This window comes from Theobroma cacao, chromosome 4, assembly GCF_053813885.1.
Source record: "Theobroma cacao isolate CCN51 chromosome 4, ASM5381388v1, whole genome shotgun sequence".
NCBI lineage: Eukaryota > Viridiplantae > Streptophyta > Magnoliopsida > Malvales > Malvaceae > Theobroma > Theobroma cacao.
This window is the reverse complement of record NC_142642.1, coordinates 4,077,514-4,149,602: the sequence shown is the minus strand read 5'-3', so window position 1 is coordinate 4,149,602 and position 72,089 is coordinate 4,077,514. Positions and strand designations below refer to the sequence as shown.

Here is a 72,089-nt window from a genome sequence, read left to right as displayed (position 1 = left end):
TTTAACTTTAAATTTAGCATAAAATTAGCCCATTTTCTTCATATGGCCGGCCAAAGGAAAACAAAAGGAAGAAAAGAAAAAAAAGAACCCCAGGTGGAAAAATTCAAGGGAAAATTAGTGGATTTCAAGTAATCAAACAATCAAAGGTAAAATTTCTTGATTTTGACTTGTGATCTACCTTTCCCATGCATTTCTCCTTATTTTCCATGGTTAAATTACATGTTTTCATGATGAATTCATGGTGGCTGGTCAAAATGGGTATGGAGAGAGAAAGATGTTAGATTGATTTGATTTTAAGTTATGTTAGTGTTTTTAGTTAGTTTAGCATATTTAGAAACAAAACAACAAGAAAAGAATTCATTTTTCCCATCAACCATCAATGGCCAAATTTTCTAAGGAGGATATTATGGCTAAAATTGATGATATTTCATGATATTCGGGTGATAATTGATCTTTGGTGAGGCTAGAAATTAAATGGAAAATTTTAGTGTGAAAATCTGAATTTTTGCTCAACATATAGACATGTGTGATTATTGACCCGAGACTGATAAATTGAATCTCATTCACAGTCACTGGGGTAATTTAGGTATAATTGGAGTGTAGAAAGTGATAAGAATTGATTTGGAGTTAAATTGGAGATTTTAGCCAATTACACCGAGAATAGTGCGAATTAGGTCGAATACCGTATTTAAACTGCTATTCGGACATTTTGCATCACATTTTGTGCATTCATATAGATTTATAGAGCCTGAAATAGTTTATGATAAATTGACACAATTTATTGAAATTCGTGTCACGTATGATATATAGGTGGTGAACCCTCTAATAAGAGTAAAGAGATTGTGCCTGAAGATCGAGAATAGGAGTATATCGAACTCCTAGTACTGTGAGTAACCTTATTATCATTTTAATTATCTAAAGTATGTTTTTATTTGGTTTTGGTGAAATTTTATGAAAATGAGTTATATAGCTAATTTTAGATTTTATAAACAAAAATGAGTTTAAATGAAAATATTTATAAATTGTCTTGAAACGAAATAACGATTTTGAAAATAGAGTAATTTGAGACCACTGATATGTTGTAAATTTAAAATTGAATTAATGGCTTATGTTATTATATTGGCATGACTGGCTGGGTTGGGTTTTTATGAATTGTATGAATTAGTTTATTTTACCCTTGCAAGTTGGGTAGTAATATATTAGCCCTGTTATGTTGTCAAAATTTTATTGTATGGTGGGTTTGACCTGCTGCAGTGGGCTGGGTTCTGTGGACTAGCCTATTAGAGGGGCACGGAATCTTGTTATATTTTTACCTCGGTTGGAGAGGGGAGTAAGGTAACTCCTGAGGTATAACTTTTCGAGTTCACTTCACGCTAAACCACCACATGAGGGGGAACTTGGCCAACGCCAAGGAATGGCTATTTTTTCAAAATAAAAACATGATTTATGCGTACATGACTTTCTAATAGCCTTGGCGGACTCAGTTGGGATAGCCCTCGGCCAAGGTATCCCAAATAACTGAGTATGATAATAATTTTTGGCATGAGCCAAGCTTTTAAGAAATTCATAAGCCATACTGATTACTTGATTTAAATAAAATGATTCATTTGGTTGAAATAAGTTGAAAGATGATCAATTACAGTTTGATGAAATGTTTTAATAGTCTCCTTTTGCTCGCCTTTAGATATTTTGAATGATGTTTGTTTACTCACTGGGATTTTATAATCTCACCACCCTCATTTCCACCCATTTCAAGCTCAGAATAGATTGTAGATAACTGATATTGTCGAGGAATACAGTTGGACTTGCCACATCCAAAAGCTGTAGGTTCATTTTTTTTTAATACTTTTAGTTATTCGTGGGCCCACATGTCACTGTAAATTAAATTTTATACTTTGGTTATCTGTATTACAGTATGTATGAATTTATTTAACTTTTACGCTACAAAATTTATTTATGTATAACTCTAAAAATATTGTTTTGTAAGAAAATAGAATATTTTGCTTAATATTTCTTTTATTATCTTATTATATCCAAATAATCATAATTTCGTTTTAAATGAAGATTTTAGACTTTTAAACTCATTTTGATTATGAATTATGTGTTTTACACTTGTATATTACATTTTAGCCGGTTTCAAAATTTTTGAGAAAAATGACCAAAATACCCCTGTGAGACGAAAATTATTATTTTATTTGTTTTAAGTTGGAAACAGCTTAAAATCTTTTAGAAAACGATATTTGGCAACGGTTACTCACAAGGGAAATGAGAAACTGATATTAAAACCTTGCAAGGTTCCAGTTGACATTCTAGGTAATGAGTGTCGATCGGTACAAACGCGGCATTTGTCACGGACTCGAGGGGAGTACCGGGTCGCGACATTGTCTACAACATGTATCTTAATAATTTACATCAAGTTTGTCTATACATCTCAAAAAGAAGACTCGATTTCCAACAAAGAGACCCGAGTGATGTATGGCTACTGAATGCTGAGATACCTACCAAGGAAACGAATCTACAAGGGCACCTTGACCTAATTACTGGCTGCCTCTTAATCTAAAAACATGAAGTTGAAAATGGTGAGTATAAACCCAGTGAGTGAATAAGAAAGGGAACAAGCATACCATAAGGAATGTTTAACGAAATCATGATGCATTCATTTTTCAAAACAATGCAATTTATTTTAGTTTTTATTAAACCCCTCATGTAAACCCCACATGAGAAAAAAATCACTTATTTAAAAGAGTCCATGCTCAACAAAGGATTTGGAGAGTGAAAACTTTAATAGCATTCATGCGAATCAAGTCAAATAAACGACGGGTCCTCATTTCAGCGGAAAGGCATTCTCGCTGCAGCGAGAATGAATTTTTGCTGCAACGACACTGGACTTAAATTATCATCTAGCCAAGGGTTTCTTAACTGGCCGAGGGTTTCTCACCAAACCTCCTCATTTTAAACTTAATTCATTTATTCCTAAATGTTGGAAGTCCATACTCAATTATGGTACCAAAGAAATAGAAAATAGGGCAGCAACTGAACCAAATAAGGAGCAAAACAGAAAGTTTTTCGCTACAGCGAGAATGAATCTCGCTGCAGTGAAATTTCTAGTCTCAAACATAAAGTTTCTCGCTGTAGCGAGAAGCTACATTAACATTCTCGCTGCAGCGAGATTTCGGCCAGCACCACCCCTCCAAACATGAGAGTTTCTTGCTGCAACGAGAAACAGAGCACAGGCAAAAATTCCCCCATTCCCTCAAGCAATGGCCACCCTGTTCACATGACCAACACAACATAAAACTCATATAATTTCCCAAAGTTTAACATGTCAAATTTCACATGAATTTCAACCATTTACATATTCATGAACTTTCTATAACACACATATCTATACATGTATATATATATATATATATATATATTCATCATCAAACACACTCTCCCATCATCATCAGCTCATGTGTACTCCCCACTAGCACATGGCTGGGTCATCATCAGCTTATGTGCACTCCCACTCGCACATAGCCAGGTCATCATCAGCTTATGTACACTCCTACTCGCACATAGCAGAGTCCACATCAATAAACAAAGAAGCACCCAATGCATATCATGCATATTATCATATTGTGATAACACATAAACCATTGTATAGCACATTTTCACAATATAAATTCACTTCACCAAAGGCTTGTTCCCAAGGTACATTTTCAAAGAAAAAAATGGATAAAATCTTTCAAATGTTTGTACAATTGCATTCACACTCCCAAAATAAATTTTGAAATGCAAATCCACTCACCGGTATTGTTGAGCCTTTAACTGACTCTAACTTCATTAATGGTCCAATTGGGACGGTGTGGCTTCTTTGGAACCTATCATCACATTAACATCACCATTAATTCAAGCCACATACTTACAAATTCTAAAAGCTATCTCTTAGCTAGCTTTCAATTGCCATTTAAATGGCTATCCATTTTCACTATCCTATCACTCTAAAGTGAATTAACAATCTCAACTACAAAGTATTCACAAATTCAAATCTCTAATCATTCTCAACACTAAAATTTCAACTCTAATTTACTACTCACCTTAATAGCTTTGAAACTTTGAAATTCTTTCCAACAATTCTCCAAACTATTGTAAAGCTTCATCTTTCTCTCTCTAAAACACCTAACTAGTGAGAGAGTGTATGGAAACAAGATTTTTTTCAAAGGTTTTAAAGTGAGAGAATGGAAGAGCACAAGGGTTTATGGAAAGGGTGCACCAAAAGCATGAAATTTGGAGCTAGAAAGAGAAAGTTATGAAAATTTCATATCAAGCTTCCATGGAGGATGGAAGCAACGTGAGATGGAAGAAGAAAAAGAAGAAAAGCTACTGGAGAACGTAGAAGCTGCTGGAAGGAAGAGATATTTATAGCCTATGCTTATCCACTCCACTTAAATTACCAAAATGCCCCTCCACAAATTAGTTTATTCTCTTCCAATCTTTTATGCAATCTTTTTACTCTTTGACACTGGGACAAGGTCCATAATGGTCTAGAAATGCTCGGGTTCATGAAAACTTAAAAATTCTAACCCGAGGTAAAAAATTACCATTTTACCCCTACCATGAAAATCATCAAAATTTTTGTTTCCTTGTCATTTTACCCATATTTTCATCATTCATTTATACCTTAGGCCTACTTAGGCCATAATATTGTTTAAAATCTTACTTTTATGGGCTCACTAAGGAAATGACGAAATTATACCTAATAAGGGATATCGCGTATATTACTAACTATGAGTCTATAAAGGTCAAGGCCTCACAGAAATGTGCTAACTTCATCGACCAATCTACTATTACCTATATTGAATCATAATCACTGCTCGTTCAACGCACCCTATTATAAAATCCATTACAATATGCTCGCACTTCCACTCAGGCACGGGCAATGGTTGTAACTACATTACGAGCCTTTGATGCTTCGTCTTGACTTGATGGCACACCAAACACTTATACAAATACTCAACCACATCTCTTTTAGTCTTGCCCACCAATAGTCTTCCTTTAAGTCTTAGTACCTCTGAGTGGCACCTGAATCCACCACATAGGCCATGCTGTGTGCCTCCTCTAAGATTTCCTTCCTCAACCCATCAACATCTAGCACATAGATCCTAGTACCATATCAAAGTAACCCATTAATGCCCAAAACAAAATCACGCCCCTTACCTCTTTGAATATTTCCAAGGCCTTAGTTACAAAGTCATCCTTGCCTTGGGTCTCCTTAAATCTAATCCATAAAAACTAGCCTAACTCAAAAATTGGTGAACAATGCGTTTGTCTCATTAATCTCAAAATTCATGCCCAAGTCACCAAAGTCATGCATTCCTTGCACTAATGATCTCTTATCCACCGATATGTTGGCCAAACTACCTATGGGCTTCTAAATTAAGGCATTGGCTACCACATTGGCCTTGCTAGGACAATATAGAATGGTACAGTAGTAATCTTTAAGCAACTTCATCCATCCCCATTGCCTAAGGTTGAGATCTATATAGATCTCACAATTCTCCCTTACAAGTATTGTCTCCAATTCTTCAAGGCGAACACTGTTTCTACCATCTCTAAATAGTGTGTGAGGTAGTTCTATTCATGCATCTTTAGTTGCCTAGAGGCGTACAATTAAATATATCTCCCAGTTCAATAAGTCAAGATAAAGGGATACATCATACAAAAAGGCCAACATTACTAAGTTGACAATAGTTAACACCTTCTCAGAAAGAGGAGAAGGTACATCTATAGTCTATGCTTCTTTAACTTTAAAAAGCTCATCAACCTTGTAAACTCTGCTAAAAAGAATCTCCCATTCTTGGACCCACCCATTGCACGGTTTGCACTATTTCGTATAAAAGGAGAAGGCCTAAAAAGAAAATTAACATTTCATTTCCACAAAACAAATCTTTTCTAACATTTTTGCATCATTAGGGAGAATTCATATTTCAATAGATGGTAGAATCTAGAGAAAATAACATTAAAATTTATAACAAAGCTAAAGAAAAACATAATTAAATCTAATGTCCACCATTTCATTGATAATGATTCAATTCGAATATCAAGTTGAAAAATCATACAAAAACATACGAATCAAAGAAACAAAAGAAAAGAATATCAACTTACTAGAGTTTGGGGAGTGAGAGTTTTGGATGGACCAACCTTGAAGCCATGGAACTCATTTCAAATTCTTTTTTGTTTTTTTTTTCAACTATTCACCTTTCTCAATGGGAATTTTTTTTTATACCAAAAAAAATTGTTCAAGATAATGGAGCATAAAAAGTTAATATAGATTTGAAAAAATAAAGTACAAAAATAAAATAAAAGAAAAAACATGAGAAACTCTCTGAGGATTTCTTTAGATCTAGCTAACTAAGAATTTTCTTAGTAGCCAAAGGGGAAAAATGAACAAAGAGAGAAAAAGAGAATTTACTTATCTTAGAAAAAATTTGAAAGTAAAAAAATCTGAAAAAATTTGGTGAGAAATGAAGCAAGAAATGATACTTGATCCAAGCTTGAGAAAGAGAGAAAGGGGTATTAAATGAGAGTGACTTTCCAACAAAAAAAAAAATTAAACATAAAAGATAAATGACGTTTTTATTGGTTGTTTCATGGGCCATGGCTTCCGATTTTTTATGGGTTTCACTCCTCTCTTACACATAAATTTATTTTAATTTGTTTTATGTGATTACACTTTAGATAGTGCAATAAAATGAAAATGTATTAATTGTTATGTGATTAATTCACTTGCATTAGAACAAATGCAACTAAAACTATGTAGTAAGAACACCATTAAAAAACAGGGTTTTGCCGATAGAACTAAATCGTTAGTAAAATTCCATTGGTAATTATTGACATGTTGCCAACAAATCCAAGCCACGCAAATTGTCAACAAAATACCAATGATATACCAACAGAATTTACCGACAAAATATGTTCTATCAAAAGTTGGTCGATAATTGTTTGACGTGCAATCTAGGCAAAAGGCATGTGAAGTACCAATTAACTAATTCCATAGGTATTTTCTTTACCAACAAAATTTATCGACGAAATTGCAGACAAAACTTGTGGTTGGTAAAACTGTTAATATTCTTATGCCATTACCAATGGAATTTCTATCAGTAATGACTTTTTAATTTGAAGCCTAGACTGACCAAATTGCCAACAGAATTTTTGTTAGTAATTTCCATTTTACTTATTGATGAGAATTTCATCAAGAATTTTGTTGGTAACTTAAATTAAATGACTTGCTTGGGCTTTTTTCCCCCAATTCTCCATTTTGTTTCTCTCTCTCACCTCTTTCTTTCTTGTTTACCCAATCTAGTCTTACCATCAATTGAAGCTTCCCCAGACATTGCCCACTGCCGACCCAACACCTCTATCGCCAAAACCAGGTAGTCCACCTCTTGCACAACAAATCCACCCCATGCATGCCAAATCTGCCACCAAAGCTTCAAGCCACCACCATCGACACCAAATTGAAGTAAGTAACATTCTTTTCTTATTTATAATACAAGATTGTTTTTATTTTTTCTAAGCACATATATGATTGTTATGTCTCTTAATTCTATTGCTAATAATTACCACGATTATGCAAACTAGAAAGGACAAATTGAGAGCTTTAGTATCCCAATTTAATTAATGATAGAGGGACAATTAATGTTTCAAGATTGCTTGCTTGTTTTTCCACCTTCTACTAATATAGTTGAATGAGGTACTTACTAAATCATAGTTTAACCCATGATGGTGAGATGATCATTGAATATAGAATAATAAACTATGTTACTATTAGTTTTATTTGGCATAGAGAAATAAAAACGATGATATAAGCTACTACTTTTGATGATATAAATATGCCACCTGAAGGTATAATCTATCATATATAGTCCCATTGAATTCTCCTTATCTCAAATAAGGTCTCATGAGATCTTTGCCACACGATTTAGCGATCGTTAAATTTTAAGCAAGTTAATATATAGGCTTTTTGAAGTCATTTAAAGTCTTTTTTTTTAGGTTTGCCTATTTTTGCCCCTCTTACTTTATTATTTAAATGATATTATAAATAATATGATTTAAAAATGTCAATATAAAGAATTATTTTCTCTATGGAGTCCTTGTCCATTGCTTTGAGTATTGGATTTAAATCTTGAATTTCTATTTAGAAGCTATCTCATATTGTTATGTATAGTTGTTTAAATGGTTCGAAAGCTATACCATTCTAGTGTCGACCCAAGTTGGTAGTATGTTTCAAACTATGTAATAGGAAATTGTATGTCAAAAAGATGCTTGGAAAATGCTAAGGTGTTGATTTGAACTTGAAAAGATTCAATGAAATTATTTTAGTTATTACCTTGATTTGTACATAGCTTCAAGATCCATGGATTAGGTTAAAGATCATGATATTTGCATTGAAAAGGATTTTCCATGTAAAATCTGACCTTATAAAATACTTGTCATGACATACATGTGATGGATAGCATGTTTGCATGCTAGGAGAGTGCCGAAAAATTTATAAAAGTAGGTATTATACTTAGAGGTACAACAAAGTTGATTTAATCCTCGAACTAGATCAAATAGAGATTTTAGGGTGAAATTGAAAATTTTACAGTCCATGAATGATTTAAAATGGTGATTTGGAGTTCGAAAATCAATTTGGAATCAAACCGAAAATTTCACTATCCATGGGTAAAATGGTCATTTCGTCACCCGAGGTTAAGATGTGAGAGTTAGATGAAATTTTTTACTAAGATTGATCATTTGGGGTATAATTTGAGTTTGAGAAGTGAAGAATTTTAATTTCGGTGTTTTTCGAGGATAGGGGCAAAATAATCATTTTGCCACCCTAAGGGCAAAATGGTAATTTTACACACCCAACACTTGTCATGCTCATAGAATTCATCCATTGACTTTTTATGTTATGGATAAGTGAGAAAATATATGTGATGGAGATAAAAAGTTTAAATTTTTAAAGTTTTAAAAATAGACCAATAATAAAATGACACTTGTCAAGCTTAGAATATTTTATTATTTCCTTTAAAAATCAGCCTATAAACCTCTCACTTCTCTCCAAATATTTGGCCAAGCAAGGAAAATGGGGAAACAAAGAAAGAATAAACCTAGATGGAGAATTTCAAGAGAAAAAGTATGGAAAAGCAAGTGAAAAAGGTAGGATTTCTCAATTTAAACTTGAAATCTATTTTCCTTAAACATTTCTCCTTATTTTTCACGATTAAATTTTATATTTTCATGGTGAATTCATGGCTAGCCGAATGGGTATGGAGAGATAATGATGTTGGATTGATTTGATTTCAAGTTATGTTAGTATTTTTAGTTAGTTTACCATGTCTAGAAGCAAAACAGTAAGAAAAGAATTCATTTTTCCCATCACCCATCAATGGCCGAACCTACCTTGTATTAAGTACGGATGAATTTGATTTTTTTTATTTTAAGAGAATTGGTTAGAAAATGATGAATTATGGTGTGGAAAAGTAGTAGGAAAAATCACGTTGTTAATGCACCATTATTGACCGAAAATTCTAAGAAGAAAAGTGAAGATGGTTTTGCCAAATTTTAGGTTATTTGACTTGTGTTTGGTGAATTAAGGTATTGGAAAAGAAATGGAGCAATTTGGAGCTAAATTGGACGCGTTGGCCAATTAATCAGGTGATAAGACGAATTAGGCTAATACCGGGTTTAGATGGTTACCCGTGCATCTTGCATTCCATATCATGCATTAGTAGTCTAAATTAGTTTAATTTCGATTTAGTACTAATGTAGTAAGTTTCTCGATTTTTTACTATGTCAAGGTGGTGAGTCCTCCGATAAAGGCAAAGAAATTGCATCCGAGGACCACTAGTCAGAGTACTTCGAAAATTCACACTCTAGACATTGTGAGTAAACTTACTATCATTTTAATTATCTAGGGTGGCTTTTAGATGATTTCATAAATTCTACGGAAAAATGGATTTAAAAAGGTAAATTTTCATGTTTTATGAATAAATGTGTTTCAATGAAATTAATTTATCAATTGTTTTGAAATTAATAATGATTTTGAAAAATAAAGTACACGGAGACTGCTATTTGTTGCAATTTGATTGTTTAAATTGATTGGCTTATGATAAACCGGGCATGATTAGTTGGTTGGCAATTGTTTTGAAATACAGATTGTTTGTTTGCCTTGAAAGGCTGTGAATTGCAATAATTGTCATATCATGTTATTGAATTTTATTGATTGGTGAGATAATTATTAGCTTACTGCAGTAGGCGGGTTCCATAGACCAGCCTATGAGAGGGGCACAATAACCCAGTTTATATGTGCTCATCTCGATTGTAGAGGCGCGTAAGGTAGCTCCTGAGGTTGTATTTGAGTTCATTTCACGCCGAACCACCACGTGATGGTGAACTCAACCAACACCAAGGAACAGTTGTGATGTCCAACGAAAAATGTGTTTTATGCGAAATGTGAATTTTTAACAACCTTGGCGGTCTCGGTAGGATGCCTCGGCCAAGGTGTCCCCGAGAATGGATTTTATGGCACAAGCCTAGTTTTTATGAGATTCATAAGCCTCATTACGTATTTTGAATGAAATGTGTTCTAATGTTGTGACCCAGTTTATGATGATTTATTTTATCGTCTCCATGTACTTAACTCTAGATGTTTATGATGATGTCTGTTTACTCACTGGAATTTTATAATCTCACCACCTTCATTTCCACCCATTTTAGGCTCAGTATAGGCTGTAGATAACTGATATTGTCGAAGGCTACAGTTGGTTTTGCTTCCTCAAAAACTGTAGGTTTGCAGCCTTCGTTCATTTTTGTCATTTGGGGGTCCACATGTCACTGTAAATTAAATTTCATACTTTAGTTATTTGTACTACTATATGTAGGAATTTATTTTGCTTTTACGCTGTAAAAATTATTTACGCAGTGTTCTAAAAAATATTGTTTTATAAGAAAATAGAATATTTTGTTTAATATTTTTATTTTATTCTAACAATCATAATTTCACTTTAAACGAATGTTTTAGACATCCAAATTTATTTTTGGTTATGAAATATGTGTTTTGCATCGTATACTACATTATTAGCTTGTTTCAAAATTTTAAAGGAAAAATGACTAAAATACCCCTGTGAGACGAAAATTATTTTTTATTGTTTTAAGTTGGAAATAGTTTAAAATCTTTTAGAACGTGATATTTGGCAACGGTTACTCACAGGGGAAATGAGAAGCTGATATTAAAGCCTTGCGGGGTTCTAGTTGACATTTCGAGTAATTAGTGTCAATCGGGACATCGCGGCGGTTGTCACGGGCTCAAAGAGAGTTCCGGGTTGTGACATGCCAAGTATCAAATAGTGACATGGATTTTAAGAAATGTTGTTAAGTCATATTCTAGAGTCTAGAGGCAAGACAAAAAGTAGTTTTTCCTTTTGACAAGTGATGTAAAGGAGTTTCTTTTTTAGACAAGGGTGATCATTGAGAAATGAAACTAATTTTCAATATTAGGATTAAAAGACAAAGTGTAAGGCATGTTAGAATTTTGATGGATTTAGGCTTAATTTTGGTTTATGGGTAAAATCAACTTTATTACTTTATTGATTGAATTCCTACATTTTGTTCTACTGCAAATAAGACCTAAATATTCAAAGAATTTTGTTTGATCTTCATAAATATTCTTTACCTTGGCCTTTCCACTTTAATTAATGTAGGCTCCACCACAAAATCCAAATGACTCCTCTTATACCAAACTTGATCCAATCCAAATTGGGTTTGGAAGGGTAATAGGTTGAATGCAAGCAACTTAAATCTAAAATGGATTTTTGGATTTGGAACAACCCAAATTTAATATAACTCAAATAAAAAATTATTTAAATTATAAACTAAGATAACTAGTATTCAAAATGTTGTAGGTAACAATATTCTATAGCTGAAACTTGAACTTTCTTATCCAACACACATTTATAGGTGAAACCTATGTGTAGATGTTACAATACTTTGCAACTTAAAAAGCTAGCTTTTGAATAAATATCGAATTGGAGAGTGTGTTTAGGGACATTGGTGAAGTTTGTAATAAATATCAATTTATAAATGATATAAAAACATAGGGAAATTTTATTCCATGTGAAAATGCATGTCAAAAGCGTAAATATTTATACAATCATCACTTAATTGATTTAAATTCATAATATAGTGAAAATATTACACTAAAGTAAAAAAGAATTAAAATGGGAAACAAAACTTTGACGCATCAAATAAAATATGTTGCTTTGAATTATATACATTATAGTTCTAGTAATTAGTTAAGTTTTTTTTTTTTTTTACATCTTATAACATATGACATCATCTATTCATTATAGTTAATAGAATGGAACGAGATAGGAGTTGGGTGCATTCCCAAGTATATTAAAGTGGATTTCTTATACTACAATTTGTGAATGGTGTAGAAGAATTTATTTCATTTGCCTTTTATCAACATAGATATGTTAATGGGAATAGGATCAGATGTCCTTGCTATCAATGTATGAATAACAAGTTCTTAATTGTTGATAAGATTCAGGTGCACTTATTTCATAAAGGTTTTACCGATGCTATGGGATTCACATGTTGAATCATTCCATGCTAGACAATCATTGGGACATTTTGTTGATGATAATGTCCAAGAAATAGCTAATAAAGCTAGAGTAAAAAATGCATATGTTGAAATGGTTATGGATGCTTTACGTCTAGAGTTTCAATTCAATGTTGAGAATGAAAATGAATGGGTGATTCATGAAGATCTTAATCCTAATGCTGCAATATTTGTTTGAAATCTATTGAAGAAAGGTAATATCTACTAATTAACTAATTTCATTCATCAAATTAATTTCATTAATGTGTTTCTAATACAGATGTATTAATTTTATAGTACTTTTGCAAAGACAAGAGTGACTCCAACCATCACTAGAATTATCAAGAGTTACTTCAATGGGGCTTGGCATACATGGAGGCATGTTCTTCTCGAGGTAAAGAATGCCATGTGGCATAAATTTAAGGTACCATGTTGTCATCAAGAAGTTAAAATATTAGTCCGTATTGTATATTTATATATTTTTTTTGTAACACTAATGTATTTTTATTTTTAACGTAGGAGACTTTCATGTGGGAGCTACAAATGCTTTAATCATCCACAAGATATGGGAGAAAATGTGATACCCAGTACCCTCGTATTGTGAAACCTCGACCTTCATATACTTGTAACTAGAAGTAGACGCAATAACACGGACCGGGGGTAATTTCGTCATTTCTCATGGTGAGCTTTTGGAAGTAGTTTTCTAATGTTATTAAGGTCTAAGTAAGCCTAAAGAATGAATGAATGATGGTAAAATAAATGAAGAAGATAAAAACACTGATAATCTCCATAGTAAAGGTAAAATGGTCATTTTACATCTCAGGTCTAAATTTTTTCGTTTTCGTGAACCTAAGTATTTTTAAACTATTATGGACTTTTTCTCAACGTCAAAAGAGTAAAAAGGTTGCACAAAGGATAGGAGGAAGACAAAGTCACCTTGTTGAGGTTATTTTGGTAAATTGTATGAAACTTGGATAAACTTATGCATAAATATCTCATTCCTCCAGTAGCTTCCTCATTTTTCCAGCAGCTTCTTCTTCTTCTTCTTCTTCCTCCCATCTCAAGTTTCTTTCATCCTCCATGAAAGCTTCTCTCAAAGCTTCCATGACCCTCTCAAACTAACCTTAAATTTCATGCTTTTGCACACCTTGTTTTAGGGTTTTTCATACTCTTTCACTCTCTCACCTTAAAACCCTTAAAAAGTCTTACTCTCATACTTTCACTCACTAGCTAGGTGTTCTAAAGAGAGAAAGAGAGAGAGCTTCTATGATAGCTTGAAAATTCTTGGAAAGGAATTTACTTACAAAGCTACAAAGGTGAGTAATGAAGTAGAGTTAATTTTTTAAGTGTTGAGAATGTTTAATAATTAGATTTTTGAGTTTTTTATTATTGAGGTTGTTTATTCAATTTTAGTGTGACTAGAGTAGTGCAAATAATAGCCATTTAATAGTAGTTGGAAGCTAGTTAGGGATGACTAGTAGAACTTGATTTAGGAAATAGCTTTTGGAATGGTATTAATGCCAAGTTGGGTTGATGGCGATGTTGTTGCGTGTGATAGGTTCCAACGAAACCCCACACCTCCATTCGGAACATAAGTCGAAGTTAGAGCCCACCAAAACATCAATAAAGACTGGTGAGTGAACTTACATTAAAATGATTTGGGGTAAATGTGTAAATGTTTGAGTGAATTGCTTGAAAGGTTTTAATTGTCTTTTTCCTTAAAATGTATATGGGAACAAGCTTTTGACGAAACCTTTTTTTTTTTGCGTTTTGAAATGTGATTGCAATGAAATTACGAAATCCCTTTATATGTTGATATATATATATATGCATTGTACATTGGTAGATACTATTGTGTAATGAATATAACCGTGCGTGTGCACGATGTGGGGGATGCACATGCTAGTGATGATGGGGTGCGGAAGTGTGGATGATGATATTGAAGTGTACGAGTAGAGAGTGCACACGATGATATTGAAATGTGCGAGTAGGGAGTGCACATGATGATGATATTGAAATGTGTGAGTAAGGAGTGCACATGATGATGATATTGCCTTGTGCGTGTAGGGAGTGCACATGAGCTGAGTGTGGCAGGATGGTATGCATGATGATGTATGTATATACAAATATATATATGTTATAGAAAGTTTATGAAAATAATTGTGATTGTGTTGTATATTGGCAATGTTAATTGCTCCCAAATTGCTTTTCATTTCAGTAAGAAAATGGCTTTTGATGTAACAAGACCCTTTTTAACTAAGTTGCTCTATTTCTCGCTGCAGTGAGAAACTCTCGGGTTGGAGGGGGTTGCACTGGCCTGACTCTCGCTGCAGCGAGAAATTTGTTGAAGCTTCTCGCTGCAGCGAGAAACTCTCGAGTAGTTCCAAATTCCTAGTGCAGTGCTTTCAGTTTGAAAATGATTTTGACTACATTCTAATTAGAATTGGGCAAAGTGGTAAACATCAAAGTTGTAGCCCAGTCTCTTATCTTTATAATGTATAAAAAAATCATGTCAATTGGACTTCTGTAGTGGGATATATGCTTGAGAAACCAAAGCATATGCAAACCCAAAATGCCTTTTTGCTACAGCACGAAAATCCTCTGTTTGTTGTCTTGCTTGGTCATTGCTGAAATTTTCATTCTATTCAACTTTATGGTTCATCATGAATCTTGTAACTTTAAGGGATTAAACATTCAAAGTTTGGAATGAGGGGTTTTAACAAAAAAAATAGACTAAATTGCATGGTTTTATCATAAGTGCATCATGTTTTGTAAAACATTCTTTATCGTTGCTTATTCCCTTCTTATGTTCACTCACTGAGTTTATACTCACTTTTTTAAATTGTATATTTTTAGATCTGTAGATAGTTGGGACCAAGACTAAGACGTCCACTTGCATTCACTCTTGGTAGGTACCATGGCATTCGATAGCCGTACCCTCACCAAAGTCACTTCGCTGGTCGTCAGAAATCTTTTATATGAGAACATGTACATTAAATGTAAATTGCTAGGAATTACTTTGCTAACGATGCATGTATAGTTTGGAATGATGGTGCCATTATGAGATGGCTATGAATAACCTTATTTTGAGATCATACAAATGTAAATTTTGTATCTATGTTGTATTATGGAAATACGTCTAGTTGTAAATTACAAATGGTGGTCTAGTAATGGTGATGAAAAATTGATGGGATAGTGAACGGGATAACGTAAAGAGGCTTGCTTAAGCTTAGTGGGCTACGTCCACTAGGCCCATGCGCTGGTCATGGCTCAAAATTTGGATCGTGACAGAAAATTTGCAAGGACCAGTTGAAAGATCTATTAGGGGATAAGCGCAATAAAACCAAAAGGGAGGTAAACACTCTTCACGACATCCTCATGACCAAAGGGAAGGTATGCCCCTAGATTACTGCAGAAGTCTGAGACGAGTTTGTCGATACAATTGAGGCCACAGAAGAGTGGCAGCACCAATCTTAGAAGGCCCAACAGAACCATCTAATAGAGGAAGATGGCAACATATCTAAACACACAGGTGATTCTTTACCTTTTGCAATCCATTAGAAGAGAATGGTATCTGTTCTTAACTCATATATTATCGAATGTGAAAAGTTTTTTTGTTGTCATTGTGTTGTTTAAGATTGCGAAGACATGTTGCTGTGGTTTATATATGATGCTCTTTTTGTTTGGGTGACTATGTTATGTGTTCTCAATATGTTGGGTGTGATTTATATTTGTTACTTATTTGGATGATGGATTTGCTATGATGATTGATATCGTTGTGATTGTAATCAATGCACTGCAAAGACAAGCGACATTCTCCAAGCTTTTCGCGTGTGCTCACAAGCGATAAAAGGGTGTCAGTGAGTTTGTGGACAACAAGTCGAAGGTTGTGTGTGTTAATGAAAATGAATGGTTATATGTTCATTATATAGTTCTATATGTGCATATGTTACTTAACAATTTAAATAATATTCATTTCTTTTTGTATTTGTAAGAATCATATGCTTCTGCTTTATTGAAAAAGTACAGTCATGATCCATCGTCTTAGTCGAAATTCGTACCGATAGCATGGTTGAAGGCGATTGGAATGGCGCAAACCACTCAGACCCACATCCACGGGTTTGGTAGTAGGACGCTAGCTACTACACTACTTCCTCCAACTTATACACTCGACTATGCTTGTGGTGAAAACCCTTCTGGTGAAGTTGTGCGAGCTCCTCCTCTTAAACCTAAGGGTTATTAAGAAATGAATGTAGAAGTGAAGCAGTTGCAGACCCGGATGATGGATATTCAAATAAGCCTCCAATAGCTCCTTCATAGGTTTCCATCTCCACCTGACATTGAGTATTCACCATAGCAACCATAGCCACGCCACAACCACAACCACTTGCCTTTTTCTAATGATACGGAAGAGGCACAATTGAGAGATGATGGAGAATAGTAATTTCTTTCTTTCACTTTGTAACTGGGATTTCTTTTAAGCATCTTTTAGATAGATTTTGACATTCTATTCATTTTTCATTTTTATAAATTTCAAATATAATTTGTATTTGTCTTTTTGTTATGTAACAAATTAAATAATATTAATACATATTAGTTAATTTTAATATTATTTTTTAAATATATTGATTTCAAATGCTAGTAGGCAATTCAAGAAATACAATTTTAAAAAAAAAAATTGATTTAATTCACGTTACCAATAGAAATATCTATAGGTAATACCCAATATCGACGAAATTCCATAAATATTTACTAACGGATTATTATTCATTGTCAACAAAATAACACGCTTTATTGATAAAATATGCTACATAATTACCGACGGATTTGTCGACCATAAGTTTTTGTCAGTTCCTATTCCTGATGGAATGTATCAACAAAATATTTGTATCACCGACCTGTCCTTTAATCGACAAGTTTGATAATTTCTTGACAGAATCTCCAACAAAATGAACTTTACCGATGAGGGTATTTCTGACCACAAGTCAAAAAAAATATTTTGTCAAAATATCCGTCAATGAATTAAAATATTGACAGAATTTTTCATTGGTGAAGCCTTTATTTTTAGTAATGAAAGTCAAAATTGTTGTAGTGCATGTTTCTTCTTAATTAGAATACTCTGAATAGCATTAATGATGCAATTGCAAATCAAGCCTTGGATAATTCAACTTTTTGATGGAGTTGGATGTAAGTGGATTGATGTGATTGTGTAATGTATGGATTTCAAAAAATTTCTTTTATAAAGGAACCATGCAATCCAATTACACAAGCAGAAAAACACATCATTCATATTGCAAGTAATATAATCACATCCTAAACTTAAGAATCTAATGAACTAAGATAAAACATAACTTTTATTTTGAGTCTTATTTTTGGACACCACCACACCAACGATTAATTTCTCAACCAAACAAGTTTACCACTTATTCTTTAAGAATGCTTTCAACTTGAGCCGTGAGTGGACAACATGTGGAATGCTAAACTACAAGATGGCAACCAATTTTGTTCTCTTTTCTTCCTAAAAGTTAATTGCTACTTTTCTTTTAAGAAATCAGCCAAGAATGTGAGAGAGGAAGAGAGATATGGCAAAGTTAGGAAAAAGACGAAAGAATTGACGGTTAAAACTTTTTCAAGAAAGATACATACATTTTTTCTCTTCCAATCTCTTCTCTTTTTATTAAAACTCTTGCCTCAAAGGTTTAATCAAAATCAAATATCTTGGAATCAATCTTGACCATCCATTTAGAGTTATGCAAGCATCAAACATGCTCCATAATTATCAAAATTAAAATTAAAGAATAAGCAATTTAATTCTTTAATTATCATTTAGAGTTCTTGATAAAATAAAACTCCTTGTTGAATAGTAACTCTTATTTTATTATTTTTCATCTTTATTTAAAAAGAATTAATAATAAATAAAAGAGTGACAGTCAAACATGGAATCTCTTTTTATCAACATGGATGTCCAGATTCACTTTTCAAGAATCCTCCTAACTATCTTAATTTAAGACAACTTTTATCTTTAATTAAGACTAAAATATGTTATCTTGTCTAAATTGAGACAAATATGTTTTCTTGTCTAGATTAAAACAAAACATATTTTTCTTTTCTTAAATTAAGCCAAAATATGTTTTCTTGTCTAAATTAAGACAAGCATATTTTCTTATCTAAATTAAGACAAAACATGTTTTCTTTTCTAAATTACGACATAATATGTTTTCTTGTCTAAATTAAGACAAATCATGTTAAAGCTGCCATTTTTATATATAATTTAATTAATCAAATAAAACATGCATTCCAACTTAAACAAGTTGAATTCTATGAAGCTAAGTGGGGAATTTATTTGGACATAGATATTTCAAGCTCCAATAATGTGAGACCCTGTCAAGCTCGATTAAAAGATGGTATTGTACCGAGTGGTACAACTAAGTTAAATCGAGCCTTGAACTAGTTCAAATAGAAATTCTAAGAGGAAATTAAAAATTTTGAAAACCCACAGAATGGCTTAAAATAGTGATTCGGAGTTCAAGGTCCAGTTTGGAGTCCATCAGGAAAATTGACCGATTAGGGACAAAACGGTCATTTTACCATTTCATGATTAAATGGAGATTTTTAGCCAAGATTTGATCACATTTGACCAAGAGTAATTATATGAAATATAATTATGATTATTGGAGTATAAAATGATGTTTAGTAGTGAAAAAAAAATTATGATTCCTGGTATTTTTGAAGCACAAGGGCAAAATGGTAATTTTGCCACTAGAGGTCTAAACGAGAATTTTTATAAAATGATTTTTTTGCCCAATTTGGTTAATATTGATCAATGTTAGTGTTATTTGAGGTTGAAAAGTAGAAATAATTTAATTCCGATACATTTCGGAGTATAGGGGCAAAATCGTAATTTTTTCACCCCGGGGGCAAATCGATAAATTTTTTACCCCAGCACTTGTCAAGGCCAAGGGATTTTATTCATCCTGTAAATGGATAAACATGAGAAATGTGTGGTGGAGAGAGATTCCTTAATGGCTAAGTATGACACATGGACCAATGGAATGGTGACATGTGTCAAAATCTCATCCATTCATTATTTTCTTTATAAAAGGCATAAAAATCAGCCCATTTCTCCCATAGTGATCAGCCAAACCAGAAGAGAAGAGAAACCAAGGAAGAACAAGCCCTAGGTGGGAAAAAATCAAAGAGCAAGTGTTGGAATTCAAGGAAACAAGCTAGGTAAGTTCAAATTTCTTTAATTCTCCTTGATACCTAGCTTACCCATGCTTTTGTCCTTGATTTCCATGGTTGAATATTGAGTTATCATGATGAATTCAATTCTGAAAAATGGGTATGGAAGAGGAATTGTTGTTGGAATAATTTGATTTTAGACTATGTTAGTGTTTAAGGATAGTTAAGCATGGTTATGAACAAAAATGCAAAAGAAATATTCAATTTCTCTAGGGTTCCTTGTTGGTCGAACCATGAGGGCTGAATATCAATGGGGGATTGTTTTTATTTCAAGGAAAATGGCTTGAAAAATGATGAATTAAGGTGAAACGGTTATGTAGAAAAATTTTCGGTGCTAGTGCACCAAATGACTGAATTTTTCTATAAGGAACTGTGAGGGTTCTAATGCTGAATTTGGCTCTATTTAAATGGTATGTGGTAAATTAAGGTATTAAAGGAGATATGGATTAATTTGGAGTGAAATTGGACGCATTGGCCAATAGATCGGATGAAAAATCGACTTAGGCCACTACCGGGTCTAGATGGCTACCCGTGCATTTTTCATTTCATATCATATATATATCGAGCCTGAAATAGCTTATGATTGTTAGACACAATTTAATTGGAATATGTGTCATGGATTATGGCTAGGTGGTGAGCCATTGGATACGGGTAAAGGATTGTACCCGCGGACTGAAAATAGGAGTATTTCTACTCCTAATACCGGTGAGTGGACTTGCATTTCAAACTTGTTTTGGGGAATATGAAAGATTTTATCTAACTTGTCTTAGAAAATGTACCTTGGGAACAAGCTTTTAGTAAAATGATTTTATATTGTGAAAATGTGTTATACAATAGTTTATGTGTTATCACAATATGATAAAATGCATGATATGCATTGGATGCTTCTTTACATGTTGATTTGAACCCGGCTATGTGCGAATAGGAGTGCACATAAGCCGTTGCTGACTCGGCTATGTGCGAGTAGGAGTGCACATAAGCCGTTGCTGACCCGACTATGTGTGAGTGGGAGTGCACATAAGCCGTTGTTGCCTCCGTAGCTTATAGAGCTGGATGCTTCGTGATCTTCCACCCTATGAGTGCTTTGATAGGTACGATTTGTGGCGAAGTATGACTCTCCGCCCAAGAGCTTGGAAGATGAGGGAAAGGACTGCTCCGTTGCTTCGTGATCCGGAGTGAAGTGCACCTATTGCCGAGTGAAGGGGGGGAAGCTTGGAAGAGAAGAGAAGGGACTGCTCTGTTGCTTCGTGATTCGGAGTGGAGTGCACCTCTTTCCGAGTGAAGGGGGGGATGCTTCGTGATCTCCCACCCCCTAATGACAATAGCATAAGCCGTTGCATATGAGATGATGATGATGGGATGATGTGCATGATGATGATGATGGGATGGTGTGCATGTTGATGATGGGTATATGGTTTTAAATGCAAATATGTAAGCATTTGTTTTGTTGAAATTTGGAAGTTTACATGTGTTACATGTTGCTATTATTATTTTAGCAGGATGACTTGTTTTAAGGGAAAAATGATACTTTTTCCTTGATGTTCTGGTTCTCGCTGCAGCGAGAATGAAGTTCGCTACAGCGAGAAACTTTCTGTCCATTTTGCTAACTTGTGGGTTTTTGCCATATTTCCCATTTCTTTGGTACCATAGTTGAGCATGGATTTTTGTAAAGTGATTTACTCATGTGGGGTTTACATGAGGGGTTTAAAGGAGCTAAAACAATTGCATGGTTTTGAGAAAATGAATGCATCATGATTTCGATAAACATTCCTTATGGTATGCTTGTTCCCATCTTGTTCACTCACTGAGTATTGTACTCACGTTTTATAAAAATTCATGTTTTCAGATCAGGTGACTGTTGGACCCTAGATCGAGGAGTCCCCATAGTGCATCTCCTAGGTATGTGTCTGGCATTCGATAGTAATCCCTTTTATTGTAAATGTCTCCACTGGAAGTCATGGGTCCTTTTGTATTGTGAATACAATCTAACAATGTGAATATGTGTATGCAATGTAAATTGCTAAATACATGACTAGTATAGTGCATGTATATTATTATCAATAATGCCATTATGTTTTGGCTATGTTCACACTCGGAAAAAGGTGTATGTGTATGCATGATATGATAAATTTGTTAAGCAAAGGTAAATGGATAGGCTTGCTTGGGCTTAGTGAGCTATGCTCATTGAGCTCATGCGCCGGTCATGGCCCGAGAAATTGGGTCGTGACAAATAAACTTAGAATTATTCTTAATCTCATTAAGATAATTCAACCCTATTAACCATGAAATCACTCCACCAAATATTCATGGTTGCACTTTTAGATTAACTATAATTACAAGAAATGATTCAATACTTGATATTAGTTATTAGTTGTCCAATTGCAAACCTTATATTGTGAACCCTCATAACCATCCAATGACAAAAGGAGAAAGTACCATTTTACCCTTTATATCAATTTTATCCCCTAGTCTTAAATTTCATCCAATTAGTGATTCAATACTCTAAATCTAATCTTTTGAGTATCCAAATGTGATGACTAGCTAATTCATCAATCTATTGGCCCATATTAATCACCGATCTTTCTGAAATCACTAAAAGTGATGTTACTGCTATGAACTTCATTATTTGGATATATGTTTTCAAATATTCATCTCGATTATAATCCCAACATATGGGGTCTAAATCAACGCTTTATGATGATCACGCTCATGGTATATCAAAGATCATAAGGAGATTAAACACAAGTCCACTATATATAAGGATTTTGATTCTCCTATAAGCAAATGCATAAGTGTGAGATCAAGATTTAAGTAACAGTTAAACTTAAATTTGATTCTCATATGATTCCAATTCATGTTATAGTGTCATTACTCGAAGTCAACCATTTTGATGATTTGAGACTCATCATTCCCTTGAAGTGAATTACATTTGTTTTGTTTGAAGTAATCTGGATATTACAGCCTTAACACTATAAAGTGACCAGCTTTATTATATCACCATGAACAATTTTTGGATTCAATTAAAATACATGTCTCCTATGTATGACTCTTCATACAAATGTATTTTAATATCTCAATAGAATCATGGTACCTTAATAACTAGATAATGAATGCTTACTTAAAACAAATTTTTCATCTTATTATCAAAATGTACTTTCATTTCAAATAAATTATATGAAATTAAACATGAGGATATACTTGCTTTTTAGGGCACCATATTCTTAAATTCCTAACAATCTCCCACTTGCCCTAAAGCAAGTATGACATATCGCTCATTCCAAGACCTTCTAAGTGACCATCAAAATCTTTTTGTGTTAGAGTCTTTGTGGATGGATTGGCAAGGTTCTACTTTGTTGGAATTTTTTTCACAAGTACTTCTCCACGTTGTATGATCTCTCGAATGAGATGATACATACTTTCAATATGTTTTGCTATTTTATGATTCCATGGTTTTTTAGCGTTAGCCACTACTCTACTGTTATCGCAATAAAGTGTAATGGGCTTGTCTACATCTGGAATTATTTCAAGGTCCAGAAGGAATTTATGGAGCCATACAACTTCCTTTGCTACTTTACAAGCTGCGACATACTCTACCTCCATAGTAGAGTCTGCAATACAAGATTACTTTACACTCTTTCAAACTATGGCTCCTCCTCCATTGGTGAAAACAGATCCTGATGTCAATTTCCTATAATCAACATCAGATTGAAAATCAAAATCAGTGTACCTTGTTGCTACAAGGTCACTTCTAGAATATACAAACTTGTAATTCCTCATTCTACAAAGATATTTAAGAATGCACTTGACTACAGTTCAGTGCTCCATGCATGGGTTTGACTGAAGTCTACTAACTAGTCCAACTGCATAGTAGATATCTGGCCTAGTGCATAGTATAGCATACATGAGACTTCCAACAGCAGATGCATACGGAGTTTGTCTCATGTTTTCAACTTCCTCTTGATTTTTAGGTGACATCTCCTTAGAAAGTTTGATTCCATGTCTAGAGGGCATTAAACCCTTCTTAGAATCTTGCATAACAAACTTGGCCAAAATTTTGTCTATATAGGATGCTTGAGATAATGCTATCTTCTTGTTCGTATGATCCCTTATAAGTTTGATCCCCTGAACATATCTATATTCCCCCAAACCCTTCATATTGAATTGCTGGTTCAGCCAACCTTTAACTATTGATAACATTCCTACATCATTCCCAATGAGTAAAATGTCATCAACATAAAGGACTAAGAAAACAACCTTTTTATCCTGTATCCTTTTACAGACAAGGGTTCATCAACATTTTGTTGAAAACCATATGATTTGATAGCAGTATCAAATCTTATGTTCCATGACCTAGATGTTTGCTTAAGTCCATAAATGGACCTATGCAATTCATAAACCTTATGCTCGTGGCCCTTAGTAATGAAACCTTCTGGTTAAGCCATATAAGTGCGCTCTTCAAGGGCCTTATTTAAAAATGCGATCTTGACATCCATTTGCCATATCACATAATCAAGATATGCAACTATGAATAAAAGGATCCTGATGGATTTAAGCATAGCAACCGGGGAAAAGATTTCCTCATAGTCAATCTTTTTTCTTTGGGTGAAACCCTTGGCCACTAGTCTAGCCTTAAAGGTTTCCACCATCCCATCACTTCCTCTTTTTCTCTTGTAAATCCATTTGCACCCTATGGGTTTTATCCCTTCAGGTGGATCTACTGAAGTCTAGGCTTTGTTAGAATCCATGGAGTCTAACTCAGATTTCATTGCCTTATGCCACTCTTCAGCATCTACATCATTAATAGCTTTTTTATATGTAATAAAGTCAAATTCATGTTCATCTAAGAGTGTAATCATGTTTTCTCCCAGACTCATGTATCACTCTAGTTGTCTCAAGGATCAAACAATTTTTCTAAGACAATTTTGCTTCTAGGTTTGTGGTTTCTCATAAACTCTTCTTCCAATAAAGTGGCATTCGCACAAACGAAAACTTTCTTATCTTGAGGACTATAAAGGTAGTAACCTCTTGTTCCCCTTAGAAACCCTACTAACAAGCACACCTCAATCTTTGGTTCCATCTTTGTGGACTTGGGCTTTAAAACATGTGTGGGACACCCTTAAGTTTGCAGATGATGTACAAATGATTTACGCCCTATCCACAGTTCCTTTGGTGTCTTAGGCATAGACTTAGATGCAGTAAAATGGAACAAGTACTCAGTAGTTTACATATAATATTCCTAGAATGAGATTGAAAGGTTAGCATAAGACATCATTGATCTAACCATTTCTAAAAGAATCCTATTTTTTCTTTCAGCTTCACCATTATATTGAGCTGTTCTCGGTGCTGACAAATTAGAAATTCCATTGTTAGTGAGATATTGCTGAAACTCATCTGATAAATACTCACCACCCTGATCTGATCGAAGTTGTTTCAATGGCTTGCCTAGTTGCTTTTCAACTTCAACTTTGAATTCTTGGAACTTTTCAAAGGATTCACTTTTTGTATGCATTAAATACATAGAGCCATGTCTTGAGTAGTCATCAATAAAAGTTATGAAATATTCATAACCTCCTCTAGCTTGTACGTTCATTGGTCTACACATATCTGTGTGCACCAAGTCTAGAACGTTTAACATTCCATTGCCTTTTACCTTGAAGGGCCCTTTGGTCATTTTTGCTTCAATACAAGACTCACATACTGGCGCAAGACCTTCAACCATGTTTGGTAGAGTACCATCCTTTATAAGCCTATTGAGTCTATTTTGATTGATATGACCTAAATGCAAATGCCAAAGATAATTTTGACTTATGCTACATTCTTTAACTCTTTTAGTTTTGAATCGTATTGCTTCTATATCATATGCAAAACAAGTCATAAGCTCAAGGAAATAAAGATTATATCTAACTATTACAGAACAAATAAAATCCTTGTTCGAATAAATAGTGAGTCTCTCACTAAAATAATCGAATATCCAAACTTTATTAAACAAAAGAATGAAATCAAATTCCTATTAGTCTTTGGAATGTAATAAACATTTTCCAAAACTAAGCTACGACCATAAGGAAATTAAATAATAATGGCTCCCACTACTAATGCTGAAACAAAAATGCCATTTTCCATCCTCATCTGAAACTGTCCTTTACTCAGTTTTCTCCTTTGTTGAAACCCATGTAAAGACTTACAAACATGGTTAGTGGCTCCAGAATCTACTATCCAAGTATTCGCAGAATCAACCACTAAACAGGCTTGTAACTTATTTAGAAATCCCATACTTTATTTACTCTTCTAGATTTCTTCAAGGTAAACCTTGCAGTTTCACTTTCAATGTCTTTCCACACCATAATGGAAACATTGTCCTTTGGCGTTGTCTTTTGAAGCAGTCTTTTTCTTCATGGGCTTTTTCTTTGCTCCCACTAAGCCCTTAATAGTCCTTTTATTTTTAGCTTTAGTCTTTTTACCCTTGGGTTTGGGCTTAAAAGTGGAAACTACATGTGCTTAAGGCTTCTTTTTCAAATCAAGAACCTCCTCCACATTTTGGAGATCATTCATTAGCCCATTTAGGGTGTAACCCCTAGGGTGCAATTCATAATCTAATTTAAACTGTGAAAATGACGAATTTAAGCTATGAATGATCATTGATATTTGTCTTTCCGCATCTATCTCTGCACCATGTAGTTCTGCCTCATTGAGACAAAAGATCACTTTCAGCATGTAATCTCTAACTGGCTCCCTAAGTTTCTACTTAAGGTCCTTAAAAGCATTGGTTGCTTTGACCTTAGCAAACCTTGTTTTTGTACCAAACATCTCATGTAATTGTAACATTATGTCATCAGCATTACCCATGCCCTCGTGCTACTTTTGCAATATACTATTCATAAAGGCCAGTATATGGCACGTAGCCAGCTTGCTTGCATCAAGCCACTACTTATGATATTCAATATCTTGTGGAGTTGATTGACGAATTAGTGCTTCAGGCACATGGTCAAAAAGAACCCATGTGATCTTGTCATAATCAAGGACGATATTAAGGTTTCTTTTCCATTTAGTGTAGTTATCACCATTCAAAGTGCATTTGTTCAGCAAAATTGAAAGTGAATTCATATTTGTGATGCAGATATGTTTCTAAAAGTACATTTGAAATTATGTAAGCATACTAGTTATTCTTGGACTTTGAACATTTCATGATGCATGTATGCATGATGACAATATATAAAACCCTATAAATTGTATTATTAGTTCGATGATCATTTACCTTTTTGTAATAAATAAACCGACTGTGGGCTGTTAGAATTTACTACCATGCAAATTGGGACCCTCCCACTTAACTATGTTACCCAGTATCTTCATACTTAACATGGTTAAGGAATGCCTTCATTTGGAACACAAAGTTTACTAACAGAGCTACTGTAGGTAAGTTAATAGTAAATTCATGTTGAGTGCAACAACCATTGTTTCATTCATTTAAGCTCTTTACTTATTAAGCCTCTATGAGAGCTCTCACTTCATAATCCACCTAAAAGGATTTATCCTTTTGGTGACCCAGTCCGTCACGATCTAGATTCATGTCTACCTGTAGGGAGTGACAAGTTTCACATGCCAGTGGGCCAACAATGGAGACAGCAGACTCTAAGATTGCTAGGATCCTCTCTTACTCAATATTTTTATACTTAGGGTTTTGATTACTTGTTACCAAATTTTCTAGATGCATCTTTAGAATATCCTAAGTCAAATTATGGTCTTGGTTATGTTTCCAACTAAACACCTTTAGTATATAACTAAGTCCATATTACCATTTTATCTAGATGCGATTTATTTTCCTATATTCATTATGTATCTCATAGTATAAACTTTTAAACTAAAATACATAATGTATGCATGGCATTCCGTAAGAGGTTGGCAAATAATATCTTATATTTTTCATATATATAAATATATAATAATAAGCCACATTAATGTCTATCCTAAAAAAGTTAAAATCAACAATAACAACTTGTAATTCTCTTCAATCTTGCTTGCTTTCACTACTTGCTAGGATCACATCCATTTGGTACTCTTTTGAATTTTATGACCATTTAAAATCCCTAATTTTAATTTTAATTTTAATTTTAATTTTAACCTAATTTGAGAAAATAATTTTATTTTGTCCAATTAATTAATCTCATTGATTAATACTAAAATAAAATAATTTTCAATCCAAGGCTAAAATAAATTAATTTTCCAAAAATAAAAAAAAATAACTTTTAGAAAATTTTTAAGAATATATACATATATTTTTTTGAAAAAAACATTAGAGGGGGCCCACCCTAACCTATGGGTTGTTGCACAGCAGCCCAAGGGTGGGTTGCACAAGTGCAACAGCTCGCATAGGCTTTTGCATGCAAGCAGCACTTTTTGCTACCTTGCGGTAGCATGTTCTGCTGCACCTGGCAGCATGTGCTACTGTCAAACAGCAGCTTGTGCTATTGCCTAGCAACACACAACAATGTAATGCCTAGAAGCACAAGTGCTGTGTGCTGTATACCACACGCAGCAGAGGGCTGTGTACCGCACAATAGCACACAACAAGGGGCTATGCTGCCCAACAACACACCCCACCCCTCCTCTTTTTTTATCAAAAAAATATTTCAATAGAAGAAAAAATATTTTTTTATAAAAACAGAATTTTAATGTAAGAAAAACTCTTTTTCTTCAAACATATTGATACAAGAAGAACTCCTTTATTAAAAAAAATTAATAGCCAAAAAAATGAAGAGACTAAATATTACCTAATTACTTTTTTCCTTTTGGCTTTCATCTTCTTTCTCCATGGATGCACCGAATACTTCAAGTAATATTAAAATTACATGGCTTTTCCTAGTTATATAAATCTAAGAAAAAATAAACAAAAATAAAGAAGGAAACATGGTGATGATAGGCCATCTTTCTTGTTACTTGGCCAAAAGAAAAAAATAAGGTTACATGTAAAATTTTCTAGGACAATTAATGTGACAAAAACCTTGAATCATGCATCACAACACACAACCATATATTGTTCACATTAAGATAGTTAATTAAATGCAAAGGTGCCAACCATGTGTAATAGATATAGGAAACAAAACTTGCAATAATCCTTGCTTTGATACCAATTGATGGAGTTGGATCTAAGTGGATTGATGTGATTGTGTAAATCATGGATTTAAAAAATATTTTTAAATAAGAGAGCATGCAATCCAATTACAGAAGTGGAAAAACACATCATTCATATTGCAAGTAACCTAATCACATACTAAAAATAAGAATCTAATGAAGATAAAACATACCTTTTATTTTGAGATCCTCATTTTCGAACACCCCACACCAACGATTGATTTCTCGACTCAACAAGTTTACCACATATTCTTCAAGAATGTTTTCAAGTTGAACCTTGAGTAGACAAGGTATAATACAAGATGGCAACCGATTTTGTCTCTCTTTTCTTCCTAAAAGTGAATGGCTATTTTTCTTTTAAGAAATTAGCCTAGAAAGCTAGAAAGGAAGAGAGATACGGCAAAGTTAGGAGGAGGAGAAGAAGAGAAATGATGGTTGAAACTTTTTCAATAAAGATACGTACGTTTCTTCTCTTCTAATCTCTTCTCTTTTTATTAAAACTCTTGCCTCAAAGGTTTAATCATAATCAATTACCTTTGAATCAATTTTGACCATCCATTTAGAGTTATGGAAGCATCAAACATGCTCCATAATTATCAAAATTAAAATTAAAGTATAAACAATTTAATTCTTTTATTATCATTTAGAGTTCTTGATAAAATAAAACTCTTTATTGAATAACTCTTATTTTATTATTATCCATCTTAATTTACAAGAATTAATAATAAAAAAAATAGTGATAGTCAAATATGGAGTCTCTTTTTATCAACATAGATGTCTAGATTCATTTTGCCAGAATCCTCCTAACATTATCTTAATTTAAGATAACTCTTGTCTTTAATTAAGACAAAAATATATTATCTTGTCTAAATTGAGGCAAATATGTTTTCTTGTCTAGATTAAGATAAAACATATTTTTCTTGTCTTAAATTAAGACAAATATATTTTCTTGTCTAAATTAAGACAAAACATGGTTTCTTTTCTAAATTAAGACAAACATGTTTTCTTGTCTAAATTAAGACCAAACATGTTAAAACTGTCATTTTTGTACACAATTTAATTAATTAAATAAAACATGCATTCTAACTTAAACAAGTTAAATTCTACGAAGCTAAATGGAGAATCTATTTGGACATAAATATTCTGAGTTCCAATATATTTAGAATTATTCTTAATCTCATTAAGATAATTTAAGCCTATTAAACATGAAATCACTCCACTATAGATTCATGGTTGCGCTCTTGCATTAACTATAATTACAAGCAACGATTCAATACTTGACATTAATTTTTAGTTGTCCAATTGTAAACCTTATATTGTGAACCCTTATAACCATCAATGACAAAAAGTGAAATTACCGTTTTACCTTTTATGTCGATTTTGTCCTTTAGTCTTAAATTTCATCCAATTAGTGATTCAATACTCTAGATCTAATCTTTTTAGTATCCAGATGTGATGAGGAGTTAATTCATCAATCCACTAGGCCCAAATTAATCACTAATCTTCCTGAAATCACTAGAAGTGATGTTAATACTATGAACTCCATTATTTGGATATATGTTCCCAGATATTAATCTAGATTATAATCCCAACATAGGGGGTCTAGATCAACGCTTTATGATGATCATGCTCAGAGTATATCAAATATTATATGGCGATTTAACACGAGTCCACTATCCATCAAGATTTTGGTTATTATAAGTAGATACATAAGTGTGAGATCAAGATTTAAGTAACGGTTAAACTTAAATTTGATTCTCGCATGATTCCAATTCATGTTATAGTGTCATTACTCGAAGTCAACCATTTCAATGATTTGAGACTCATCATTCCCTTGAAGTGAGTCACATTCGTTTCGTTTGAAATAATTTAGACACTACAGCCTTAACATAATAAAGTGACCAGCTTTATCATATGGTCGTGAACAATTTTTAGATTCAATTAAAATACATGTCTCCTATGTATGACTCTTCATACAAATGTATTTTAATATCTTAATAAAATTATGGTACCTTAATAACTAGATAATGAATGCTTACTTAAAACAAACCCTTCATCATATTATCAAAATGTACTTTCATTACAAATAAATTAAATAAAATTAAACATGAGAATATAGTTTCTTTCCAAGGCACCATATTCTCAAATTCCTAACACTTTTACCAGCCAATATTAGCAAAATCAATTAGGAAGTCATCAACAACAAAATCACACAGTAGCTAGCTCATCTCAACCTTTCACAATCAACTCCAATCTAGTATTATCACTAAACCTTTGAATGCTCAAATTCATAATTATAATTCTACATCATAGATTGATAACAGCTCATGCATGTTTAAATGCAATTCCTGGATTGTGGACACAGAAGCAATAAATCATATTGCTTATTCATTGAATTCTTTTATTAGTTTTTAAGTAGTTCAAGGTATACTTGTCCAATTTCATAATAATGTTGAAGCATTGGTCAAACACATGGGCACAATTCAAGTCACCCCCACCTTAAAGCTTGAAAATGTTCTATGTGTACCCTCATTTAGGTTTCATTTGATTTCTATAAGTCAATTAACTATTTCTAAGAAACATCGTGTGATCTTCACTGATATACATTGCATGATTCAAGACATACATTCATGGACAATGATTGATCTTGTTGAAATTAAGGTTGGCCTATGTCTCAAGCAATGCAAGCTACTTGATAAAATGCCTCAAAGACCTATTTCTTTTCATACAAATGTTTCAGGTTCAGTTTGTAATAATCTACCTATAGGTTTTGACTTATGGCATTATAGGTTAGGACATGTCCTTATAGCAAGAATAAAGCATATCAAACAACTGTTCCCTAAAACGAGAATTCTGTTAGTCAAATTTGTTGTTTAGCTAGACAAAAATGACTACTATTTCTAGTATATGTAAAATCTTCAACTGCTCCTTTTGAACTCATTCATATTGATATCTGAGGTCCTTACTTTATTAAATCACTAAATGACCATCAATTTTTCCATACAATTGTTGGCAACTTTACAAGATTTACTTGGCTTTTTTTATGAAGTTTAAATTAGATGTTACTTCTCTCATTCCTTCTTTCTTTAACATGGTTAAAACTCAACTTAGTACCACAATCAAGTAGCTAAGATCAGACAATAGTTTAGAATTTAAATCTTTTTGAGTTCTACTCTTCAAATGGCACAATTCATAATCAATATTGTGTAGAAAAACCTCAGCAAAATGACACTGTTAAAAAAAAAGACCAGCATTTACTTGTTATAGCAAGGTCTTTATTGTTTTATTCATCCTTACCTATTAAATTTTAAAGCAATGTTGTTTTGGTAGCTACTCATCTAATAAATAAAACTCCTATTGTTATTCTTGGTAAGAAATCCCCTTATGAAATGTTGTTCCATAGAACTCTTTCATTCACACCTTTGAGTGTTTGGATTCTTAAGTTTTGTTTCAACTTTATCTCTTAATAGGAAAAAATTTTATCCAAAGCTACTAAATGTGTGTTTATAAGATATCTAGTGACAGCAAAGGGGTATTGGCTCTATGATTTGGTTACTTATAAGTGTTTCGTTTCTAAGGATGTAGTTTTTCATGAGAGTATTTTTTTCATTTCAAGCAATGCATCATAATCATATATTATTCCTCCAAGATAGAGTACTCAACCTAAAAGACCTGAATATTTAGAGACTTATCAACATCCTTTTTTCACAAATTTTACTTCTTTTAAAACTGTCATTGGTCATCCCTTCAAAACCACATTTCTACTGTCAAACTTTTTTTTGCACATTAATCATTCACTAAAGCATTATCCTATATACCAGAACCAACCTCTTAGCATCAGGCTATTTAGTATCCTCAATGGCAAGATGCCATGAACTTATGCCTTGAAGGAAAATGGTACTTATTCTGTTATGCCTCATCTTATTGGTTTTCAATCTATTGGTTGTAAGTTGGTTTTTGTCACGACCCGAAACTCTCCATCGAGCCCGTGACAACCGTCGCGAAGCCTCGACAAACATTCTTCACCCCGAATGTCGATCGAAACCTCGCAAGGCTCTCGTATCAGCTTTCGCACTTCCCTGGTGAGCAATAGTTATCAAATATCAAAATACGAAGGATTACAAATCATTTTTAAATCATAACATAACATATTTTTTTTCTGGCTCACAGGGGCATTTTCGTCATTTTTGTCGAAAATCTCGAAACTTGCTAAAAATGTAGTAAGTAAGCCGAAAATATATATTTAATGATTTAAAAACAAATTAAATATCTAAAACGTTCATTTGAAGTGAAAATTTGACCATTTGAATATAATAAAAATATTCAATAAAATAAACTATTTTCTTATAAAATAATTTTCATAAAACTATCGGTACATAATTCTTATAGCGTAAAAGTTAATTATATTTATATATACTATAAAGCAAATAACCAAAGCATAAAATTTCTTTTACAGTGACACGTGGGCCCACATCTAACCAAAATGCATCGGAAGCTGAAAACCTACAGCTTTTACCGATTCGAGTCCAAATGAAAGTCCTTGTCAAAGTCAGCTAACTATGGAATTCCCTGAGCCTGAAATGTGAGGAAATGAGGGTGGTGAGATTATAAAATCCCAGTGAGTAAACAGATACCATCTAAACTATCTAAAGTCGAGTAAATGGAGACAATTAAAATAAATCATCATACTGTAATTTCATTACCTTTCAACTCATTTCAACCAAATAAAATCAATCCATAAAAATTGAGAAATCAACTTGGCTTATGAATTTCTTAAAACTTTGGCTCGTGCCAAAACTCATACTCGGTGATACCTTGCGCAGGGCATCTAACCGAGTCCGCCAAGGCTGTTAAAATTTTGTATACACTTAAAATATATTTTAGTTTGAGAAAAATACAGTCGTTCCTTGGCGTTGGTTGAGTTCCCCTTCACGTGGTGGTTTGGCGTGAAGTGAACCCTAAGCTATACCCCAGGAGATACCCTACGCGCCTCTCCGTTCGAGGTAATAATATAATGGAGTTTACCGTGCCCCTCTAATAGGCTGGTCCACGGAACCCCCTCTGCAGTAAATAATTAATATATAATCCACCAATCAATAAAATTCATTCTAGCATGACATGGCAATTTATTGCAACCTAGCCTCTCAAGGCTGAATACACAGTATAAATAATTCTAACACCAAAATCAGTTTAGCCGTTCATGCTCATTTATTATCATAAGCCATTCAATTCAAAACCATAAATTTGCAACACAAACTAGCAGTCTCCAATTACTCTATTTTCAAAACCAATATTCGATTTTCCAGAAAATTTATAAAATCATTTTATAAAATCACAATTTCTCTTAAACATAGCGATTTACCATTTAAACTCATTTTTCATAAAATCACACAGTTGTATAAAACTACTCTAGATAATTAAGACGATAATAAGTTCACTCACAGTTCTAGGAGTCGATGTACTCCTAATCTCAGTCTCCAAGCACAATCTCTGTACTTTTACCAGTGTACTTTGTTCACCACCTATCCACAATGTACAATACATAATTTACCACATCAATACTTGACCATTATAAAATCAATTCAGGCTCGGTATATATGCATGATATGATATACAACTTATCCGCCAACCGCTTAAATGCGGTGTTGACCTAATTCGGCCTATTATCTCCAATTTAACTCCAAATCAATTTTTCTCACTTTCTACACTCCAATTATAACTAAATTACCTCCATGATTATGAATGAGATTCAATTTATCAGTCTCGGTAGCAAATTACGAAAACACCCCTAGTGGGTAAAAATTATATTTTTGCTCCAAAAATTTCCATTATTTTTCTAGGCTCATAATTCATCATTATTCATCATAATTCCTCAAATAAACATCAAGATCATCAGCCAATATTCCCCTAGAAAATTTGGCCAATAATGGTAATGGAGGAAAATAAATTCTTTTCTTGTTGTTTTGTTCCTAAATATGCTAAACTAACTTAAAACACTAACATAACTTAAAATCAAATTAATCTAACAATTTTCTCTCTCCTAACCCATTTTTTCAGAATTGAATTCATCATGAAAACATGTAATTTAATCATGGAAAATAAAGAGAAATGCTTGGGAATAAGAAAACTCAAGCTTAATAGAAAAATCTCACCTTTTTCACTTAATTTCCTTAAAAATTCACACTTTTTCTTTGATTTTCTCTCTCTAGGGTTTTGTTTCTATTTTCTCTCTCTTCTTGCTGGTTTGGCCGGCCATGGGGTGGAAGATGGGCTGATCTTATGCCTTTTTATAAAGAAATAATAAAATAATAAAGGTATGACACATGGCATCATGTCATTGGCCCGTTTTTAAAATTTTAAAAATTTTAATCCTTTTTATCTCCACCACACAATTAGTCAATGGTCAAAATGAGGATAAAGGAAGACCATGTGCTGGAAAAATGTCCTGGTGGTGGAAAATTACAATTTTGCCTCTGGGGTGACAAAATTACCATTTTACCCTTTTACTCTAAATTATACCGAAATTAAAATTTTTCACTTCTAAACCTCAAATCTTACTCCAATAAGTCAAATTATACTCCAATAAGTCAAATGGGGCCAAAAAACTCTTTTCTAAAATTCCCATTTTGTCCCCAGGTGGCAAATGACCATTTTACCCCTGGTTAGCGAAAATTCCGGTTTGACTCCAAATTGATCATCGAACTCTGAATCACCCTATTAAACCATTCTGGGACTTTAAAATTCTTAATTTCATCGTAAATTCTCTATTTGATCTAGTTCGAGGCTTAAATCAACTTTATTGTACCTCTAGGTACAATACCGACTTTTGTAAATTTTTCGAGACTCTTCTAGCATGCAAACATGCTTTCCATCACATGTATGTCATGATAAATATTTTTATAGAGTCGGGCTTGTCATCTTCTCCCCCATTTGGATCAACCATATGATTTTTCTTCTTGATTGACTTCGACATCCGGCTAAATATTAATATTTTAATATTATTTTATTAATAAAATATTATTTTATTCTAAAAATTTTATCTTGTCTCTTTGGTACCCAAAATACCTTATTATGCCTCAATTGACTTCCAAATCGCCTTTTATCTCAAAAATTCTCCTCCGATAAAATTATTATTATTTTATTGTTATTTTCTCACTTGCAGAATATTTTATCCTAAACTACTCCTTTCGTCTTTTATCACTTCTAAATATTTTAATTGACCTCAATTTGCATTCGATCAACTTTATTTATCACCATATCAAAGTATGGGGTATTTCAGTTTTTGAGGTTAAACTTCATGCTAATAATAGTGTTTAGAGGTATAAAGCTCAATTTGTTGCAAAGGGATTTAACCAACAAGAGGGATTTGTTTACAATGAAACTTTTAGTCTAGTAGCTAAACATAATATTGTGAGATTGTTCTTAGCACTAGTTGTTGTTCATGGATATTATCCCTCTCAACTAGACATTAATAATGCATTTCTGCATGGTGATCTCCTTGAAAATGTGTTTATAGACTTATCTTAAGACATGGTCAAGAGGGAATATCCACCCAATGTTAAGTTAGTTTGCAAGCTTAATAAGTCTTTGTATGGTCTCAAGCAAGCCTCAAGGCAATGGAATTCTAAATCTAGATAATGCTAACTACAATTTGGTTTTGTCCAATCTAAAGTTGATTATTCTCTCTTCACCAAGAATATTGGTGTTGGTTTTATTACCTTGTTAATGTATGTTGATGACATAGTAATACCTAGTTCAAGTTCAAATCTTGTAATAGAGGTGAAGAATTATTTGGAGAAATTATTCAAGCTTAAAGACCTAAGAATTTCTTAAGCTTAGAAATTGCTAGTTTATATAGGGGTATATTTGTGTTCCAAAGGTTAGACCTCTTTAATGAAAATGGAATGTTAAGTTCTGTAGATACTTAATTTTGGTTAATATTATTTTTTAAAGAATTATTTTACAACATAATATTGTATAGAGAATAATGAGAACAACTATTACAAGTGAAGCATTACTTTGCACAGAATAACCATTTCATATGGAAGGTAGTGAAAGCTATTGGTATATGCCCTTGAGGCAATTAGATTGGTCAAGTATATATATTATAATTTAATGCATATTTAATTGCATAAATATATGTGATAGAGGTTTTCCTTCATGTTCGTGCAATAATAAATAGTTATTAAGTACTAATTAGATGAAGCCCATGGAATATAAAGGTCTTCTAAAAGAATTGTAAATTTGTTACAATTATGAGATCACTATGCATCAAAGTTATGTTCCTAAAATTGTTCCTTGTCATTTTATTGTTAAGACAGAGCATTGACAATGCTTAAAGACTAATACATGTTAAGCCTCCTTACTTGAGAAGTAAACAATCGATCTGTCAAGCCCGACCTTATAAAGTACTTGCCATATCCTTCATGTGATTGACAATATGTTTGCATACTTGGAAAGCCCCGAAAAAAATCGTCAAAAGTCAATATTGTACCAAATGGTATTATTAAGTTGAATTAAGCCTCGAACTAGTCTAAATAGAGATCTTAAGATGAAATTGAGAATTTTAAAACCCCAGAATGACTTAAAATGATGATTTGGAGTTTGAGGGCTGAATTGGAGTTAATTTGGAATTTTCATGTTCTACGGGTAAAATGGTAATTTTGTCACTCAAGGATAAAATGGGAATTTTTAAAAAATATTTTGATCACATTTGACTCATTGGAGTATGATTTGAGTTTGAGAGGTGAAAAATTCAAATTCTGACATTTTTGGAGTCTTAAGGGCAAAACGATAATTTTACGAGTTTACGGGGGCAAAGTTGGAATTTTAGAATTTTACACCACCTAACACTTGTCATGCCCATGGATTTCAGCCATTAACATTTTACATTGTGGATAATTGAAACATTTTATGTGGTGGAGAGAGATTGCTTAATGGATAAGTATTACACATGGATCAATGGAAACATGCCATGTGTCAAGCTTGGACTATTCTAGAATTTCCTTGTAAAATCTATTTAAAACTCTTTTAGTCTCACCCATATGGCCAGCCAAAGCATAAAGTGAAGAGGAAAGGAAAGAACACAAACCCTAGGTGGGAAAATTGAAGAAAAAGTGTGGGATTTCAAGGGATTAAGCTAATAAAGGTAAAATTTTATGATTTTATCTTGTGATTTACACTACCCATGCTTTCTTTTTCATTTTCCATGCTTAGAACTCAAGTTTGCATGATGAACCCATGCTGGCCAAATTTGAGAGGAGAGGTTTTGAGCATTGATTTTGCTAGATTTCAAGCTAATTAAGTGTTTTTGGTTGTTTGGTAATGGAAAGTATGAAAATCTAGCAAGGAATCACTTTGTTCTTCACAAACCCACAAGAGGCCGAATTTTCTAGGGAGGATATTGAGGCTGAAATTGATGATATTTCATGATATATTGGTGGTATTTAATGATTGGTGAGGCTAGAAATTTAATGAAAAATTTTGGCATGAAAATCTGAATTTTAACCCAATGTATAGACATATGCGATTTATGATCCGGACTGATAAACTGAATCATATTCGCAGTCATTGAGGTATTTAAAGTAAAATTGGAGTGTAGAAAGTGAAAGAAATTGATTTGGAGTTAAATTGGAGGTTTTAGCCAATTACACCGAGAATAGTGCGAATTAGGTTGAATACCGTATTTAAACGACTATTCAGACATTTTGCATCACATTTAGTGCATTCATATAGATTTATAGAGCCTGAAATAATTTATGATAAATTGACACAATTTATTGAAATTCATGTCACGTATGATGTATAGGTGGTGAGCCCTCTAACAAGGGTAAAGAGATTGTGCCCGAAGATCGAGAATAGGAGTATATCGAACTCCTAGTACTGTGAGTAACCTTACTATCGTCTTAATTATCTAAAGTATGTTTTATCCGATTTTGTGAATTTTATGGAAAATGAATTAAATGATTAATTTTTTGGTTTTATAAACAAAATGTGATTTAGTGAAATGATTTCTAATATTATTTTAAAATTGAATAATGGCTTTTCAAATAGAGTAATTGGAGATCATTTGATGTATTGTGAATTTATGGTTCTAATTGATTGGCTTATGACAATATTGGCATGAATGGCTGAATTGGTATTTGTGTTGAAATGTATAAATTGTTGTTTGCCTTGCTAGGCTGGATAATGATAAAATTGTCATGTCATGCTGTTGCAAATTTTATTGTATGGTGGGTTTAGCTTGCTGCAGTGGGCTGGTTCTGTGGACTAGCCTATTAGAGGGGTACAGAACCTGATCATATTCTTACCTCAGTTGGAGAGACGAGTAGGGTAACTCTCGAGGTATAACTTTTAAAGTTCACTTCACGTCAAACCACCACGTGAGGGCGAACTCAGCCAACGCCAAGAAACGACTATATTTTCAAAATAAAAATATGATTTATGAGTACATAACTTTTTAATAGCATTGGCGGACTCGGTTTGGGATAGCCCTCGGCCAATGTATCCTTGATGACTGAGTATGATAATGATTTTGGCACGAGCTAAAGTTTTAAGAAATTCATAAGCCATGTTAATTACTCGATTTATATGAATTGATTTTATTTGATTGAAACAAGTTGAAAGGTGATGAATTTCAGTATGTTAAATTGTTTTATCTATCTCCATTTACTCGACTTTAGATGGTTTAGATGGTATCTGTTTACTCACTGAGAATTTATAATCTCACCACCCTCCTTTTCAACCATTCCAAGCCCGAGGTAGCCTGTGGATAGCAGATATCGTCAAGGATTATCGTCGGCTTTACTACTTCAAAAACTGTAGGTTTACTGCTTTTGTGCACTTTTGTTCCTTGTGGGCCCACGAGTCACTGTAAAGTAAATTTCATATTCCGATTATTTGTATTAGAGTACGTATGAATTTATTTAGCTTTTACATTACAAAAATTATTTACCGATGACTATAAATATTGTTTTACAAGAAATTAGAATATTTTATTGAATATTTTTATTTTATTTAAATAGTTGCAATATCATTTTTAATAAATGTTTTAGACACCCAAATTTATTTTAAATCATGAAATATGTGTTTTCCACTCATCTACTACATCTTTAGTTAGGTTCAGAAAATTTTGAGGAAAAATGACGAAAACGCCCCTATGAGGTGAAAATTATTTTTTCACGGTTTTGAAAGGGAAAAAACTTAAAATTTTTTTAAAATGAGGTTTGGCGATGATTACTCACAGGTGAGATGAAAAAATGGTACTAAAGCCTTGCGGGGTTCCAGTTAGCACTCCGAATAACGAATGTCTACCGGGACGTCACGGCAGTTGTCACTAGCTCGATAGGAGTACTAGGTCGTGACACGATCTCATAGATTGAAGTATATGGGATACTTGAAGATAACATGTTGGTGTTTGTTAAAGAACAAGTTTACTGAACATGACCCACTATGAGAACTCCATTTGGTGTTTCATTCAAGTGCCAATAGAATATGTTCTCATGTGATAGTCGTGCAACTAGTACTCAGACTTGAGACACCAAGTCATTATGTATGAGGAATGACATACTTTAATTTCACCTCTATGGATCTAAAAGAGACCAAATGCCTAAACATGGTGTTTTTGGTGGATGAGTGCTTAGAAAAGGATTTATCACCTCAAGTGATATGAAAGGATGTATCTCTGTTGTTCTCAATTGTAGATTAACTTGTAAAGTCTCTGGCCAAAGTAAGATGAATTTGAGGAAAGTTAGTTTCTTAGTCATGAATTATGAGAATTAATATGGAATGTCATAAGTAGACACTAAGCCATGCTTAATGACATATCTAGCATATTTGATGAAATGATCATATTACACTAAGAGGCTTATCACTGAAAGACTTTGTCAAATTCTTTAATTTACTCTCTAATATTTTGGTGGTCATGATGTGTTGCTAGATACCATTCATGATCTATAAATATAAATCAATTATAAAATTGATATGTGTTATGATTTATACTTACTACCAATATGTTAGAAGCCTAATGGGTCACACACATTAAGTGACATGATTAAGATTAAATAAAGATAACCAATTAAGTTGGACTTAATTGAAATAAATCATTATAAAATTGAAAAATTAATTAAGTTCACAAGGACTTGATTGAATAAAGATACAAATGTTGGACCTAGGGTTACAACTTAGTTTGGCTATATAAATATGTTGTATTAACCAACTAAAACTCTAAGCCTTCAGCCATTTCTTAACCGTTTCATAAAAATAAGAAAAGAAAAATAGTTTTCTTTGTTTGATAGAAATAAGTCTTTTTGTTTAGAAATAAAACTTACTAGCACAAACAAAATCTTACCTTTAAGAAGGTCTTATTTAATCACTGTATGGATTACTATCAAAGGTCAAACACTTGGGTTGCTGAAGATTTGACAAATCATAAAGATGGAGAAGCAAAGATTTCATACTGTCTTATTCTCTTTTCAAGTTACTTGCTTCATCACAAGCATTTTTGGATTTAATTAGCTCTTGATTACGATATCTAAAGTAAGGTACATAATACTTAAACCTATGAGTGTTTATAATTTGTTTGAAAATTGCATGAAAAACACAAACATTAATCTTGAGGGTTTCAGTTGTTTCTTTGATTAAATACATTTTTTTTTCACTGCGTTATATTTTTAATTTCATGATTAATTTCATGTTTAAGCATAAGATTGAATCCCAGCAAAAGCAACCTCGAATAAGTGACAAGGTTCGCAGATTACTTTCATCTTGGGATGTTTTGGAGAGTTTGGCTTAGTGGTTCAGATATAGAGGTAGTTAAGAGGTATTCTCTTAACCTTTTCTTTAACTACAAATGTTTCTCCATCTTATATTCTTCTCTTATACCCATTCATGTACTCCCCTTGTCCCTTAAATTGTTCTTGCATAGTTTTTCCTGTATACCTCTTCCATTTAAACTTGACTCAAGAATAAATCTCATTATATTAGTAACGATCATAAAATTTATTATTTTAATAGTCAGATAATAGATTTCTAATCGTTACTCAACATTAAAAACTCAATAATAGTTATCCAATATTAAAGTCGCTATTCATTACGTGCATTAAAATCTATTCTTAAGTAACCGTCATTTCTAATACTATATATAAAGCCTTCACAATTCATTTGAGAGACTTTTTTCAAAACAACTTTATTTTCACTCAGAGCTTCTCTCTCCAACTTCTTTATCTAATTCTCTTAAATTTTTATATGATATCATCTATTAAAAAAAATTTTAATCTCATATATTTTATTTTCATTTTTTATTACAATCTAATATATTTTTTTTCATTTCTTATTATAATCTCAAAATATTATAATCTCATATATTTTATTTTATTTATTATAGCACAAATTTAGTTTAGATATGGCATAAGCAAAAAAGAAACATATAGAAATTTGACTATCAAACTTCATAAAATAAATTATTCCTATGAAATAGAGCCAACATTCTCCCAACCCATAACCAACCATCGGACAAGGCAAGTCCACATTAGTATTAACTAGAAAATAATTTTTTATTTGTTAGTAATTTTGAGAATTTTTAAATATATTATTATTATTATTATTATAAAATTCTTCTAAAAAATTAAAAATGGAAAGAATTCTTTTTTGAAAAAAAAAACTCAAAAGGAGATTTTTTGAAAAAAATTATTTTTATTTTTAAAAGTTTATTAAAATTTATAGAGGAAATCATTTTTATAATTTTAAAAATTATAAGCATAAAAAAGAGTATTTTCTATTTTTTCAAAAATTCTAAATATATTTTTTATTTAATGAATTTTCTAATCTTTTATAATTTCTTAAAAATAAAAATTATTTCCATATTTTATTGTTCTAGAATTTTTTTTAAACAATTAAAAATTATTTTTAAGTTTTTTAAAAAAATTAGAATTTCTAATAATGAAAAATCGTTTTTATATTTTTCAAATTTAATTTATAGATTTATTTTAAAAATTTAAAATTATTTCTTATTTTTTAAAATTTTTAAAGTGATAAAAATTAAGTTTTGGAATTTTTTGATTGATTTGTCTATTTTCCTATATGTATTGTAAATGTTATACTTGATTATATTTATTTTTACTATATGTAAATTTATAAAAAATTAGTATATTGATCCACTATATAAGATTTCATCTATCTATTTGACAATACCCGAAAATGTCAAATCAAGAAGTATAAGTTATGTTGAAAAAGATTTTCAATCAATTTTTTAAATGAAGAGTAAAAATATCAAATCAAATATGATAATTGTGCAAAGTAAATTATGATACGAAATTGCGTTGATTTTTCCAAATAAACGTCATTACAACACGAAATTGCATTAATTTTTCAAAATAAACACCACAATGTATCTCTATTAAACACATTGTAAGGAATGTGAGTGTACAATCCTTATCCTGAAAGCACATGGAAGTTTTATTACTTCGAGAATGTAGTATACGTGGGATTTTTCATTTTGCTTTAGGCCAGTACACGTTTTGGAACTTGCAATGATCCCTTTAAAACACTCATTGCACTCCTAGGAAGTACTGCTTAATTTTCATTGGTAATAGCAAGAAAGCAATGTAAGAAAAACAAGTTTTTTATTGAGAAATAAGAAAGGAAAGGAGAAGCCGTAATTGCACAATAACAGTACCATATATTGCTTAAAGTCTACGGACATGTATTGATTTGCAACAAATGTTGGAGATAAATTAATTCCCTAACCTAGGGTGTGAACTTAGTTACACGTATTCTAAAGCCAAGGGGATAACTAGTCTCGGCAAAACAAGTCTCATGTAGCACTCAGACTACTAAAGGGAGAAACACAATAGCAGAAAATTCATTGGAATTTGTTGCACCTTCATACATGCAGATGCAGGCTCAGTATTCGAGTGAACCAACAGATGATAGTCCAGAGACACGGTCTCGAGCACCAGTGCCACTGCTATTCATCCTTTGACCTGGGGTTGGGCTAAACGGCTCCACCCGTTGCTCCCCCATCTTCTGCACATCCTCTGGTGAAAGTATCTTTATGTACCAAACATTATTCACAAATGCGCTGCATGGTTCGTTATACAAACAAAAATTAACCACACTTCATAGGCTTAAATGCCAAAATGACTATCAATTAAATATCATCAAAATGCGAAATGCCAAAAACAATCAATGAAAGTACTAATATACGGTGACTTGGTTAAGAAAGAAAAGGAAATTATTGTAACTGCTTAAACCTAAAGCTATGTTTCCGAAATGCAAAATTCTCACAGTTTGATCTCGATCATGTGATTCAACCTCGTGATCCAGTAACCTCTCTTCATTCACGTCTGTCAGGTTTTTTCGTTTTTCTAAAAGATTTTATTTCTTTTTCAGAGGGTCTTAAAGAAGAAAGAAGCCCATTGCTTATTTCCATAGTGTAAAAAATATATATAATGAAATAGTAGCTTGAGGAGTCACAAAGAGACAATAGTATTTTTCCAATCCAATAAGTTTACACCAAGAATCAGCTTTGAGATTTGGAGTGTAGAGTTTCTACTTGATCAATCTAAAACAAAGCTTTGAAATGCAACTTCACTACAAGCAACAATGAGAATGGAAGATCAATTAGAAGTGTGAAAATATAAAAAGGCGTACCAAAAAGAGAGTAATCTAAATCTATGGGAAAACTGATAAAGATGTCACTCAAAAGATTCAAGCAGAATGAAGGGAAGTGCATTGAGAGTCTTGTATAACAGCTAAATCCTACAAACTCTTACAAGATGAAAATAAGACCAATATTGTTGTACTGGGCAGCAATGCTTCAAAATATGTCAAAAATGAGCATAAGTCAGAAAAGAATGCTGTGCTGGATGGGTGGGCATTCGAGGAGGAAATAAATAAAAATGAATGCACAGGGGAAAAGGAGGTCAAAACTCATTAAGGACAATATAAAAAACACGTTTTAAGGGGTTTGGACACAGAAGAGAAGACTCTAAAGTACTTACTCCCAAGGGTCGTCTCCAAGGAGAAGTATATCATTCTCCCTGTCGACAAATACAAGCTGCCAGCCTGATCTAAGAGGGTCTTCCAACTTCCCCTCAATTCCAAACATCTGCGCCAGCTCCTCTCGCAGCTCATGGTAGCTGCTGAACCGGGAGATGTCTAATGAGCGTCCTACCGACCCTGATTTATAAACCTACAAAAACAAAAATAGAATCAACATCACTTTAATCTTTAGCAAGCTATGATGAAAACAAAATTAACCTTTATAAACAGCAGCACATATACCTTGACAAATGTTCGAGTTGGAGTCGGTGGGTCAACTTGCCCTGTGCTCTGCAGCTCTGAAGAGTCTTGCATGCAACCAAACAGAGGATTCTGGAATGACGGATCCCCTAATGGGATTGAGGGCACATCAGCTTCACTTGATGATGTAGCAAAACCAGGCATAGTGGTGGGGAGTAGAAGGCCATATGAATCATTGTTACCACCAAAAAGAGCAGAATTCTGGGCATCAGAGCTACCAATTTCTGGCTCTATTATAGCATCTTTGCCATGAAACACTGGTGGAAGTGATGTTGAGCTAGCAAAGGCATTTACCTGTGAATGAGTACTCTTTGGTGCCCAGGATTGCTGCGGTAACTGCTCAGCTAGTATCGACTGACCAGTTCTGGAGAAGTTCAAAAGATTTGCACTGCTTTCACCACACAATGAACCCAGCATATTCTGGGCAGCCGGAACAGATCCTGAGAACTTTGCTGACTCGATAAAATCTGTTTTCAGAAATGATGAAGGCACATTAACCGGCTGCCTCTGCTGGAGCTGATCACTTTGATTCATGTTATGCTGTTGCTGAGCCTGTTCCTCCAGTTGATTGCCTACTTGTTCCTGTCCAAGAACTGAGGGCAAATTCTCAGATAGAATTTGGGATTGTGCCTGCAGCATGTTATGTGGAACTGACTGTGAAACAGCTCGCTGTTGCTGTTGCTGCTGCTGCTGCTGCAGATGCAACAGTAAATTATGGCTGCCTGGCTGTTGAACATACTGCAAAGATTGCTGCAACTGCTGTCTCAGGGGATCCCCACTTCCTAGGTTCTGCAACCCAGGAGCCAGCATGGCTTGGTACTGCAGAGTATGATCATTTCCTGGGAAACTAAGATCTAGCCTCTGCTGCATCCACGGAAATGAGCCGAAAGATTGAAAATTAAGAGAGTGTAGTCCTTGGTCTCCAGATCCCCCCCTTAGCCACATTAAGCCATTAGCTACATCATCTCGGTTATCTGCATGAAGACGATTATCATGGTAAGATATCCAAAGAATCAGATACAAAAAGCAATAGTGATAAACATATTAACCCATGCATCATGATCAAACTGTCTACGGTTAAGGTAAGCAGTGAAAACCATATATGCCACAGTGCAGATACTACTTTTCTTTCATTTTGTCAATCACTTGTGTTTCCAAATAATCCAGCCAAATGAATTGCAATACTGGCTGAGCGTCGGAAAAACTCTCTAAATCCATTAGCACATCACCTTTTCTCAAAGGACAAATACTTCCTGATATGAGTTTAATCAAGAATTAAAACCTTGAAAACGTGAGGGTGTGTGTAGGTGTGGGTTTGGGTGTTTGTTTTCTTACTCTATAATCAATGTGACAATTAGAATGCCCAACAAAAGTAACTAGGCCCAGGCCTCGACCAAAGTCACTCAAGTCAAGTTGGTTCCTGTCAGGATCAGGTTTGGTTCTCTTCCTAATCCATCAGATCTAAAAATTAAGTTGTCTTATCCTATATTATAAGAATTTAGCATTTGTTTTAGGCTTCATATTCAAGTTAGACCTCTCAAGCTATTGCCAATTTGTTTTAACCTTTTAGGTTGGAAGCTCAACTGGTATCAGATCCCCTAGAAAGTCTTGGTCTTGTTAGATGTTTGTTGTCCTGTTTCAACAGGACATGTCAAAGGCCCATTTGTTCCAATTGTTAGCATTGAATTTTACATGTCAGGCGCAGCATTAGGTGGTGTCATTTTATATTGGTTAATTCTAAGAAATAATGTGGTCTTACAAGTTCTGCCTCTCCGCTTATTGCCAAAAGGATGCTTAACAATAAGGGAAGGTGGGATCTGGTCTGAAGACAACCAACTAACTATTAGCAGCACTATTATTAAAGCTTTGAGTGGGTTACTACAATAAATGTCATGCAATATGCCAAGGCACCCCTAGCTAAGCATGGCATAGCACAATCCCAAAGTTTCCTTTCAGATATAGCTTTTAAACTTAAAATTCTCTATACACATTAGAGATTCCTACCTCAGCTTCTTATCAAGGCACCTGTAAAACAAGAATCATTAAACACTCTTGCCTCAGGCAACAACACAGTCTTAACTTCACAACCCCAAAAGAAGACAGGTTAACCAATCTCAAATCCATAGAAATAAAATAAAATGTCCAGCCAGATTTCTTTAGAAAGGGGCTTAAGACTGAACTTCAGAAAGAACAATACCATGCAAAGATGAGGAACCAGGATGCCAAGGGCGTTTCAGTCTGAGGGGAAACAAAGATGGATACATTGGAAATGTAGTTAAAGGCTCAATCTCCCACAATGATACCCTTGGCTGCCTCTCACCTGCTGTTGACTCATCCCAGCCAACCTGCACACAGAAGTGGGTAAAAAATTGAAGTCCAATCAATTAAAAGTTTAGGGTAGAGAAAAATTTTCAGCATGATGATAACTTGTGCAAATAAAAACAATTCACAGGGAGATGGAAGACACGTGGAAATTTCCATGCATGCTAATGGGACTACATAGTAACTCTACGGGTCAGTGAACCCGAAGTTTAGCATTTTGCATAGGTATTCTCTTTTGAAATTGACAGAATAGATACCTACAAAGAATTGTAAGCCGGGAAGACAATTTTGAGCATATAGTTGAAATTGTTAGAAACATCGTACAAACAGATATAACAGATGCAGAGGTAAAAGTACTTCTGTGTTATGCTATCGGAGCTATAGATGATAGAGAACATACAATATCAACATGCTAACAACAAAAACATAATGCAACATAATGCATTGGGACCCTAATTATAAGGCCAACACAAAAGAAAGTGCACCTCTCAAATTGTTCCTTATGAGATGCACCAGACATTAATAATGCAGAGCGATGCCTTTAGACCTAATTTTGAGACCACCACAGAAGAAAGTGCATACCATTTTATGCATTCAGCCAACATTTCAACACAATTAAGCACATGTAACTTACATACAATTAAGCTTAGTAAGTGTGTTAAATGTATTCAGGCAGCTAAAAATGATAAGGATCTTTTTCCTCATTTTTCTCCACTGAACTCAGTCCATTGCACATAGAAATGGGATCCCCTACCTACTTATTCTTCTCTCTTATTTCTTTCTAATTTCTTTCTGATTTCTCTCCCCTGTTCCTTCTTTTTATCCCTAACTTCCATCAATGGCATCAACAGAGTGCCACCTTGAATCATTGTCGATGGAAAAATGAATATACTGAAAATTTTTCATTTCTAATACAGGCGCATCAAGAATTCTATTTTATTTAGTATTTTCATTAGCTTAGGAGTTTATTCTTTATTTTTTTTAGTTTGGCATTCTTTTTTTATCTTTATTCGGATTTTAGTATAATAAGTTTATTTATTAAGAGAAGAATTTGTATTAGGAATAGAATTCTAATCCTTCTATTTGATTAAGATTTATCTTAATTACTATAAATAGGTGATCCTAGAGCAAACAATCCCACTATTTTAGTTAGGAAACTATGGTTGGCTGAGGTAAAGGGTGAATTAGAGGCAACCAGCCCCAACAAACTGAGTTGGCTGAGATACGGAGAATATTGATGACTTGACCCGGGCTATGCAAGTTGAAGCCCAAATGGAGAATCCGGAAGGTGACCACAACCCCCTTAAGATTCAAAATCTTGAGGATGATGATGAATTTCAGATTGAGAACCCCTTTCGTAAAGAGGGAGCCGCAAATCAAGCGACAAGAGTGGGATTGGAGGGCCGATTATTACACATTCTTGATTTAAATGGTGAAGGAATCAAGATCAAAGTAACTGATTTTCATGGAAAGTTTCATGCGGAGGATTATCTAAATTGAGAAGAGAGTTTGGAAAATTACTTTGAATGGAAACCCATGGCTGAAAATCGAAAAGTGTTATTTGTATAGCTGAAATTGAAAAGTACCGCACTTCAATTGTGGAAGCGAGTTGAAAAGCAACATGCATGACAAGGGACGCTTAAAGTCAACACTTGGGAGCACAAGAAAAACAAATTACGAGAGCAATTTTTACCTGCTGATTATATTATGGAATTATATGAAAAGTTTCTTTGTTTGAAGCAAAATAACGACTGTTGAGTATACATCAAAGTTCAATAACCTATCAATTCGGGTTGGATTACCAGAGAGTAACGAACAAATTACTTCTCATTATCTTCCTGGTTTGAATCATTCTATTAGAGATGAGATGGGAGTAGTTCATTTGTACAACATTGAAGATGCTCGTCAATATGCTTTAGCATTAGAAAAACAAGTTTTATGCTATGGTGCTAAAAAGCCCTTATATGGCACCCAGTGGCAAGAAATTCCGAAGCAAGACGAGGTTATCAAACATCCCAACAAAATTATCGAGGGGTTGCCACAACCAATAAAACTAATAGAGGTGCAACCCATGTTGAAAGAATGATAAAGGCAAGGGTATAATGCCTTATGGTGACAAAACAGTTATGGTTCTTATACAAAAAAAGGGGACAACAATTCCCAGATTCGATGTTTTGCTTGTGGGTAAAAGGGGCACATTTCTTTTGCTTGCCCACAATGAAGGGTGAACTTAGCGAAATTAGGGGAAGAGTTAGAGCCTGTTTATGATGAGCATGATGAGGAGATAGAAGAAATCGATGTTTATCTTGCACAAGATGAGTCATTAGTGGTATGAAGAGTGATGACAACAATAGTAAATGAGGAAGCAAATGATTGCAAGAGGCGAAGTATTTTTCACACGAGTTGTTTGTAAAAGTAAAGTGGAGGAAGCATAGAAAATATTATTTCAAAAGAGGCAGTAGACAAATTGAAGCTTCCTACAAGCAAACATCCTCATCTTTACAAGATTGAGTAGCTAAAGAAAGGACATGGGGTACCAATAACTATTCAATGTTTGGAGAAATTCACTACGGGAGGTAACTTGGATGATGAGGCCTTATGTGATGTGCCAATGGATGTTGGCCATATTCTTGTTGGTAGACCTTGATTATATGATCACGATATGGATCATAAGACGAAGCCAACTACTTATTCCTTCTACAATGAGAACAAGAGGTATACTTTATATCTTCTTAAAAAAGAGACTAAAAAATCAGCAACTTCAAGCCCTACAAACAGCAAAATCACTGGGTATTTGTCCGCTGAAAATTTTAAAGCTGAAAGTAGTGAGATGAGAATTATGTATGCTTTGGTAACTAAGCTTTTGAAGAGTTATTAGAGGGGTAAATCACCTCAATATCCAACCAAAATTCAGCAGCTATTGAAGGAGTTTAGAAAATTGGTTAATGAGGATTTGCCAAAAAGTCGACCACCTCTACGGAGCATCCAACATGCAATTGATATGGTACCGGGAGCATCATTACCAAATCTGCCAGCATATAGAATGCCACCTATGCAGCGAGCCGAGGTACAAAGACAGGTTGAGGAGTTGTCGGAGAAAGATCTAGTGAGTGATAGTAAAAGTCCTTGTGCTTGCCCAGCTTTGTTAGCTCCTAAGAAAGATGGTTTATAGAGGATCTGTGCGGACAGCCATGCCATAAATAAAATTACAGTCAAGTATTGTTTTCCTATTCCTCGATTGGATGAGATGCTTGGCGAATTAGTTGGCTCCGGAGTGTTTTCAAAGATCGATTTGAAGAACGGATATCATCAAATTTGAATGAGGAGTGGAGATGAATGGAAAACAGCCTTCAAAACTCCGGATGGATTATTTGAATGGTTGGTGATGCCATTTGGCCTTTCTAATGCACCAAGCACATTCATGAGTCATGACAAAGGTGCTCAAGCCCTTCTTGAATTCATTTGTGGTGGTTTACTTTGATAATATTTTGATCTATAGCCACACTAAGGAAGAGCACTTAAAACATTTAAGACAAGTTCTAGAAGTACTTCAAAAAGAGCAGCTTTGTATAAACTTGAAAAAGTGCAATTTTATGCAACCAGAGGTGGTATTTCTTGGTTTCATTGTGTCAGCAGGAGGTTTGAAACCAGATCCAGAGAAGATTTGTGCAATTTCAGAGTGGCCAGCACCTACATCTATCAAAGAAGTAAGGAGTTTTCATGGATTGGCGTCTTTTTATAGGAGATTCATTCGAAATTTTGGTTCTATTATGAGTCCTAAAACTGAATCTTTGAAGAAAGATGGATTTGAGTGGTCAGTCTGCAAAAAAAGCCCTGGTTCTTGCACTACCAGATTTTGAGAAGTTATTTGTTGTTGAGTGTGATGCTTCACATGTAAGAATTAGAGCAGTTTTTAGTCAAGATGGAAAGCCTATAGAGTTTTTTAGTGAAAAGTTGACGGACTCTAGATGACATTATTCAACTTAAGACTAGAGTTTTATGCTTTGGTAAGGGCTATTCGGCATTGGCAGCACTACTTGGCTTATCATGAGTTTGCTGTGTATTCTGACCATCATCATTCTGATCTAGACCAAGGAACCCGTATTAGACAATTTTTAGTGAAGTGGCTTGGTAAACTTGCTAATGAAAGCACTTGGATTGCTGAAAAGGAATTGAAACGAGTGGATCCAAACATCTATGAGAAGTATGTTAAGGCCCACTCATCAAAGCCGAGTCTTTTCTGACCCAAGGGGACTGATGCAGGCACATCAAGAATTCTATTTTATTTAGTATTTTCGTTAGCTTAGGATTTTATTTTCTTTATTTGATTTAGTTTGGGATTCTTTTTTTATCTTTATTAGGATTTTAGTATAATAAGTTTATTTATTAAGAGGAGAATTTGTATTAGGAGTAGAATTCTAATCCTTCTATTTGATTAGAATTTATCTTAATTATCATCATCTTTGTTTATTCTGAATTTTGATTCAAGAGGTTTCCTTAAAAACCAATTATCTTTCTATTGTTCCAAACACAATCAAACCCATTCAAGCTTAATTGTTGAGTTCTAATTACCGTAAACCTTCCGGCTACACCAATTTCTCTTTCCCCTCCCTTGTCCTACACCACCCACTCTCATTAAGAATCTTCAAATTCACACAAATCCAAATTAATATACAAATACACATACATATGAACCTTAGTAGTATTATCAATACCAGTAGAGCACATTGAATCTCCCCTCGAGAATTCAGCTTCAACAACTAACCATTTAGATAGCCCATTATAGAATCAACCACCTATTTTCTACATATTTCACTCGTTCTATGAACCCATCATCTATACTTGCACATCTTAAGTCTTGAATAGATTGCGGCTAAGATTGAGTTTATTGTTTGATTTTCTGGTTGTTACGGCAGTTCTTTGGCAATAAATATGGTGAGTTGGGTTATGCTTGGTTGTGGTGGATAGGGTTTTGTGGAGAATGTTCACCCCTCATGAAACCAACTTATATACTCACACATCTCACAAATTTTGAACGGATTGATTACAAAAATTGGGCTTATTGTTTGATTTCCTAGTACATGTGGCAGTTATTTGGAAATGGGTATTGTGGGTTTAGGGCCACACTGAGTTGTGGTGGATGCTTTCTGCAGTGGAATAGGCTTTAGAGTGGCCAAGAACAACCACCTTCACAAAGGGTGGTTATTGGCTGTTAAACTGGGTTATTTGTGTGTCACTTTTCATTTGTCCCTGCTAACATCTACATGTGTTTCTCCTTCTAGATGATGAAATGGCTAGTTTTGGTACTTAAGATATTTAATATGATGAAGTTGATAAAGCTGAAAATTCAAACAAAACAAGATATAAAATATTCCTTTTTTTTAATACCAAGAAGCATGCTCCCACAAGAAACTTCAAGAATCCTAGCAGCTATACAAGCACATTATGATTACAAATGATATAAAGGATTTAAACTATAAACTACTATTAGATAATCCTACTACCTCCGTAACTCAGTATTACAGGTCTCACAATCTCCCTAACCTCTTTTTTCCAAGATTCTAAGTTCACATAATTATGCAACTTGTGTTCTATCCCCCAATTAGAAACAATTCATAAATCAACAATTAATGGAAGATATAGACATGAAGATAATTTCTAGAGTAAATTTCATCCTTTAAATTTTATACAAAAAATAATGGACATCAAATACAGAAGAATTTTTCTTCACATGGATAATATAAAAGAATATGACATCATAACATCACAAACAATAAACAAAAGGTGCCATGCACCATCTATTACAAGATGCACGTAAAAGTATGTTAATAATTACCTTCACAGACCGCCAATGAGAATTTGGCCAGCGAACAGAATCCAAATCACTTATGCCAGTTATCGTACCCATATACCTGGAGAATGAAAAAAGGCATCCAGAAATAAACATATATATGGTGCAACATAGAAACAGTGGCTCTTTGGTGCCACACTATCAAGAGGTACACCTTTAGGACTGCAATTTCAACATATGCTGAAGACAAACACCAACTGGCAGACAATATCAAATAGTGTCCATCAAAAACAGTATTTTCAATAAATTAAGAGTAGAGTCTTATATTGATGGTTCTCTAATCAATGGCTGTCATGACTAGGGAATTTCTTAAAAAGGCCGCACCTGATGCTCTCTGCTCTAGTATACAGACACTGCTTCCACATCACAAACTTCTTTTCTAATAATACTAGCATTCACATTCGCACTTAGTTGCATAATATCTGTAATCATTTTTACTGTTTTCCCCCTTTTCTTCTTCACTCATTGTCCCTTTCTTAATTATTCATTGCCTTATTTTTCTCCCCATCATTTTTTGTTTCTTCCATTTCCTTTTCCTTTTTCTTAAAATCAACCTTTGGTTTCTTTTGCATCATATTCGCTCATTTTTCCTCTGAAGCCTCAACAATATCTGAAAAACGTTTAGTTACTTTTTTAGCATCTAATCAATCTGCAACAATAGAATATTCTATTAGATACTCTATGCACCCGTGATGTTATAATTTACGTTGCCTAACATTAACCTCATCCTTGTCACTCCCTTTGTATTTATCATGTAATTTAATCTCTTCTCTGACAATATTATCCTGAAATATATAGCTTAAGTACATATTTATATTTACTAATTTAATATGTAGTTATTTTATCTACAATTTAACTCATTCCTAAAAGTTCAACTACCTGCACAACAAAGTTTTTTTTAACAAAAAAAAGGTTCAGTTATCAAATTTTCATACCAAAGTATATCCTGCATTATAAACAAAGTTATTATAAGTTCTCTCCCTCTAGAAAAGAGTAAAAAAAGAAAAAAGAAAAAGTGAGATTAGCTCTTCTTATCCAATCTCTCTATTACCACACAGCCTTGAAACTATAATTCAGTATTATTTAAATCACAACTTATCCTAATGTACATATTAAGAACTTGTAGAGAACCCATATAAACCCCAAACTTATGATTGTCGAGATTTTTAGGTTTGGATACAATCAGTTATGTGTTAGGATTTAAATTGACACAAAATTACTTGTATACGATATATAAACAGAAAGTTTAAAACTTAATCAATTATACTCCATTTCTCATGATCCTGAAGTTCAAAAAAATAACAAAATTAAGTGGTGTGGAAGAGTAAAGCATGGTGCAATATCCCAACTTTTACCGACTGTTACTAGTTCTACTAAAACTTAAAAATCCAAATATTTTAAGGAAAAAAAATTATATAAAATTTTCAAAAAGTACTATTTCAATATCTAATGCAAGGACACTGCTTTCACACCATGAACATTTTACCTAATATTTGACATGAGCACCAGCATGAGTGACTTACATGGCAGTCTTATTTCAATGTATACACAAGTTACCGTCCACAATATCAGAAACTCACTGAAAGATTTAAAAAAACATTGTAGATGGCTTTCAAGAACACAAATCAAATAAACAGAAGCAATTCATGGAATCATATGAGATAACCACTCAAATAATACTAAGTGAACCATCAAGAACTATAATACCTACGAACACTTGATTCTTCTGTCTCGAAAAGCATCCGAAAACGCATCCCAACTGAGACACGTGTGTGGAAAACAGCCTTGACATATTTTGAAAGGGGTATCACAAACTCAGATGGACTAGCCCTGGACATAAGAAAAGAATAATGTTAACAGATAAGACATAAACAGCAATGAAAGAGGTTAAGAAAATATCACCACCTTGGATTATAAAATATTGTAAAGCAGCTATTAGTTGCAGCAGCATGAGCTGCAGCAGCAAGGAGTCCAATGTGCATGCTATCACTAGATAAAACAGATGATGGCATTACAGTTTGTGGGCGAGTGGCACGGCGAATTCCCAAAAGAAGCTGATTCTTTTCATTCCTAATAACAGAATTTGACAAGATATGGTCAACAACTAATATTTACATACTCTCGCCCTCCACTCCAACTATGTAACCCAACAAACCACATGGACGAAATTTTTTAAAAAAAAATACAGATTGAGCAGCATTGGCAGGAAAAAGAAAATGAATACCAAATAAAAAGAACAGAATCCCCTGCAACAAGTCTCTTGGCACTAACAAACACACTCCAGCCTGTAGTAAGAAGGTGACGTTTAGGCTGTCCTGCAAGTTGATTGACATTATGTCAAATTAAATAGAAATCAATGGTTATACAATTAGATAAATCATTTTAGTGTGCAACAAAACACAATCTAATTAATCATTAAAATGGTTGTAGTTCCAAGAAGATGGTACAACCATGGTTCCCCCAATTACAGGCTCAAAAGAACCAGTAGAGAAAAATTAATACCAAGCCAATGCACTGAAGTAGTACCTCAAAGTATGTAGAATATCTAAGTCAATCAACTGAGAAGAATTTAAGGGAATCTCATATATATATGAACTTCATTTTATAAGTTTTTGAGTTTTGAGATTTATTTAGCAATTGTTAGTCCCACACCCTGCCAAGTTAAACCACTTAGTGAAGGTCTTTTCATTACATACAGTGAAACCTCATAGCTAGTTCTAATTACATGATGACTAAGCACGGTGGCAGTAACTTCCATAACCCTTTAAAGTATGCATCAACGCTGGTTCTAGCACTGAAACCTTAATTTGAAGCATATTTGACGATTTGAGGTTGCCAGTATTTGGCAATTTATCTCAGATCTGGCTTCTAAGTTCCTCTACGTTTGAAAGTAGTAGGGAATCATCCTCTTTCGATAGCTTACAGATTCTAGCAGCAAAAATACTGACAAGTTCATGTTTTCACAATATGGGCACAGAAAGCAATGCATCAGTCTTTATTTCTGTCACTGATTACCAGGATTTTACACAAGATCCAAATATGGTTTGCATGCCAAAGCTTCTAAATTTAGAGCCCAGTTGAACTACAATAAAAGCACTGAACCTTTAGAAAATGGACAACTGTTATTAAAGAACATTTTACAAAATTTCTTGAAAACTCTATGCATGAGGCACTGTGACAAACTCCAATACAATGTAAGTTGCATAAAAGACTAAGAATTGACCTTGTCAACTCTCTTTCTTGAACTATCAAAGTACTACTTATAAAAGCCCAATCCATTCAACTAATAACCGAAATCCAAGAAAGTGTCACTCAACGTGAACACATGCAAGTGATAGGCCCCACTAGCCCCAATCATTAGTTTATAATTACAAAAACAAGGAAATGGTCTCTATAACTACTAGAGATAAGATGACACTCTCTCATATAAAGAGGGTCAAGTTTATTGCATGATGTTATGACTTCTGACAAGTTCAACTAATTGATTTGACAAAAAAATCATCAAAGCTAGAAACATATCCAACCAAGTGCTACCATGAATTTGTATCAAAGAGCCATAACTAGGTGCTGATCACACTGCAGCCCCAATCATGCATTCTCTTCTGTTAAATGCCTCATCAAAATAATATTTTAACAGTCAAACTGACACCTAAGTTCTTCATCTCAAGCTGTGAAAGTAATAAATCAATTCAAAATATCTTAGAAATTTTGACCTTCTTTAGATCAACCATATTTAGATGATCTCTATTGCCCAAACTCAAACATTTTTGATCATGTACCCACATCAAAATGACTTGACGCCAGTAAGGATAAGCGGGATATCGGTCAGATTCAACAGACAAGTCTTAGGAGGTAACACCAAGAATTGGGCTAAATCAGCATCACTCGGACAACATGGTGTCACAGACGAAGAACATGGACAGATTAGGTGTGATAAAGATATCCCCTGGGGTAGAGAGAATTCCAAGAATAGAAAAAGGAAGCTGGGTTGGAAATGTAGAAGAACATTGCAGCTGAATATGGTGTCTGCTAACTGGTCAATCACCATCCTAAATGCAATCATGGCCACTTGAGAATTGATTCCTTAAGGTAACAGTGGATAAAATGGGCATAGAATAGCCAATCATAGTAGTGGAGAAAACAATGACAAAACAAGATATTATACAGATATTTAATAAAAATTAAAAAGAAAACTTGACTCTACTATCAGGACCCTGATTAATTGTATAGAACTAAGAAAGAATTTAGGCTGGTTTGGGATTCTTCCACATCTATTCAAAGAAAATACTAGCATTTAGGCCTTCTTTTATTTGTCTCCTAGCCAGTAGGTTGGTTTGCTTTTATTTGGCTTTTGACACCTACACATAAAACTTTTATAAAGCCATTTCACCATAAAACTGCAGGCAGAGAGGGAAACAAGTCCCTGCACCCATATTCTGCCTTTAGATCCTTTGTTGCCCATCTGCATATCACAAATTTAGACCAACGGACAGGTCAGACACTTAAACACATACACACGTACCTAACACCTACACTGGACGCAAAGGAGCATAAGAAATTACTAATAATGCAAGAGGGTGACCTGTGCATTAAGTATACCTGTTACCACTTTACCATAGTTTTTCTTCAAGTGTAATGGATTCATGGTAACATCAAGAGCATAACTTTGTGTAAGATAATTTTGTTCAAGAAACATAATTGAAATGAGAGTCCAAATTCAGCTTAAGGTAAGAATTTTTGGTATCAATCAAGGAGTTTAAAATACTATAGACCCAAGATAGTTTAAATTGGACACAACTCAAGTAATCATTCAATTGATTTCTAGCAATTATGAACAGTACGCACAATCTGTATCTTAAAGAATTATGTATTAATTGAAAGAATGGGCATTTAAAGATTTTGATCTATCTTTAATCAAGAGGTGAAATGTCTCTTTCCCTGATGAAACTTACATATTGACTTCTTTGGACGTAGATGTCTCCCACATGCACTACATTTATTTCCATTTAAATCACAACTCCTGAGAATTCTTTGCATACTTATTATAGTTCATTATTATCAATTCACTAGTCATTTTTTGTTAGTCAATACTAGGAATACTTTGGTCTCATCAAACAAACAAGGCCCAACCTTTCTCAGATTCAGCTATAAGTTTTCCATTCCTTTAGCATTCAAAGTATTTAAATCAAGGGTAGTATTTTACATTTACTTTCTTTTAATGCATATTTTGATTTTCAAGCTCTGCACAGCCTACTTTGATTTTGCAGCTTAGTTTAGCATTGTAGTTTGGTTGCAAAAAAGCATTTAGTAAATGTCTTGACAAGAAAATAATTAAAAATTGAATTGGAATCCCAGTAAATGTGATATTCAATAAAAAGAATTTAATTGATGTAGTGACTACATTAAGTCCAAGGCTCCTATATTATGATTACCACCCAGCCAGATAAACCAGGAGAGTTGCATTGGATAGTCAACAACCATCATAAAACTTGGTCAAAATCTTTATTGATAAGGATTGTTATGAAACCACGATGATGCTATAGCTATAGCAGAGCACATACATATGTAAGAGCTTTAGTCAAAATCACTGGGATGTTGAAACCAATCCATTAAGTACGGATTTTTTTGTACTTTAGGAATCATTATTTCTCTAAATTACTATATATCCTTAACTTGCTTTCAACCCAATAGAAAATATCTCCTCTCTAATTTAGTGGATATACACATAATGTGTCAATTTAAGCGACTAAAAAATTCCTATGTTTGTATAAGAAGATGAATCAAGACATTTTTTTGAACTCAAAATTCAAAATACATTTCTGAAGTACGGTACAATTACGACAAGAATTGAAACCCTTTTTTATAAAACGTGTACTATCGAATATCCAGTCCATGTCGTTTACAGGGTAGCTGGGCCCTGCGCGAATTTCCAACATAAAAAAAAAATATCCAGTCCGTGTGATAAATCATTTAAACCCAAAATCCTAACGATTAATACGACGCAAATTACATAAATCTTTGGAAATTGTGACCTCTAAAAATCATTTTACATGTTCCTTTATTCATTCAATTGATAAGCATCTTTATACATGTGCAGGTAAAGAAGATAGCCAAAAACTGTAATGTGGGTTTTTGGACTTGGACTACTAAGTCATTAACACGTAATTGGGGAGGCCGTTGAGGCTATTTAGAAGAATTAAGTGAATCCAAGAGACTAAGAAAAGCCAAGGAACTTGACTCTGAGCTTCAACCTTATATTTAGGTAAGAAGAGAACAAAAACTAATATGTTATCATCATGGTCAAGACCTTGAAGGATGATGTTGGGAATTTCCAAAGGATTTGATACAGAATCAAAGGTATCAAATCAGTGGTGGAGCAAAGACCTTTAATAAGGTGATTGTATATGCACCTCATGAGAATTGGATAAGTTAGTTCTGAGAAGATTTAATTGGTATGATCCAAAGGTCCCATCAAGAAAAGAAAAATTCACTGGGGAGATTTGAATGGGCATGTGAAAAAAGAGACCAAGGAAATCAGAAATTATTCATGGAGACTATGGTTTCAGAAAAGACAGATGATGAAGGAAAGGCTATCACAAACTTTGTTATAACATATGACCTCATGATAGCTAAACTTGTTTTAGAAATAAGATTAGCATGTCATCACATATCACTTATAAAGATAAAATACCAAACAAAGGACACAGATTGTACGGATTGTAAAGTCTCCCCAGGAAAACCTTGAGCCACCAATATATGTTATCATACATGACGTAGACATCAAACTTAGGTGTAACCAGGAAAACCTTGACCCACCAATATATGTTATTATACATGACATACACGCTAAACTTAGGTGTAAACAAATCAAGCTACTCATGAGCTACCCAAGCTCGACTTGTATTCACAAGCTCGACTTGTTCACTATCTGGTTGAGCTCGAGGCAAGTTCAAGCTTTATATTGCTCAATTCTTATAGATTTGAATTTCTTAATTTTTTAATATTTTATACATATATAAATAACATAAAATATGTATCAACACATTTTCAATATTATTTGAGTTTTAAATTTGAGCCTCAAGTCAAAAGAAGCGAGTTTCAAGCTCCTTACGTAAGTTGATCACAATGGAGCCCAGTCAAGTTGAGGTCAAGTAACTCAATTATTTTTCAACCTAAGCTTAAGCACAAAAAATAAAAGCTCAAGCAAGCTCAAGCCTTAGCCAGCTTCGCTTCGCTCAATTAGCCCCCTATGTCTCACTATGGAAGGAAAGAAGTAAATGGAGATATTTGAAAGGAGGAAACTTATGACTTCTAAGAACAAGTTGCTTAAACAAGGTTGGTGAGCAAATGAGAAAGCAAATTCTAAGTGGGATGATATGTGTAATCACATCCAAAATGTGGCTCAAACAATTTTACAAGAATCAAAAGGTGTCCACCTATAATACCTCTTGGTCGAAAAAGTAAGAGAAAAGACCATGATTAGAAAAAAAAAATAGTTTTTGTTCTTAAGGAAGCTTACGATATGTGAGGGAAACCATTGCAAAGTACAAGATGACAAAGAAAATGGCTAAGAAGACTAAAAGAGAAGTAAACACTTTCTTGTACCTAGTTGAATACCAAAGTAAGCGAGAGACATACAAACTTGCCACAACAAAAGAAAGGAGGGCAAGGAATTTAAAGCGAAGAAAGTGTATAAGGATGGTAACAAGAAAATACTTGTTACAACTAGAGTGTAAACGAGTCAAACTACTCATGAGCTATTCAGGCTTAGCTCAATGCATACTCAAATTTGACTCATTCACTGTCAAGTCGAGCTCAAGCTACTCAAGTAACCAATTGAGATGAGTTCAAGCTTTGTAATACTCAGCTCAAGTGGCTCACAAGTCTTATTGAGCTTTGATTTTTTTTTAAATATTTTTAGTATTATAGACATTTCTAAATGAAATATAATGTTTATTTGCATATTTTAAAGTGTCAATTGAGTTCTAATTTCGAACTCTAGCTCGAGCTTAAGTCAAGTTTCAAGCTCCTTACATAAGTAAAAACCTAATTGAAACGAGCTCAATTAACTTGATTATTTTTCGAATTGAGCTCAAGCACAAAAAGTAAATCTCAACCAAACTCGAGCCTGGCACCATGTCGACCCAACTCAACACATTACAGCCCTGGATACAACAAAGGCTATTAAGTACATTTTAAGGTTTTGAAAAAACAAAAAGGGGGGCTTGTACACAAAATGAATCTTGGTGGTAGAAAAAATAACTACAAAATAAAGTTCAAGTTAAAAGAGCTTTTTATAAAGCATTGTAGAGAAAATCTAGCAACATGCAAAGCAACAAAGAAAGGTCAAAAAGGTAGTAAGTGAAGAAAAAGTTTTAGCTCATGCTGATTTTTAGTAGTGGCTAGATGCCAAAGAGATACAAACTTGCCAAAATGAGAGAACCGGAATAAAAATTTGAATCAAGTGTATTAAGGATGGTGGAGAATATATGTTTGTTCTTGAGAAGGCTATGAAGGATAAACAAAGAAGTAATTTTCAGGATTCATTTTTATGAACTCAAACACAATTGGGAAGAAAAGAGCAATTCTGGTTCTACCAAATAATTCAGCAAATAGAAAGGACACTCTTAAAATGTTGAAAAGTAAAAACCAGTGGGATGGGATGGTGTCCCCATCAAAGCATGGAAGTAGAAAAGGAAAAAAGAAAAAGGAATATCTTATCTCACAAACTTATTTGATAAGATCCTCATAACAAAAAAAAAATGCCAACCAAGTGGACAAAGAGCACTTAGTGCACTATACAAAAACAAAGACGACATAGAGAATCCTGCTAAGTAAAGAGATATTAAGCTGATGAGCCATATTATGAAAATATGACAATGGGTGATTAAGAAATGAAACAGGTATTTAAAAAGTATCAATTTGATTTCTTGCTCAGGAGGTAAACCGCGAGACTATTTATGTTTTCAAGAGTTTCATGAAGACATTTTTCCAGGACAAACGATAAAAAATTAAGCACACAGAAATGAATATTCAGACCAGGAATGTACGAGCCCTAACACAAATCATGGATGTTTTACTTCCACATATAAACAAGGGGAACCAATATGGACAACTGATCAAAGGAAATAGTAAGATACAAGACAAGAAAAAATTACTATTCGAGGCAAAAAAGACTAGTTTTAAGTAACTTATACAACACAATAATCAAACATGTTTCTCAAAATTCATTGATCTCAAGCAGCTATAAGCCCATAACATTGTTGTGCTATTAGCAACTTCCAAAGCAGCAAGAAAGGAAAATATCAGCAAGTCCACTATAACACTATGAATTTTGCCTATGGAAAAGAGCTTATTCTTCGCCAGTTGAAATTTCAGTTTGGAGATCAGAGTTTTAATTGTATTTAAACCAACAGAGCCTTAAAATTAAGATAGCACGGCAAGCTCTAACAACTTACAAATCCAATGAACCTAAAATTATTATAGCCTGTGAGAATGCTTGACAGGAACAGAAGTCGAAACTAACCTCTAAAGATATGTCTAAATTTCCACTCAGCATCATGGAGATCCCTTGCAATAAGTTCCTGAGCTGGTGGCTGCTGCGAGAAGTCCTGCAAGAGAAAGAAGGATAGCATCAGCACTCAGATACCAGTTTTGAACTAAAGATATAAGAGAGATAGTACCAGTGGAGGGAAGACTTTCTCAGCAGCACGACGAGGAACAGAAAACCCTCCATGGGTACTAGTATCACTTGCTGTCAGTGTCTTGCAGAAATAATTCGTTGGCTGCTTGCTTGGAATTCCCAACTCCATAGGAAGAAATGTATCCTTCTGCTCTTCCTGTATGAATGTATAGATGAAAAAAGTAACAAAAAAAAAACAAAAAGAAAACATCAATATAAAAACCAAAAAGTATTGAACTAAAAAAGAAAGCAATCATACTGGTGTCAAAGGCTGCAGTGTCATTTGGGCATATACTTCATCTGTCTCAACATCTGCCTGAAATAACGCGCATAAACTGTTTTAACTCTGAGACCTTTATTTGTGTATGGGTGAAAATGAATAAAAACGAAGGAACTGACATGCATGGTAACGTTGTGGAGCTGACATATCAACTGAGGAGGCAAGTTGGGGTAATTGGGAATGTGGGCGTCAACCTCCTTGTTAGTTGTGGCTGCTACCTGCAAGTTGATTTCATTGTAAGTAACGTCCAAAAAGAAAAAAGAAAGAGATTTGGTTAAGCAGAGAGAAGAAAGTTAAAAAGGAGAACCTGCTCGCTATGACCCTGAGGAAAGTAGACCACACGGCTCCCCACAGTGGGTAGGCACACCAGTGGCCCAGCGCACGCGTGCCACAGCTCTGAGTTCAAGCACTTGTTTTCCCCTAATCATCATTCATATTATTGTAGAAATAATAATTGTAAAGAAATGAAACCTAATTTACATGCAAATGTATCGGGATTTATGCCAAAATGAGCAAGAACAAGCTACAAGAATGATGACAATTTAGTTGCTTTATATACTCAAGATGAACTGAAAAGGATTAAAATAAAAATAATAAGACTGAAGAATACCTTCATGGCCATGCTGACCCAGGCCTGACGCTGAAAGCTTCATATCAACCTTAGTTTTTGCTCGAAGGAAGAGAAAAATTGAATTGAATTGAACCCAACTGTTATGTGTTTAAAAAAGTCCAACAGAAATCCCAACCCTCACCCATACTGCAATTATTATACAGGAAATGGAAACCCTAAGACTCTAAAAAAGGAAAGAAAAGAAACCCATTTTTAGATCTTCACTTGAAAACGAGGAGAAGAAGAAGATTAAAGTGTTTCCTCTTCTTCTTCCAGAACAACACCATGGGTATTGGGTATTGGTACCTGCAAAGGAAAGAGTGAGTGAGTGAGAGAGAGAGAGAGAGAGAAAGACTCAAAAGAAAAGAAAAAGAGAGAAGAGAAGAAGAGTGGTTTTATAGGAGACCCGACCAAGCTGGACATGAAGCAGTAGAGAGAGAACTTGGAGGAGAGAGAATCTCAGCCGTTAGCTCATCCGTACGGGAGCATCCTGAGCGTCCATTGGAGTTCTGATATGACAGCAGGGCATGTGCCACCATCCTTCAGTGGTCGTTGTCAGAAGTACGGATGGTGTCCATAATACTAGTAAAAGTTGTATTTTTTTATTTTTTATTTTATTTTTTTATTATTGAGTTGAGAGAAGAGAGTAAGATTGTGTCATACTACTGCAAATAAAGGGCCAAAGATTTACTGCCAAAGGCAACCGTACTTCCGACTCCAGCCACCACTCGCCTTCTATATTTACACTACACACACCACATCCCTGCACTAAAGTTTAATTCAGTTTGATTAAGATTTTTTATTTTTTATTTTTTAATTTATATACTTAAATTTTTTGAAAACATAAATCAATTTAATTCAAATCAAATAAGTATGTGGAATTAAAATCAAATTGAATACAACAATATAAACAATACATCTCAAAATCGATTAAAATAATATAATAATATAGAAAACTTTTTGATATAATATTTAAAAAATTTTAAATTATTTAAAAAATTTAATATAAATTTTTATTTTTTATTATATTTAAGTAAATTTATGTATTTTTATTTTCAATCAAAAACTTCTTGATAAATATTTATTAGTAAAATATCACTTATTATTTTATTTTAAGACAATATCATAAAAACTAAAATCATATTATCATAACAAATCATCATATCACATTATTATCTATTATTTTATATCAATATGTCATGTTAATATCATATAATATAAAATAAAATTATAAATAATATTTTTAATTATTTAATTTAAAATAAAAATATAAAAATTTAATTAAATAATTTTAAACCTTTTTTAAAAGTATCATGCGAAAAGCTTTCTTATTTCCCTCCACAATGATAGAGGAAACCCTCCCAAATGAAGAGGGTCCGAAAACCAAGGACGATACTATTTGATAACCAATCAAATGACAAAATATATATATTCATCCACAACCAAAATGACACAATCTAAAATTAGAAACATCCATAATCATGTCTTAGTGTTTGTTTAATCCAATTTTTTTCAACTTATTCATCTTTTAAAAGCAAAAATAAAGCCAAACAAAAATTTTAAAAAAATTTTAAAAAATTAAATAATTTTAAAAAAAAAAATTAAAAAAAAACTTTAAAAAAAGCTCCAGAAGAACTTTCTCTCCTCTTTTTTTAAAAACACGCCTCTTTTTTAGGAAGAATTTTTTTTTTGTTTCCAAAAAATCCTTGTCTATAAAAAATAATTTCAACATTATCTGTTTTCATTTTTATGTGATTTATTATTAATTATAAATTTTATGTTATATAAAAATATTTTTTATACTTTTTATAAATAAAAAAATAAAATTAACTTTTTTTCATTACGAACAAAAAAATTTATAATTAAAAGAAAATTATTTATTAAATACCTTTTATAATAATTTTAATTAAAATTCGAACTTATATACATTATTTTGTCAAACAACTTATTTATAAAAAAAACACTTATAAAAATAAATTTACCAAACAAATTTAGTTTAATTTTAAAAATTATTATTTTTCATAAAAATGTCATAATAACTTTTAAATTAAAAAAAAGCTAGACCTTAGTACACAAAGGAAGCCTGTTAAAAACAACAAAGAGGGAAATGTTAGGACAACGGGGGAACAGGGAATACCAGTTCGTGGCTTTTTGCAACCTTATTAGCATTGTGACCATGTTAGGCCTTACTGGTTGCATAACCAGTTGCGTGAATGAAGTCACATATTCACATGAGTTTTACAACATTTGCACCATACACCTATATAGACTCACAAAGCTGATATCGAGGATCAGCTAGAAGGTAACTTTAATACCGAGCAAAGCCATTAATTGAGAAATGAACTCTGGGTGCCCTGGCCAAGCTGCACCAGTTACCAAATTTCCATCAGTGAAGCATCGATGTATAGGATCAGGTTCTAACCAGGTTGCTCCTGCCAAGACCACGTTAAGTTTCACAGCCGGGTATGCAGTACATTTCATCCCCTGAATCGGAAGCCAGGTTATAAATTATGACATGGACAGAACAATAAGTTGAAACTAAACAATATTGTTAACAAATATAATAAACAACATAATGTGACAGCCATTTTATCATAAAATTTGCATAGATTTTAAGCTTTGTATGTTTCTTACTTCCGCTGCTTGTTTTTTGCTTCTATACGAAAAAGCAAAAGAGTTTGTTTGAATACAAAAGCAAATTTATGTTTTTGAACAATTAAATATTGAAAATGTAATTTAAGTCAATAAAAATGCATGATATTATCTTTATGTGTAACAATGTATTAATGTATGCAGTGATGTGTAGACCCACATATGTATGTGACCTTGCTAAGAAAGATCCCTATAATATGTAGTACAGTGGGGAAAACGATAATACCATATAAATGTTATTTATCTAGCATCAATACCATGGTTCAAATGTTCCCATTAAGAATAATCATATGTGCATGACATCATTATTTTTTTCTACAACAAAGTAAGTATGGTGAAAAGAAAAATCAAATAAAACCTCAAAAGCAGAGCAATTGCTAGAACACTGTTTGAGTTATAAAAAACATGTTTGGAAGGACATCTGACAGGGCTCACATACATTACATGTTAATCAAGATTGTTCCAAGTAATTGAAATCAACAATGCATGTGTATGTATTGGAGTTTTAATAATATGAAGTTCCTTCTTAACAATCAACATCAGAAATGCTACCTTGAGAACTCCAGCAGCGGCTAAAATTTGCTGTCCATGGCAAATGGATGCAACTGGTTTCCTGGACTCCATAAATTTCTTCACTAAAGCAATCACTGTCTCATCTAATGCTAAATATGATGGTGCTCGACCCCCAGGGATGACAAGAGCATCATAACTTGAGGCATCTATGCCCTCAAAGTTAGCTGTCAGAGTGAAATCATAGCCTGGCTTCTCACTATAAGTTTGGTCACCTTCAAAATCATGGACGGCAGTTGGGCAGGTATCACCAGCCTTCTTCTTTGGACAAACTGCATCTACATGGCACCCCAGAGCTTGAAGTGACTGGAAAGGAACAGTTACTTCATAATCTTCCATATAATCCTACAGATTAAGCAAGAGAAGCAAAGGTGTTAAGATATTGTGAGCAGGCATGTCTCTTCATCAAGTTTAATTTGACATAGGTTCTTACTTTTCAGCAGAAAATTTGTATATAACTTGGAAATCTCTTCTTAAATCCATAAAAATTCAGTCATAGGATAAATATTGCAGAAAAACAGAAAGGAGAAATTGACAAAATATAAAAATATGATTCAATAACTCAGTAGCAAACATGAAAAAAAATGGAACCCACCTTTATGTACAGCAGAAGAAGGAAAGCAAGCAGAACAGGAAGCAACAAGCGAGTTAGAGATAAATGATAAAGAACAGTGAATTTCTGATTTCATATTCCAATGATAGAGAACAATAAAAGCTGGATATTACACCTTTATAATATACATTAAATTTCTGATTTCATATTCCAAGATAGAGAACAATGAACTGGACATTACACCTTTACAACATACAGTAAATTTCTGATTTCATTTCCAATGATAGAGAACAATGAAAGCTGGATATTACACCTTTATAATATACTAATGCCATCAAGTCTCATTTTGCATTTATTTAAACTTCAAAACAATTATGAACAAACTCACACACCTAATGCATGCTTCCATGTGTTGCAGAAATCAATCTACAGGTAAGCACTTCCAGACCACATACATAAAGGGTATCAACAGCTAAAATAGATCAACCTAGTATGTATTTCAAACAGCCAAAGGAGAACGTTAACCAAAATGAGTTTTTAGTGCAAAGGCTACTAAAACTAAGCCCATCTCTAACTACTATCATATTTTTTTAATCACCGTGTTTGACTATTATCCATTCACTCAAAGCCATTTGATAAACAAAAAGTGTTCTACTAATGAGCCAAATTTAACTTGAATTCATTGAATGAGAACTTTTACCCCACAAAGAAATAGGATCCTTTTTTTTGGTGTGGTTATGATGCCTCCTAGTGCTTTCACAAAGAGCCTGATGAACTCAGGATGTCCCTTATATGTACACCCAGTAATGATATTGCCATCAACGACACAAGCCGCCAAGGTTTCAGGTTCTACCCACAGTGCACCAGCAGCAATGAGAGCAGGTCTCACAGCACGGTAACCAGTGCATTTGCGACCATTAACTGATCCAGCAGCAGCCAGTATCAATGGACCATGACAAATCGAGGCAACTGGCTTTCCAGAATTGACAAAGTTGCGCACTAGGTCCACTACAGATTCATTCACAGCAAGATATTCAGGAGCTCGCCCTCCCGGTAAAATCAAACCATGATATTGGGTGTGGTCAATTTCATCAAATGATGCATTCAGTGTAAAATTGTGACCACGGGACTGGCTGTAGGTCTGTTACCGGTAAAAATCATAATACAGACTAGTCAGAAACAAGAAATGATTATAAAAAGAAAAGAAAAGAAAAAAAAGGGTCAGAAATGCAACACTACTAATATTTGAGATAACCATGATATGTGGGACACACAGTACATGAAAAATGAGAGATATATAACAAAGATTCAGAAAACCCAACTTTCCCAATGTTAGTTTGAGTTTATAAGATAAAGAAAGGTTGAATTGAATGGAAATACTATCTTATCTTATCATTCATTCATTCATTCATCAATATCAAAGGAAAGGTGACCTGATGGACCGAAGACTGATGAATAGCGGTGCGGCAAAAGTCGCCAGCCTTCTTTCCGGGGCAAACAGCATCCACAGACACGCCGTATGCTTGCAGGGCTTGGAAAGGGACCATCACCTGCGCCATATATATATACATATATATAATTCAGTAAACAAATATAAAAAAAAAAAAAGCAAAAAACAAAGGAGAAGAAACAAGAACGAACCTCGGAGTCCTCGGCATAGTCACCGCAGATCAGCAGAACCCTTCTTTCCGACATTGCATTCGCCGTTTCTCACTTATTTGACAACGCAAATGCCCAAAGATAAGCCTGCCTTGTATTTATCCTTCCTCACCTTCTATTCAGCAAAATTCCTCTACTGGTATATTGCTTTGCTTTTTTCAAACTGGCCCATCCAGTTGACCCAGGATGGGCAGTTCCGTCATTTACTATACTATTTTTTTTTATAAAAAATAAAGATTGAAATCCGACACCGCGCCGGTCATTACGTGGCAATACTTGTCAACATGTGTCCACTTTCGACAATGACAACGGAAGCCTCGTTGTCCAGGAAATCCTCCCGTTTTCCTTACTTTCCCAGCATAATTTATTTTTATTTTAGGCGACCAAGGTTTTTTTTTTTTTTATCCATACCGACCCTCTTTGATTATACAATAAAAAATAATATAATGGAGCTTTTTTCCATTAGACGTGTCAAAATTTACCTAGTAATTCGCTCTTGTTTTCTCATTTTTTTAATGTAATCAACTCTAAGTTCATTGTTATTCAAAAATGACAACAACTTTTAAATGTTTTTACAAATTAAATTTCTTTAAATTTTTGCGTATTTTTTAAATAAAAGATTTGCTTTAAAGATTTTATATATACATATATATTTAGAAAATAAAATTTTACAATCTAATTATTTGAGGGAGACAAACTCTTATCACATTGTCAAAAAAAGTACATCCTTCATATGTAGAAAAACTTTTGTTTGTCATAAAGTCAGCTAATACATTTCTTTTCCTGAAAACATGACAAATATGACAATGAAGTAGATTTTGAATTTCTTGAATTAGGTCCAAATTGAAACATGGATGAAGTAATGTCTTGCATCACAAGTTTACTTTCAACTTGAAAATCAATCTTTGGATGGCCCAAGTCCTAGGCTAGGCTTAATCCTAGATATATTCTCCAAAGTTCTACTCGATAATGTGGTGCACTTAAGACCTGATAATTCGTGTTTTTGTGTCTTAAACGTATCAGACACGAAATACGTTAAGATTAAATACGAATATTATTCATATTTTAAATATGAAACACATACACATATACGTTTAATAATCGTGTAATATGACACGACAGGACACGTTTATTAAACGTGTCAATATATGACATGACACGATTAATAACACGATTAACTAAAAATATTTATAATTAAATATAATTTTATTATTTAAATTTAAAATCAATGATTATAAAAACAATTATAACAAAACAAAATAATAAGAACATCAAATATAACAAAACAAAATTTAAAATTATGATTTGGGTATGACATAATTACACTATTATCTTTATAAAATTTAAAAATCTTATTAAAATAATTGTTTAAAATTATTTAAGTAAGGCTAAAACAGTCTTTGACTATTAATTTTTAACAAATTGATAAGCGTGTCATGTATACACGTTTAAACACGATAACACGATTAAACACGTGTATATATTTAAACACGATAATATGATTAACACGATTAATTAAACGTGTTTTAAACATGTTACTCATATTTGATATGTTACGACACGAAAATTTTCTTATCTTAAACGCGTCAGATACGATTAGACACAAAACACGTTAAGGTTAAACCCAAACATGTTTAACCCTGTGTCTTCCTATGTCGTGTTAATGTGTTGTATCTAAAATTGTCAAGTCCAGTGCAGTTCCCAAGCTAGAGTGCAAATCCACCTTGCCATTCAGTTGTAGAATATCAAAAAACTTCACCTATAGTTGTTAGTTCAATAAATAGATGATAAGCACCATCTGAGTTCAAAGAAAGGCATCCTAAAAGAGAAGCGGACCAACCAATAAGTATTTTCTCTCTTCGATCTGTATAGGAGTCCTCACCCTCAAAGTTATATAAACAAAAGTTATGAATAACCAAAGACAAGCTAGGAATCAAGTTAAGACAACCTTCCGTGTTAACAACCTTACCTTTAAAAATAAAGAAGTTTTGCCATTTCCCAAAGAACCAACATGTAACTCCAAACACAATAATCCACAGAATACCATTAACCTCTACTTTACGTCTACTAAAATTAAATGAAAGCTAATCAATGTAGTTGATAAATAAAAATGCTTATACTCCCCTTAAGGTAAAAGTCTTGTCTAAATAGCATTGGCAAAAGAACAATCTCTCAACACATGTAATATTGATTCATCCTCCAAATGACATAGCGGACAAGAAGAATCATTCAAAAGATAACAACAAACTCTTTCTTTGTTTTTTAATATCAAAGATTATATATATATATATATATATATATATATATATATATATGTATATATATATGAGCTTAAATGCAAATCCAATTCATATTTTTTTAAAAAAATATTTTTCTTGATCTTAATACATCCATTTAGTCAATTCAATCAAGTTCAGAACATTAACAATTTAGTTTGTACAAAAAATTTTAGCAAACAATCAACCACAATTTCATTTATAAAAATTTCAAACTTCAACATTTTTGTGTGTATGTTTACGTAAAAATTAAGAAGTAAAAAAAAAGAGGAATTTTTAAAGGGAAAAACTTGTGGTGATACCTTACTAAAAGAAGAGGGAGAAAGAAAGAAG

The 72,089-nt window shown here is 33.4% G+C and overlaps 2 protein-coding genes and 1 long non-coding RNA gene across 4 annotated transcripts; all 3 read right to left on the bottom strand.

Annotated features, from left to right (window-relative positions):
- Positions 1–32,984: 32,984 nt before the first annotated feature.
- On the bottom strand, positions 32,985–34,523 carry LOC148763076 (uncharacterized). Its single transcript, XR_016025730.1, has 3 exons — positions 34,442–34,523; positions 33,507–33,574; positions 32,985–33,078 (listed from the first exon to the last, which is right to left on the bottom strand). It is a non-coding gene; the product is annotated as an uncharacterized LOC148763076 (long non-coding RNA).
- A 9,133-nt stretch (positions 34,524–43,656) lies between these two features.
- On the bottom strand, positions 43,657–64,415 carry ARF8 (auxin response factor 8). Of its 2 annotated transcripts, XM_018119588.2 has the most exons (14): positions 64,047–64,415; positions 63,744–63,856; positions 63,556–63,654; positions 63,416–63,472; positions 63,158–63,313; positions 63,001–63,085; positions 55,699–55,789; positions 55,380–55,544; positions 55,182–55,304; positions 53,460–53,535; positions 47,499–47,646; positions 45,284–46,275; positions 45,001–45,191; positions 43,657–44,078 (listed from the first exon to the last, which is right to left on the bottom strand). In XM_018119588.2, the coding sequence occupies exons 1-14, from the start codon at positions 64,087–64,089 to the stop codon at positions 43,901–43,903; spliced, it is 2,517 nt and encodes an 838-aa protein (XP_017975077.1). In that variant the 5' UTR covers positions 64,090–64,415; the 3' UTR covers positions 43,657–43,900. The 2 variants fall into 2 exon arrangements, with proteins under 2 accessions (XP_017975077.1, XP_088661747.1); XM_088805621.1 differs by lacking the exon at positions 64,047–64,415 and having other exon boundaries at positions 63,416–63,468.
- Positions 64,416–66,132: 1,717 nt separating this feature from the next.
- On the bottom strand, positions 66,133–69,622 carry DJ1D (Class I glutamine amidotransferase-like superfamily protein). Its single transcript, XM_007032075.3, has 5 exons — positions 69,463–69,622; positions 69,255–69,371; positions 68,522–68,962; positions 67,251–67,613; positions 66,133–66,530 (listed from the first exon to the last, which is right to left on the bottom strand). The coding sequence occupies exons 1-5, from the start codon at positions 69,514–69,516 to the stop codon at positions 66,342–66,344; spliced, it is 1,164 nt and encodes a 387-aa protein (XP_007032137.1). The 5' UTR covers positions 69,517–69,622; the 3' UTR covers positions 66,133–66,341.
- Positions 69,623–72,089: the final 2,467 nt, after the last annotated feature.

Bases quoted from the DNA above. Each gene is read 5' to 3' on its own strand.
- DJ1D (XM_007032075.3), bottom strand. From the start codon at position 69,516: ATGTCGGAAAGAAGGGTTCTGCTGATCTGCGGTGACTATGCCGAGGAC. The intron at 69,372-69,462 runs GTTCGTTCTTGT...TATATGGCGCAG, and splicing joins ACTATGCCGAGGACTCCGAG to GTGATGGTCCCTTTCCAAGC. The intron at 67,614-68,521 runs GTAAAAGTTCTC...CTTAATCTGTAG, and splicing joins GGATCCTATTTCTTTGTGGG to GATTATATGGAAGATTATGA.
- ARF8 (XM_018119588.2), bottom strand. From the start codon at position 64,089: ATGAAGCTTTCAGCGTCAGGCCTGGGTCAGCATGGCCATGAAG. The intron at 63,086-63,157 runs GTACTATCTCTC...TTTCTCTTGCAG, and splicing joins AGAAAGTCTTCCCTCCACTG to GACTTCTCGCAGCAGCCACC. The intron at 53,536-55,181 runs GTATTATAGTTC...TTCATTCTCCAG, and splicing joins GAAGAATCAAGTGTTCGTAG to GTATATGGGTACGATAACTG.